This window comes from Solanum verrucosum, unplaced genomic scaffold (genome assembly GCF_900185275.1).
Source record: "Solanum verrucosum unplaced genomic scaffold, falcon-dt-bn FXZP01001278.1, whole genome shotgun sequence".
Taxonomy (NCBI): domain Eukaryota; kingdom Viridiplantae; phylum Streptophyta; class Magnoliopsida; order Solanales; family Solanaceae; genus Solanum; species Solanum verrucosum.
The window spans coordinates 1,305,220-1,377,308 of record NW_026020317.1 but is presented as its reverse complement, the minus strand read 5'-3'; the positions used below and the strand labels follow the sequence as shown (position 1 = coordinate 1,377,308).

At 31.7% G+C, this 72,089-nt stretch overlaps 7 protein-coding genes across 8 annotated transcripts; 2 read left to right on the top strand and 5 right to left on the bottom strand.

The window, feature by feature from the left end:
• Positions 1–1,101: 1,101 nt before the first annotated feature.
• LOC125835296 (uncharacterized) lies at positions 1,102–1,947 on the top strand. Its single transcript, XM_049514422.1, has one exon. The coding sequence runs from the start codon at positions 1,102–1,104 to the stop codon at positions 1,945–1,947; it is 846 nt and encodes a 281-aa protein (XP_049370379.1).
• Positions 1,948–12,009: 10,062 nt separating this feature from the next.
• On the top strand, positions 12,010–16,389 carry LOC125835196 (protein CHUP1, chloroplastic). Its single transcript, XM_049514323.1, has 6 exons — positions 12,010–13,447; positions 14,049–14,180; positions 14,283–14,464; positions 14,600–14,711; positions 15,945–16,079; positions 16,177–16,389. Exons 1-6 carry the CDS (start codon positions 12,203–12,205, stop codon positions 16,300–16,302), a joined length of 1,932 nt encoding a protein of 643 aa, XP_049370280.1. The 5' UTR covers positions 12,010–12,202; the 3' UTR covers positions 16,303–16,389.
• A 6,569-nt stretch (positions 16,390–22,958) lies between these two features.
• Positions 22,959–27,552, bottom strand: LOC125835209 (protein trichome birefringence-like 38). Its single transcript, XM_049514334.1, has 6 exons — positions 27,055–27,552; positions 26,536–26,707; positions 24,237–24,412; positions 23,875–24,033; positions 23,251–23,538; positions 22,959–23,153 (listed from the first exon to the last, which is right to left on the bottom strand). Exons 1-6 carry the CDS (start codon positions 27,366–27,368, stop codon positions 23,039–23,041), a joined length of 1,224 nt encoding a protein of 407 aa, XP_049370291.1. The 5' UTR covers positions 27,369–27,552; the 3' UTR covers positions 22,959–23,038.
• Positions 27,553–43,351: 15,799 nt separating this feature from the next.
• LOC125835222 (zingipain-2-like) lies at positions 43,352–44,750 on the bottom strand. 2 transcript variants are annotated; one of them, XM_049514343.1, is made up of 2 exons: positions 44,247–44,750; positions 43,352–44,033 (listed from the first exon to the last, which is right to left on the bottom strand). In XM_049514343.1, the coding sequence occupies exons 1-2, from the start codon at positions 44,683–44,685 to the stop codon at positions 43,447–43,449; spliced, it is 1,026 nt and encodes a 341-aa protein (XP_049370300.1). In that variant the 5' UTR covers positions 44,686–44,750; the 3' UTR covers positions 43,352–43,446. The 2 variants fall into 2 exon arrangements, with proteins under 2 accessions (XP_049370300.1, XP_049370301.1); XM_049514344.1 differs by having other exon boundaries at positions 43,352–44,012.
• An 11,454-nt stretch (positions 44,751–56,204) lies between these two features.
• LOC125835219 (zingipain-2-like) lies at positions 56,205–58,270 on the bottom strand. Its single transcript, XM_049514341.1, has 2 exons — positions 57,692–58,270; positions 56,205–57,081 (listed from the first exon to the last, which is right to left on the bottom strand). The coding sequence occupies exons 1-2, from the start codon at positions 58,140–58,142 to the stop codon at positions 56,495–56,497; spliced, it is 1,038 nt and encodes a 345-aa protein (XP_049370298.1). The 5' UTR covers positions 58,143–58,270; the 3' UTR covers positions 56,205–56,494.
• A 1,956-nt stretch (positions 58,271–60,226) lies between these two features.
• Positions 60,227–61,843, bottom strand: LOC125835230 (phospholipase A1-II 1-like). The gene is made up of 2 exons (XM_049514356.1): positions 61,202–61,843; positions 60,227–60,847 (listed from the first exon to the last, which is right to left on the bottom strand). Exons 1-2 carry the CDS (start codon positions 61,790–61,792, stop codon positions 60,227–60,229), a joined length of 1,212 nt encoding a protein of 403 aa, XP_049370313.1. The 5' UTR covers positions 61,793–61,843.
• Positions 61,844–63,649: 1,806 nt separating this feature from the next.
• On the bottom strand, positions 63,650–65,196 carry LOC125835211 (phospholipase A1-II 1-like). Its single transcript, XM_049514335.1, has 2 exons — positions 64,576–65,196; positions 63,650–64,471 (listed from the first exon to the last, which is right to left on the bottom strand). The coding sequence occupies exons 1-2, from the start codon at positions 65,161–65,163 to the stop codon at positions 63,866–63,868; spliced, it is 1,194 nt and encodes a 397-aa protein (XP_049370292.1). The 5' UTR covers positions 65,164–65,196; the 3' UTR covers positions 63,650–63,865.
• Positions 65,197–72,089: the final 6,893 nt, after the last annotated feature.

The following is a 72,089-nucleotide window of genomic DNA, read 5'->3' as shown; positions in this document are numbered from 1 at the left end:
TGACATAGAGGTCAACGATTCAACGCCTATCAAATGCTCTACTTCTTCATTATTTTAACATTTGAGATAAGTACTATTTTCATAATCAAAGGTTTACACATAATTTTGTATATAATTAATAGATTGCTCGATATATTAATTTCTTTCTATTATGTTTTGCTTAGTTAATTTTAGGGGTGGTAAGTGGGCAAGAGTTAAGTCAAATTTGGGCGGATCATAATGAGTTAAGACAACAAATGACTCAAGACCCAACTCAACTTTTACTAAGTTTTAATTTATTTATTTGTTCTTTTACAATATATAATACCTAATAAATTATTATTTTTCTCTCTTTATTATGGCTATATATAATAGTTAAAAATATTTTGACAAGATTTTTCTTAAGTCAATTTAGGTTACATATCAAACCAATTTTTAATGGGTGAAAATGAGGTGGATCGAAATGTATTGAGCTAACAAATGAGCGAGTCAATAACCTGGCAAAACTTAAAGGGTTGTGATAGAATTAGTTAAGACTTAGAGTTAGTTACTTAAAGTTAGTTAGGAGTCTGTTAAACACTGTTGAAGTAGTTAGTTACAATTAGTTGGTTAGTTGGCTATTCTCATGTTTTATTCATGTATATATACACAACTGTTGTATTCATTATTCATTCATTGAGAAAGAAATAATACAAATCCTCTCTTCATTCTAGAATGACATATTGTATCCTCTGTTCTTCTTTCTCTTTGAGCTTAATCTCCATTAATGGAGGAAGCTCACTGGTTTAATACTAATCAGTAATTCTGTCATGGTATCAGAGCTCAGAGATTCATTCCGCATTCATTTTTGATTTGTGAGTATTGGTTTCAGTTCATAGCTGGGAATTTGTGAGATTCTGTTTGTTTCTGTTTCTCGATTTATTTTGAAATCAACTGCGATTTCTGTTTCTCGATCGTGATTTCTGTTTCTCGATCTATTCGAAGTGTTGGAATCAATTGTTATTGGGTTATTCTGCTGAATTTCTATCTTTTCTATGCGACAAATCACTGTTGCATATCATCTGTTTGTGTATTTGTGTTACCCGAACTGGAAATTTTACTTTCAAAGGTATATTGATTAGTATGGTTGATGTTCAATCTGAAAATTCACACATTGCAACTTCTTCTACTGTGAGAATAGACATTGCTAGCCTATTTTACTTGCATCCTTCAGAAAATGCAGGATCAACATTGTTGCCAACTATTTTTTATGGAACTGGTTATAGATCATGGAGACCAGCTGTTCTTAGGGCCTTATCAATGAAGAGCAAAACAGGCTTTATTAATGGGAAAATTATGAAACCTGATTCAGAGGATCCAAGCTTTGCGCATTGGGAAATGTGTGATGACATGATGACTTCGTGGATTCTAAATTCCCTCTCACCAGAATTGAGAGATGGCCTACAGTATGTGAACAATGCTAGAGAGTTTTGGGAGGAATTGGAGGATCGTAATGACCAAACAAATGGATGTAAGTTGTATCAATTACAGAAAGAGATAAATGATTTGGTGCAGGAAAGTTTAGATGTTACTGGATATTACACACAAATGAAGAAGTTGTGGGAAGAGATGAACACTGTTGACATCACTTCTCAATGCACTTGTGTGTGCATTTGTGGTGGAAAGACCAAGATACACAAGGCTGAACAAAACATGAGACTTATACATTTTTTGATGGGTTTGAATGAAGTGTATACTACAGTGAGGGGAAGTATCCTGATGATGAGCGACTTACCAAGCATGACACAGGCTTTTGTTATATTATCCCAAGAGGAGAGACACAGGGAAGTAAAGCCCCATAATCACATTATTTTGGACTTCACATCTCTAACTACATCTGCATCTACTTCTAATGGAAAAGGTTTCAAGACAAATTACAGTTCTTATAGAGGAGGTGCAGGCAGCTCTGGCAGTACCAATAACAATTGAGCAAGCTCTAACATTAATAACTCTTATTAGGGGTGTGTATCGGTCGGTTCGGTTCGGTTATAACAATTATCGGTTCGGTTTATCGGTTTTCGATTTTTAAATATGCTAAACCGATAACCAAACCAATAAGATATTTGTTATCGGTTTTCGGTTTATCGGTTTTAGGTCTTTAACGGTTCGGTTTTCGGTTTAACCAATAAGAAAATGCTTTCAAAACAAATATATGACTTATCCAATAATTGACGCGATACGCACACATCGAAATAATCATTCCAAACGGGACAACAAGGACCAACTTGTTGTATTTTGGTCATCACAACAAAGACTTGGTTAATTTTCGATCACCATAATATATATAAAACGAGGTCCCCTTTATGCAATAAAGAGAATCAAATAAAACCAAATCATAGACAAAAGTCAAAACAGTAGCAAATGAGGCCATGCTTATGGTAACTAAATGAAGTTCTTACGTTATTTAAAAAAAAAAACACACAATTTGAATTCCTGACGTTAATCAAATTGCAGATATTTACAATCGTGCAAAATCTAATATTAGTCAATTATAAACTAACTAAAGTAAATAAGTAATACTAAAAAGTAAAACCTAAAGGTTAAATAACTAAAAGTAGAGAGGAGAGTTAATTCTTAAGTAGTGTTAATTATTGCGTAGGGTTTTATATTTTTAGTCTAATATATTACTAATTATATTAATATTTTTTTTAATTTATTATATATATGTATAACTAAAAATTAAAATAGTAAATTATTATATTCTTAATGGGTTATCGGTTAACCCAATAACCCAATATTAAAAACCAATAACGAACCGATAACCCAATAATTTTTTTTTGTAAAACCATTAAATAACCGTTATCCCAATAACCCAATAACAATAAACCAATAACACTTTTTTTGGTTCGGTTTATCGGTCGGTTCGGTTTTTGCACACCCCTAACTCTTATTCACAGAATAAATCTGGTCTGTTTTGTGGCTAATGTAAAAGGCTTGGACACACAAAGGATAGATGTTATAAGATCCATGGTTATCCAACAAATTTCAGATTTCCTAAAGGTAAAGGTTCAAGTTTTGTAGCAAATACATATACACAAGAAGAGGGGAACAATGGAGTCGGGGAAGGTCCTGAACTAAGGCGACAAATGCCATTGAACTTGTCCAAAGATCAGTATGAGCAGCTGCTCAACCTCTTGGGAACCATGCAGGCTGGAAACAATAGAGGTGACAATTCAGATAACACATTGAGTGGAGCTGTTAACCTGGCAGGTATACTTGTTTGCTACTCTTCAATGACTGAGATAGATGATCTATCATGTAAATGTACTAGATTAGCTGCTAGCTCATGGATCATAGACTCCGGAGCATCACATATGACCTACAATAAAACCATTCTTAAGAATATTAGAACTCTACCTTATCCTTTCTTAATCAACCTACCAAATGGATATAAAGTTAAAGTAACTGAAATTGGAGATGCTTGTTTGAACCAGCTCTGACTCTATGTAAAGTGTTGTTTGTACCTAGCTTCAAGTTTAACTTGATATATGTCTATTGTTTGTCTCTACAACTTAAAGGTACAGTTAGTTTTAACAAATTTTCTTGTTTGTTGCAGGGCCTTTCTCTGAAGACCCCTCTAGAGCTTGGTAGAGCCAAAAATGGTCTATACTTTCTATGCATCAAGTGTCACAACTGTTGTTCTCAGTCTGATGGCATTCATTCACACACACCACTCTTCAAGTTGTCATTCTATTTCATCTTTACTCAGTTGTGGAAAATCTTTAGTTGAAAATAAATGTATTGTTTCACCATCTATTGTAAAGGTTTCACAAACTACAAATAAAGGAACTTGTTCTATTGGTGATCTTATTTTCTATGCTGCAAATTCATTTACTCATGGTTCATCTCCTACATCTCATAATCATACTGTTGAACTCTTGTGCACACTAGATTGGGACATGCATCATTTGTAATGATGAGGAATATTTCAACCATACCTGTAGATTTTTCCACCAAACAACCCTTTACTTGTGCCATATGCCCCATGGCAAGACAAACCAGAATACCCTTTCCAGAAAGTACAATCACAACTAGCAAGATCTTTGAGTTACTACGTGTTGATCTATGGGGACCATGCCACATACCAACTCATGATGGTTACAATTATTTTTTGACCATAGTGGATAATCATAGTAGATCAACATGGACACAACTACTTAGATGCAAAATTAATGTGCTAGAAGCTATGAAAGCTTTTGTATGCCTCATAGAAAATCAATTTCAAACAAACTGAAAACTATCAGGTCTGACAATGGCCTAGAATTCACAAGTGGTGAGGCAACAATATATTTTCAAGAAAAATGAATTATACATCAGAAATCTTGTCCTTACACACCCCAACAGAATGGGTAGTAGAAAGGAAACATAAATACCTCTTGAAAACAACAAGAGCCTTCATTTATCAATCCAAATTACCTATGAGGTATTAGGGAGAATGTGTCTTAACTGCTACTTACCTTATTAATAGATTACCTACCAAATCACTACCCAATATGTCACCATATGAACAATTGTACTAAAGAAAACCCACATACTCTCATCTTAGGAGTTTTGGATGTCTATGTTTCCCCACCATTTTGAAAAACCATAAAGACAAGTTTGAACCAAGGGCAACACCTCATATTTTTGTTGGATATCCTTACAATATAAAGGGTTACAAAGTCCTAGATTTGGCCACAAAGAGGATTCATGTATGCAGAGATGTTTCTTTCCATGAACCTGTTTTTCCTTTTGTTATTGCTCCTGATGGTTCTAGTTTTAACTCTATTCTCAAATTGCTTGTTCATCACCCCAATAAATTGACTTGTATGCTTAATGAAACAACCACTTTCAGTAATGAAATGCTGGATACAGACACACTCCATGAAGTTATCACTAACCAAGTAGCTAACAATATTTCTGATCCCATAGCAAACACAGACACAACTTCACCTAACACTGCACCAACACCACCACATAATTCTAATCCTTCCATTACTTGTGATGCTCCACCAGTGCCTGTACCTAGAAAAACAAGTAGAACCCTTCATACACCTAGCTATCTTAAAGACTACAACTACACATAACCTAACATGCATTCCACCACATCAACACCTGAATAACAACATTCCCTCATCTCATTATTGTCAAACCATGAGCATATTTGTTTTATTACTTTATGTTCTAATAGCCAGCAGCTACTAAAGGCCATTTCACATGAAAGTGAACTTTCCTATTGTGCAGAGGTAATCTTGAATCTTGCTTGTCAAATGGCAATCACACAGGAGTTTGAGGCACTATATGCAAATGATACATGGGAACTGGTCCCCTTAGCAATAGGTAAGAATGCCATTGGATGTAGGTGGGTGTATAAAATCAAGCACAAAGTTGATGGTAGTGTAGAGAGGTTCAAGGCCAGACTGGTGGTGAATGGATATACACAACAAGCTGGGATTGATTATACTGAAACATTCTCACCTGTAGTGAAAATGACCACTGTGAGAACTTTGATTTGTTTGGATGTAAAAAGGGGTTGTAGTTTATACCAGTTGGATGTGAATAATGTCTTCATTCATGGTGATTTGCATGAGGAATTATACATGACAATACCAGAAGGTCTTATGGTGGACAACAACAACTTAGTTTGCAAACTCAAGAAGTCTTTATATGGTTTAAAACATGCCAGTAGACAGTGGTAGACAAACTAGCCAGCAGTCTACGTTCAAAGGGTTATACATATTCAAACAGTGACTACTCACTTTTCTATAAGAGAAAGAGATGCTCTTTAGTTTTTGTTGCAATATATGTGGATGATGTGATCTTGACAGGTACAGACTTGGAGGAAATCATCTCTTTGAAGAGTTTCTTGCATGATCAATTCAAAATAAAATATCTTGGCAAGTTACACTACTTCCTAGGACTAGAAATACTATATAGGGATGATGGTGTTCTTCTTTCCCAGCAAAAATTTACTACTGATCTTCTGAAGGAGTTTGATATAATGAACTACAGAGTTGCAACATCACCACTTGATTCTACTGAAAAACTTAAAGCCACAGATGGGGAGTTGTTATCAGATCCCACTCATTATAGAAAGTTAGTTGGGAAACTTAATTTCCTCACAAATACAATGATGGATATAGCTTTTAGTGTTCAACATCTCAGCCAGTTTATGCAATCTCCTAGAGAACTACACGTGAAGGCTGCTTATCATGTCCTTAGATATCTGATGCAAGATCCTACTTTGGGAATTTTCATCTCAAACAAGCCTGATCTTACTGTTATTGTTTACTGTGATTCAGATTGGGTAGCTTGTTCTTATTCAAGGAGGTCAGTTAGTGGGTATTTGGTTTTTATGGGAGACAATCTTGTTAGTTGGAAGTCCAATAAGCAAGCTACAGTGTCACTATCATCTGCAGAAGTAGAATATAGGGCTGTGAGACAAGTAGTAGGAGAACTAGTGTGGCTCGAGAGATTACTTGATGAACTGGTGGTGCAAAGTTCATTATCCATACGTGTGTTTTGTGACTGCCAAGTTGCAGTTCATATTGCTAAAAATCTAGTTTTCCATGAGAGAACAAAACATATTGAGGTGGATTGTCATTTTGTGAGGGATAAACTTCAACAAGTACTGATTGCACTTCATCATATTTCCACAAACTCACAATTAACATACATATTTACCAAGGCCTTAACTGGAGTCAAGCACTCTACTATTCTAAGCAAGTTGTCTGTAATCACACTACCTCCAACTTGAGGGGGGGGGGGGTGGTAGAATTAGTTAAGACTTAGAGTTAGTTACTTAAAGTTAGTTAGGAGTCTGTTAAACACTGTTAAAGTAGTTAGTTACAATTAGTTGGTTAGTTGGCTATTCTCATGTTTTATTCATGTATATATACACAACTGTTGTATTTATTATTCATTCATTGAGAAAGAAATAATACAGATCCTCTCTTCATTCTAGAATGACCCATTGTATCCTCTATTCTTCTTTCTCTTTGAGCTTAATCTCCATTAATGGAGAAAACTCACTGGTTTAATACTTCAATCAATAATTCTGTCAGGTTGGATGGATTGGATTCGATTTTGCCAGCTCTAGTTAATTTTGCTTTGTTATTTTCATTAATTACCTCATAGCTTGAAAATGCATTTTTTTGTTTGATTCCCCCTATCTCATTAGCTTAACATAATTTAAAGTTTAAATTGAACAAATTTCAAAGTTAAGTTCAAGAATAGAACAAGTAGGGAGTGTTAAATTTTACAAAAAAATATGGTCAAATGTCATCAAGATCACTAGTATCAAATCCCAAGTTAAGTCAAAGAATAAAATAAGTATGATCAAATATCACAATAAAATATGGTCAAACGCTATTCAGATAACTATTATTGAATTTCAAGTTATGTCAAAGAATAAAACAAGTAATATCAAATTTCACAATGAAATGTGGTCAAACACCCCCAAGATCACTACATTAAATTCCAAGTTAAGCAAAAGAATAAAACAAGTACGATCAAATTTCACAATGAAATATAATCAAATGTCACCAAGATTTATTTCAAGTTAAGTCGAAGAATAAACAAGTACTATCAAATTTCATAATAAAATATGATTAAACGCCACCAAGATTACTATTATCAAATATCAAGTTAAGTCAACAATAAAATAAAAAATACTACTCCCTCTGTCCACTTTTATTTGTCATGTTGCGCTTTTCGAAAGTCAATTTGACTAATTTTTAAAGTTAAATTAGATTACGTTAATTCGATATTTTTTTTTAAAAAAGTAGATATTCAAAAACTATATGAAAAGTACTATAAGTTACAATTTTTTGCATATCAATATGATGAAAATATACATCGTAAAATGTTGGTCAAAGTTCTTATTATTTGACTCTAAAAAAGGAAACCATGACAATTAATTGTGGACGGAGGTAGTACTATCAAATTTCATAATAAAACTATTATCAAATTTCAAATCAAAATTATTATTATAGAACTAATTTAAGTCAAAAAACAAAACAAATATTATCAAATTTCATAATAAAATATAATCGAACACCACCAAATTACTACTATCGAAACCAAAATTACTACATACTATAGAATTCCAAATTAAGTCAAAGAATAGAACAAGTGGATGTTTAGCAAACAGTCAAAACAATAAAGTGATATCTGAATGAAAAGTGTGTGAGACCTACCTCAAAATTTAAACCAACTACCCCTCCTTAAATAATATCACGCGAAATCTATCAACATATCGCGATAAAACAATTTGAATTCTCACTTACTGATAAGCTGACCGTTACAAGCAATTTTTCATTTCTCAATATATTTTTATTTTTTTTGCAAAAATAAAACACTCAAGAAAATAGATAAAATAATATATCCTACTCTCACTCAGCGCGTGATGCTAAACTTTTGAAATCCTGCCCATCAATTCAATTAACTAATACTAGTATAAGGTTTTCTTTTCTTCACATAAATTTCCATTATATTTTAGTAACTTGTAAAGTTTTTATTTAGTCCATTAATGATACCTTCTTCCCCTTTTCTTAAGTAAATTATTAAAGATCACGTACCTATCTTATTTATTTTTAGGTCTATTGGTTAGACCAATTCATAATTTAGGATTGATCACATTTAACCCGTGTAGGAAATTAATATTTCTATCATGCATGATCCATGTATTGTTAAATATATATAAAATTAAATTAACTGTGTTGCTTGAATAATCTTCGTATTTTTTTTAACAATAGTAACGAGCTTATCGATGATTATAGGTGACTCCGTATTATATAATTATTAAATAGCTCAAGTAAATCAAAGATTTAAAATATTCAATTTTGATGATTAAACTCGTAAACGAATATCAAATCCATAGTATATAATGTCACTATGATGCAAATTCTTCATCATCATATTGAACGTTTGCTTTGCATTATCTCTTATTGAATAAAGGGAAAAAGGTCGGATATACCCCTCAACTTTGTCATTTAGAGCTGATATACTTCTCGTTATGAAAGTGACTCATATATACCCCTGTTGTTATACAAAATGGCTCACATATATCCTTTTCCTCTAACGGAAGTGAAAAAATTAATTTTAATTCAATGTTTTAATTATTATTTTTTAAAATAATAATAATTCATATGGGTATATTTAATCCTCCTCACACATACATTTTTTTTGACTTTTTTTAAAAAAAAATTTCAATGACTAATTTAAATTTATTATTTTGATGGTCAAATTTATATATGTTTCACTAATTTTCTTGTAAAATCTATTATACATGACCCAATTTTTTTTTTCAAATTCAAAAACTAAATTACAATATAGCCGAAAAATAGTTTTAAAATTATAATATAGCCACAAAAAATTAATTTTTAATTTTTTTCTTTACTTTAAAGAATGAAAGAAAAAAATAAAATAAAAATAAGAAACTCAAATAATGATAATCAAAGAAGTAAAAAAACAATTTATGTATGAAAAAGATTAAAATATATGTTGAACTTTGCTAGAAGAATCATATATATATATATATACCCCTACCTGAATTTTATTAAAATTAAAAGTCAAAAATATAAATTTAAAACTAATTTTTTCACTTATGTTATGTGAGCTCATTTTGTAACGATTGGAGTATATGTAAGCAGTTTGTATAACGGTAAGTGTATATATGAGTTACTTTCATAACGACTGACATATCACCTCCAAATGACAAAGTTGAGGGGTATACCAGACTCTTTTCCCTTGAATAAATAATGAATAATTTAAGTCTTTTCTCGAACACTTTGCTTTGATAACAAGATTTATTTTCTCAATCAAATACGACTTTATTATGTTTTTTGGTTGGTAAAGTTATTGAGTTTCTCTTTAGAGTCTGGTCACATCTATTGACATTGGCTCTTGTGGTTATTTCTTGTGTCATGATAGGCTATCTGTTTTCATGTTAAAATTCGAACAAGCAATTGCAATTAAAAACATCACTTTACTGATAATTTTTTGCTCTTATAAATGCATAATATTTCATGAACCACTTCGTATCGATATATACAATCCATGTTACGTCAAACATTTCCATAAAATTTGGATTGTGTGACATGCTATTATCATCCAACAAAATTACAATCAAAATTTATTATGTTCTTCTTTTACATCAGGTTTTATATTCCTCTGGTTATCTTTGCTTGTCTACTATATTATTTTGAAATGTCCAATAATATTTGTTCAATTTATAAAAGCAATGAATGATTTATCATTTTGTTTTTATTTCACCCCTTGCAATTAAATATTGTTCATCTTTTAATATTTTGACAACTTATATTTAATAAGGGTTACTCCCATCATTAATCGCTTCGTTATTCTCATATCAAATCAATAGTGGACAACTATTATTGAATCCAAGAAATAAGCTTTGAATACCTTTTTATATTTCATGATGGAAAACGCTTAAAAAGATGATTTTTTTCATATTCATTGCACAAGCCAAATATTAAAAAAATAATCTATTCCGATTCATATATTATATATTTGATCTAACTTAATCGTTACCTTCTTACTATCATAGTTTTTTTAACTTCCTACCGGATAAAGTCAAGTCTAAGAAGTACATTCACAATAATTTGAAATTTCCAAATGCATTAAATTGTTTTGGTACAAATCGATAACTTTTAGCTCTATTTGACTTGTCGTAGTTGTTTTAAAATTTTATTTTGAATATTGAAGGGTTGCTTCAGTAAATGCTATGACAAGTTGGAGCTCTATTAACTATTTCCGTTTATTGAGCTCTTTTAGTCATTGTAATTATCTGTAGTCATACAAATTATGATTATTTAAGGTTGCTTTGGTAATTAAGTGTAGGGGTGTTCACGGTTTGGATAAAAACAAATCCAAACCGAAAAATCAAACCAAATTGATAAAATAAAATCGATTTTATTTGGGTTTGGTTTGTTTGGTTTTAGATTTTTGAAAACCGATAGTATTTGGTTTGGTTATGGTTTTATTCGAAAAAAATCGAAGAAATAACTGAACCGAACTGATGAATTATATACATATATTTTATTAATATACATACTTAATATATTATTTTTATAAACAATTTTAAAGATCTTATACATATTTTCATTAAAATTTCTTTATAATTTACTTATTGAAAGCAAAAATGCCCAAGATGAAACATTTATCTTATTGATTTCATGTATATGAGTGTCTATGTCAATTCTTTGTGGGACTGAAAATGTTATTGTCTCTTCATTCTAGGCCAATATAGTGAATTTTATAGCTTTATTGATAGTAAATTTAGTAATTGAAAGTTTAGTAAATTAAATCATTCTAACTATTTTTCGTTTTGAATTGATTGTTGTCACTTTTTTCACATTTTAAATGAATTGTTTTTTTTATTTTTGTGTATGGTTAATAACCGAATAACCGAACCAAACCAAATTGAAACCGATAATCACCAAATCGATAAATGAATATTATATTTGGTTTGGTTTGGTTTTGATAATTTTAAAACCGATTAAGTTGGTTTGGTTTTGGTTTTGACCAATAACCGATCCAAACCAACCCGTGAACATCCGGGTTAATAACCGAACCAAACCAAATTGAAACCGATAATCACCAAATCGATAAATGTATATTATATTTGGTTTGGTTTGGTTTTGATAATTTTAAAACCGATTAAGTTGGTTTGGTTTTGGTTTTACCAATAACCGATCCAAACCAACCCATGAACATCCCTAATTAAGTGTTAAGTTACCAGATCTCAATATGTAAAATTTTAATTAATGATAATTTAATTTAATTTTCTTTTTAGGAGTTTTAGTACTATATATATTGAATGACCGTTGGAACCACTTGGGCGCGTGGACGAGTCAAACTATTTCAACTTTAGCATTAGTAGGTAAAAATGCTTGTCTTATTTATCATTTTTTTCTCTATAAATAAAAAAGAAAAAAATCAAAGTGGATCCAAGAAAAGAAGACCGTTCATCGATATTGCTGCATTATTTACACATTTCAAAGTTTCAACAAAGAAATACCTTCTTTACAAAAACACAGTATTATCTTCACTCTACCCCTACCCCTACCCCTTTGCCCTTTACCCTTTTCTTACAGGCACATAGATAGGGACCTCATTTTGGCTTATTCCTCTTCTCTTTTGCAATTTGTATAGCAGAGAGTTCATAGTTTGTGGTAGATCAACAATGGTTGCTGGTAAAGTAAAAATGGCTATGGGTTTACAGAAATCACCTGCTAATCCAAAGCCATCGAAGCAAGATTCATCTCCTAAGCCTCCTTCTCCTTCACCAAGCTGCCCGAAACAGCAAACTTCCAAAGGTGCTGTGTTTTCTCGTTCTTTCGGGGTTTATTTTCCTCGTTCCTCTGCTCAAGTTCAGCCTCGTCCACCGGATGTTACGGAGCTCCTACGTATAGTTGAAGAGTTGCGTGAAAGAGAGTCACGTTTGAAAACAGAGCTGCTTGAGAAGAAACTGCTGAAAGAGTCAGTTGCTATACTTCCGTTGTTGGAGAGTGAGATCACTCAAAAAGATGCGGAAATCGGACGAAAAGGTCGGATGATTGAATGCTTGGAAGTGGAAAACGAGAGGCTTAGAGAAGAAGTAGAGATGTTACACATTGAGCTATCGAAGCAAAATGGGAGGTATGATGAGAGGATAAAAGCTATGGAAGCTGAAATTTCTGAGCTGAAGAAAGCTAATGAAGAGTTATCTGCTCATAGATTTGTAGATGTGACAAGTGGTGCTCATAACAAAGCTAACATCGCCAAGTATTTGAGGAAATGCGTGACTCAACCTAGCATTACTGTAACTTCAAAACCAGAGTGTGAGGTGAAAGAGGAAATTGTTAGTGCATTGGAAATGTGTGAAAGGCCTAGGCATTCTCGGTCTAATTCAGATGAGCTAGCTGAAATATCCGTTGGGATTATGAGTTTAAGATCACGAGTTCCCCGAGTACCTAAACCACCACCGCGGCCATCGTCTGCACTATTGCCATCATCCTCATCATCCTCGTCTTTATCATCTTCTTCATCTTCTCCTTCGCATAGTTCCTTATCAGATTCAGCTGAACGTGCATTAGCTGAAATTTCTAACATTCCACTTCCACCTCCCCCACCTCCGCTACCAGCACCAGCGCCGCCCAAAATGGCAGCAGTTCCTCCTCCTCCACCGCCGCCGCCACCACCACCACCAGTACCTTCAGCTGCGTCCAAAACAGGCCCACCGCCACCTCCTCCGCCACCTCCAAAAGGTTTAAAGCCTTTGCCAGCAAAAGTCAGGCGGATACCTGAAGTAGTGGAGTTTTATCACTCTCTTATGCGGAGAGACTGCCGGAGAGATTCCGGTGCCGGAGTTGCCTCCGCTGCCGATGCTCCATCGTCGGCGAAGGATATGATCGGAGAAATTGAGAACCGGTCTGCGCATTTACTAGCTGTAAGTCTTTTCTACCATTGCTATTTTATTAAAATTACTGTTTTACCGTTTACCTTGTGCATTCCTGTCTGTGAAAATGACTAGTTGTGTGATGTCTATTTTTGGTACCCTAATTGCACTTTTCTTGGAATTTTGCTAAAGTATTCCACAAGATAAGACAGTTTCCAGATTCGAATCAATATAGGTAGAGGGGTAAAGTGCAATTGTGAATCACGAGAGGTGTAGTTCCATCTGCTCACTCTGGGCAATTTAGTCAATTTGATGCTGAATATAATGACTAATCGCTATCACAATCTTTATGGATTTCATGCGTTTAAGTGAAATTTTGTTTCAGATCTGATATTAGTAGTCGAACAAAAATAGAATTTTGATAATTGTATACAAAAATCTACAAATCTTTTATCGGATAACAAAAAACACTAAACAATTGAAGGTCTTAATCAAAAGTTTATTTCTTAATTGGACTAAAATTTTGGAACTGAGAAAACAGAAGGGCATTTTAATGCGGTTTACCTAAAGATGGTTGAACTTTAACGTTTCATTCAGTGTTGGTTGTTTTATTTAATTTTTGATTCTCCCTGTTTTGCTTCCTTAATTGCAGATTAAAACAGATGTTGAGACACAAGGAGATTTTATTAGGTTTTTGATCAAAGAAGTAGAACATGCTGCATTCACAGACATTGTGGATGTTGTGCCTTTTGTTAAATGGCTTGATGACGAGCTCTCATACTTGGTAAACTTCTTCTTCAGTTATCATTTTAAGTTCATTTCATTATCTAACATGCAAAATTGTATATGTTTGGTCAATCAATTTGATGACTTGAAGTTTTTTCAGGTTGATGAAAGGGCTGTTCTGAAACACTTTGAATGGCCTGAACAAAAGGCTGATGCATTGAGAGAAGCTGCATTTGGATATTGTGATCTAAAGAAACTTGAATCTGAGGCATCGTCCTTTCGTGATAATCCTAGACAACCATGTGGCACAGCTCTTAAGAAAATGCAGGCCTTATTTGAGAAGTACGAATTTGCTCTATTATTGTTATTATTATTATTATTATTAAAGCTCTAAAATAATTAATGAGAACTTGCATTTGTTAAGGAAATATGTTTATTAAGTAGTGATTGATCTCTGTTCTTATGTCAATTACACAGATTAGAGCATGGAATTTACAATCTGTCAAGAATGAGAGAATCAGCTACAAAAAGATATAAGGTCTTTCAAATCCCAATTGAGTGGATGCTGGATACTGGTTTTGTTACTCAGGTAATTAATAATTCTCTCGTCTCCTTTATGATCTCTTCTATAGCAGAGTAGCTGTTTGATGTATTTTTCCTATTGATGTTCCACATAGGGGAATGTCTTCCAATATGTTAACTTTCACCAATGACCTCAATTCGTGCCGTCTTTACTGGTAGCACCTCTTTTGATGCCTATACATTTTTTACTGTATTAAAAAGAAATAATAGGACAGTTCCCAACACGCCCTAGGAAATGATGCATAGAGCACTACTGAAGCTAGTCCTATCTAAATTTCTTCATACTTTCCTCTGCTCTGCAAAGCTGTGTTAACACAATGTGCGGTTTTTACTTCTCGTGGTATAATTTACTGTACAGATATCTTGCTATTTCTTTATCATAGGGTTATGACTAGAGGAAAAACAATATAATTGAAGATGGTTCTTGGTCTGTACCGCGGATGTTTCCGTTGATTAATGTACAGACAAAGGAAATAGCATGGGATAAAATATACTCTGTATTATTCTATTAGAGTGTGTTACTAGATGACAGAATTTTTGGGGAAGTTCTGCATTATTAATATGCCCATGCCTGCATGAGCACATGTCAAGTCTCTGTTCTCCAAAACATATTTGCTTGTCTGCATCCCTTTTTATGCCAGTGTTTGGTGGTAGTAAGTAGAAAAAAGGAATCAGATTCTTAATGTTGACCTTTTATAGATCCCTATGATTTTTATAATGTCACACTAAGATAGAAATCACCCTATGATTTTTTAATCTATATCTTCATAAGGCAAATTAAAATATGCCTCCAGCAGGAAGAAGTTTCGTAATTGGCAAAAACTTGCTTAAAATTTTTCCACAATATACATTACCCCTTCGTGTGGCGGGTAATCCGCTAAGCTGAGTTGGGTGGGGACCCAATGAAAAAATTAATTTTCCTTCTGAGATTTTAGGTCAATTATTGGGCATATCAATTTATGTTTCTGCATAATGATATGGGTATCTATGAAACTATCTAGTCTGTTGGTCTTTTTCTTGCAAGATAATATAATTAAGAGCAGGCAGCCAGAGTTCACAGACATTCTGCTTGCCTGCACAATTACTAGTGTTTCACTGTTATGTGGGGCAAATCTTTGTAAATCGTGTGGTCTCAAAATTTGTACCATCCTGCTGCTTTGATTGAAAAATATTAACACAAAGAAAGAGACCTGGTAATAACGTGATGTAGTTGTGTTGTTTTATTTTTGCATTATTGCAGATCAAGCTGGCATCAGTAAAATTAGCCATGAAGTACATGAAGAGGGTATCTGCAGAGTTAGAAATGGTTGGTGGTGGTCCTGAAGAAGAAGAGCTTATAATTCAAGGCGTTAGGTTCGCCTTTCGAGTACATCAGGTAAATAATAGTAACAACATGCAAGAGTAGTTGTTTAATCACATGCTTTTTTGTACAAGTAATAATTAAATGTGTGTTTTTCCTGTTTTTTGTACAGTTTGCGGGTGGTTTCGACGTGGAGACAATGAGGGCATTCCAAGAGCTGAGAGACAAAGCAAGATCATGCCATATACAATGTCAAAATCAGCAACACAAATATGTTTGCAAATCTACACCTTGCTAATTCAATATCTGTAGCAAACTCAGCTTCAGAATGCTGTTATTTTTGTTGTATAAAAAATGACATCACCAATGTGAATGTGAATATGCCTAAACATTTATTAATTTATTCATAATTCGTGTGAAAATGGACTCTCTTATCAGTTCAATAACTTGTCCTTATGTGTATTAACCTGTTAACAGTGTTTTAATCATTTAATATTCCTCGGTACCATACATAGAAGCCTTGCTTCGATTATATGACTTAAAAAAAGGTTCAGACGAAGATGTGTATAAATATGAGCTTGCATTCTTATCAGTACATTTTCATTTTGCACAAAGTAAAATTGGCTTATGTTATCTTTGATCCCTCAACATATGCTCAAGTTCAAGTATAACTTGTAGGAGCTATCGAATGATTATGAGATAAACAATGAGACAAAGAAGAGCACTTAGACAATTCACTTGCACCATTTCAAATTCAAGTTTCTAATTTATATCTACTTTTTTTTTCTTTTCCCATTTTGGTAAATTAAAGCTGAAAGATACATTTTCTTTGTGCTTTCTTCTTGAAAGGGGAGAAAGGAGAGCAAGATAAAGAAAGTTATATCTTTTATTTCTTTGCAAACTTGAAACAATTGTAGATTTTTAGAACTTCTTTTTTCATTTAATTTTTGGGTAGGTAAGGCAGGGGAGTGAAAACGTCTCGAAAGAATCAAATTATTTTAAGAGTTTCCTTTTCATTAATGCCCAATATTTGAAATCACAAACATTGCAACTTTTATTTTAAATCTTTTTCCAAATTTTAAAATAAAAAAGCATGGGAAAATTGCATAGGTATGTTTCTTCTCTCGTTCCAAATTTATAAGAAAAAGAGCTGGGTACTTTTACTTTCTGGCTTCACTTCTTTAACAAATAAATGTTGTACGTTGTACTAATTAAAGTGAAAATTATACTCAATAAAAATTTGTAACTGTACTTAAGTAGTAGCATGGTCAGAAGATAGCATTCGTGGAATTAAAACTTATTCTTGTTGGTTACTAGTCTTGCTTAGGAATTTGTAATCAAGATTAAATTTATAATCTTGAGATTGTCGTAGAAAACATAAACTTCAAATCATGAATCTGTCTATGGTCAAAGGATTTTACCTTTCCTGTTAGACTTACATCAGTTGGAGAAAACATATCATGGTATTTTAGGGAAATGGTAAATTGGAAGATTAAGACCTGTTTGGATGGACTTATAAAAAGTAACGTAAATAAGTTAATCCAAACGGACAGTAAGTTGTTCAATTTAATTTGAAAATCGTTTTCTCATCTCTTTTATTCTTCTTTCCTCTTGAATTCCTTTAATTTGTTGTACTTGGAGTTGTTGAAGATGCTTGTTACAACAGCTAACATAGATGTCTAATGGTGCATGTTAGTGGGAGTTGTACTTTCCATTCATAACAGCTGGAGTTGTACAATTCATCTGACAATTACTCTGTTAGATACCGTTTGGATTATAAAAATATTAGAGTATATACAGTTTGTACCCATAGCATTATTTAATCTAAATCAGGAAGCCTAGATTGAATATATATTTACCAATAATTAATAAATGTGAAATATTACTATAGACAGACCAAAAGATTACACCTAACAACCACATCCACCTTCTAGAAAGAGTAATACTCATGATTAAGTAGGCCTCAAGCAAAAACCAAACTAATTACACAAACGTTGAATCAAAAAATGACATTTAACAACTTTCCCTGTATATATTATTGCAATTCTTTCCTAATTTGTAACACTATAAAGCTACTATTTACAACTTCATTTCTGAAAATTTTCCAGTTTGTTGCACGCCATATGTGGTAAATAAGCCCTCCATATTGCAGCAACATTTCAGCTAGGTTAGTTACTGGTTACAAATTAGTACATATATATAAAAGAGAGGAAGCATGGTGGTTCAACTGTTTTGTTCATGTTCATGCAGGATCTATGCCTGGTTTTTCATTCTAGTAGATTAATATGGAAGTTCCTTAGCCTCCTCTATAACAATCATTTAGATATTGTAACAGTGAAATCAGTCTTTCCTAAGATATTTGTTCCTTTTGCTTTCTAACTGAAAAGCTTTTTTTTTGGGACTAGTCAATAGGATATGGAGAAACTATTGTACAAATAATTTGCTTGCTCTATCACTGGTTGCAGTTGACAGCTTTGAGATGTCTACCAACTTATATATCTTGTTCTTGGTTGCTTATCATGTTTTTGTGTTTGATAGTGGAAGAATCATGAATATTAAGGTTGTAAATGGTGGGTGATATGCTCCTGCGGTGTACAAGTTGAAGAAATGGAAGATAAATTGATGATCTCCATATCTATATATTTATGTTGGTAACTTATCTTTCTTCTCCTACTGTCTCAAAGTAAGTTCCTTCTTCTTTTTTTACTTCATCTGCAGATCAGATGAAAGTCAATGAAGTTCATTACTTTTATTTGTGATTTCCATAATATGTACTTGTTTCTTGTTTACACACTCGAGTACACAATGTTAACATTTGGTGGAGCAATGCAAAACATGTTCTTGAATAGTAAAAATTTCATCAAAATGTTGCAAATCTTAGTTGTGTATCATAAAACTGACTTACACATGAAATTCTATATCTGGATAAGAAACTTTTACATTTACTAGGACTCAATCTAGAGAGATTCTGCGTTTACTTGCTATTGCTTAACAAAATGAAAGGAAACTTCAAGCTAGTAATTAGAAATTAACAGAACCTCTATGCACCCTTATTGAGGATAGTGGTGTAACTTGACCTCACGGGTTTGTTACTGATTTGTTACAGCTTAGTTTAGCAGTCTTAGTTTAGCAGTTAGTTATTATTAGATGTAACTGAATTCTGTTATTATTGACAGGTGTAAGATTGTGATAGGATGTGAGTTTAGTAGTAGCAGTATATATGTATGTACATAGTGCATTGTACAAATCACTTCTTCTAATCAATGAAATCAGTTTACAGCTCACATCTTTTTCTCTCCAATTAGATCTTCAACTGTAGTTGTAGATTTCACATTTCGTGTTGTTGGATATCCACCAGATTACAAGTTCAGGAAGAAGTCTGGAAACAATGCTAATAGAATGGCAAATGTCAATGCTGTTGAGAATGATTCACTTGGCCAAACACCTCCTACATTCACACAGGAGCAATATGGTCAAATTCTCAGGCTATTGAACAAGGAGAATTCTGTGATCCCAGCAGTCAATCAAGCAGGTATGGATCACTCATTCTCTATTAGTAATAAGTTTAAACACTGGGTAGTAGATTCTGGCGCAACAAAGCATATAACAACATCACTAGATGATTTGTTTGACATCGTTGCATTAGAACAAAGTGATCAGAACCATGTACAATTGCCTGATGGAGGAACTGCATCAATAACACACACTGGTAGTTATAGATGGGACAATGGTGATGTGTTGGCTAATGTTTTAGTGGTTCCTGATTTCAAGTATAATCTGATTTCAGTTTCTCAGTTAACCAGGCATTTACACTGCTCAGTAAGATTTTTTCCTGAGTTTTGTGTATTTCAGGACCTGTTAACTGGGAAGGTCAAGGGGATTGGTAAGGAGACAGGAGGTTTATATTTTCTGTTGAATAAAGATGTTGGAGATGGAAGCAACATGAATGCAGCTAGTGCAAAGTTGATGCACATAAAGACCAATGATGATGAAGGCATGCTATGGCACAATAGACTTGGCCACCCATCCTCCACTACTTTGAAGAAATTAGTTTCCATTAATGATAGACATATTAATGATTGTGTTGTATGTCCATTAGCTAAGCAAACACGGTTGCCTTTTCCTGTGTCTACAACTAGAAGTAGTTCTGTATTTGAATTGATACATATTGATGTTTGGGGTCCACAAAGAATCAGCACTCATGCTGGTTTCAAGTATTTCCTCACTATTGTTGACGACTATTCTAGAACTACATGGTTGTATTTGCTTAGACTGAAATCTGATGTTATTGTTGTCTTGAAGTCTTTTTTCAAAATGGTTAAAACTCAGTTTGATCACAATGTGAAGAATGTTAGATCAGATAATGGGGGTGAGTTTTTTAACATAGAATGCAAAGACTTATTTGCCTCTTTAGGCATAGTTCACCAAAGCAGTTGTCCACACACTCCACAGCAAAATGGAGTGGTGGAAAGAAAACATAGGCATGTGTTGGAAGTAGCCAGAAGTATCATGTTTCAGGGTGGCATACCTATCAGGTTTTGGGGAGAATGTGTTGTAGCAGCTGTATACTTAATCAACAGGTTACCTACTCCTACATTGGAAGGTAAATCTCCTTATGAAGTCTTCTATCAAAGGAAACCTAAGCTGGATCATTTAAGAACTGTTGGATGTATGTGTTATGCTACCACACTAATTAGGAAAGACAAATTTTCTCCCAGATCTGTTGCTTGTGTTATGATGGGCTATTCTTTGACTCAGAAGGGGTATCTTCTTTATAATATTGCAGACAAGAAGTTCATGGTTAGTAGGGATGTGGTGTTTAAGGAGCATATGTTTCCTTTTAAGGAACTGCATGATGATACAATTCCCCTGTTCCCAGACATCACTCAGCCATTAGAATCAGAACAAGATCAAGTTTCTGCAGAGACTATTATTGATCATGTACCTGAAGTTTCTGATGTGTCCACAGTATTGAATGACACTGCAGATCCACTCAATGATATTGTTGGTATTCCTGAGAGTCAACCAACCACCAATATTACTAGGAGGTCCAGTAGAACTGTGATTACACCAGCCTGGCATCAAGACTATATCACTTCTGGAAAGCAGAAACCTCACTCATTGTCCAACTGTGTTTCGTATCAGCACATCTCTTCCACATACAGAGCCTGTTTAAGCAGATTTTCAGCTGTGTGTGAACCTAAATCTTATGAAGATGCCTTACATGATGAGAAGTGGATAGCAGCAATGCAGCAAGAATTGCAAGCCCTTGATGAAAATGGCACTTGGAATCTGGTTCCTTGGCCACAAGGGAAGCCTGTGATTGGTTGTAAGTGGATCTTCAAAATCAAATATAAGGCAGATGGTGAAGTGGAAAGGTACAAGGCTAGATTAGTAGCAAAAGGGTATAGCCAAACTGCTGGTATAGACTACCAAGAAACTTTTTCTCCAGTGGTAAAAATGGTGACAGTAAGGACTGTTATTGCACTGGCTGCTGCAGAGAATTGGTGTATATACCAAATGGATGTCTACAATGCCTTCCTGCAAGGAGATCTCACCGAAGATGTATTCATGGAACTACCTAAAGGTCTACAAGTTGCCACTGATCAACCTATGGTCTGTAAGCTTGTGAAATCCCTTTATGGGCTTAAACAAGCTTCAAGACAATGGAATTTTAAACTTACTGAGGCTTTATTGAAATCTGGATATAGTCAGAGTCATTTGGATTATTCATTATTCACTAAGAAGCAAGGGGTCAATTTGGTTATTATCTTAGTCTATGTTGATGACCTCCTTATTACTGGGAATGATGCTGCACTGATTCAGAACACCAAAGACATCTTGCATAAGTGGTTCAAGATCAAGGATTAAGGAGAATTGAAATTCTTCCTAGGCATAGAATTCAGCAGATCCAAAAGGGGTATCCTTATGAACCAAAGGAAATATGCATTGGAGCTCTTAGTTGAAGCAGGCATTACTGCAGGAAAGGCAGCGAATACTCCATTGGAGTGTAATATGAAACTCACTACAGCCTCTGAAGAAGATTGTGGTGAGGAGGAGTTGCATCCGGATGTTACTCAATATCAAAGAATGATTGGCAAGTTATTGTACTTAACCATCACCAGACCTGACATAGCTTACACAGTCCAGACTCTCAGTCAATTCCTCCAGAAACCAAAAGCTCTGGCAGGCTGCTATTAGAGTTCTTAGATATATCAAGACTCAACCAGGATTGGGCTTACTTATGTCCTCACAGAAGAAGATGAAACTGACTGGTTTTTGTGATGCAGACTGGGCAGCATGCCCAAATACCAGAAGATCAGTGACAGGTTATCTACTGAAGTTGGGAGATTCTCTCATCTCTTGGAAATCAAAGAAACAGGCTACAGTATCAAGAAGTTCTGCTGAAGCAGAATATAGAAGCTTGGCTTGTCTAACAGCAGAAATTGTTTGGATGACAAACTTGTTCAAAGAATTGAATATTCAGATTGAGGAACCAGTTTCTGTGTTCTGTGATAGTAAGGCAGCACTTCAAATTGCAGCAAATCCTGTGTTTCATGAGAGGACGAAACACATAGAGATTGATTGTCACTTTATTAGGGAGAAGATTCAACAAGGGTTGATTAGTACTATGTATATCCCTACACAACACCAACAAGCAGACATTTTAACCAAAGCTTTGGGAAGACTGCAACATGAATCACTTTTATCCAAACTTGGTGTTCTAAATGTATTCACTACACCTAGTTTGAGGAGGAGTATTGAGGATAGTGGTGTAACTTGACCTCACGGGTTTGTTACTGATTTGTTACAGCTTAGTTTAGCAGTCTTAGTTTAGCAGTTAGTTATTATTAGATGTAACTGAATTCTGTTATTATTGACAGGTGTAAGATTGTGATAGGATGTGAGTTTAGTAGTAGCAGTATATATGTATGTACATTTTGTCAACCCTTACTTACTTATTACATCTAAAAGCTATTGTATGTCCTTGTATCAAACTATGAGCAGTTAAAACTAATCTGAAGTCTTCATCCTCAGAGAAGAACTGCTGCTGCATAAACAAGCTGGCTCCAATTGTTAAGAAGTCCAGGAGTACTGCGCCAATGATTGCTATGTTCACTTGATTGCTGGCTGTTTTGAGCTGAAGGTCTTCACATACGTCCACAAATGTACAGTTAATTTCACTTTGTAAGTGGAAAGGAAGAAGATTAAAAGGAGAATATTATATGAGGTTTTTCATCCTCACATAATTAGTGATGCATAAAGAAGCTGGTTCCATGTATCAGGTAGTCCAGGGAGACACCAGTGGCTGCAATCTACACCAGGGTGATCACCGCTGTACATTGATGGATGAGCATCTTTCCTTAACTGGGATAGAAACGTGATATCGAGGAGATGAACTGGTGTCTTCATCCTATTTAGTACTTTGTTTACTACAATAGCTGATGCTGGTGTCCCTGCTGGATATGTCGATCCTGCTAATGGTATTTGCTCTGAGTTGCAATTCTTTGTTGATGCCCCCCATTCCTGACCCCTGATCATGATACAACAGAACATGAATTTTGAGCTTGGAAAATAATTATATTCAGTGAAAGTTAGTGCAGTTAGTTATACACGCACGTTGGTTGCTACTTTCTCTAGGTTACCAACTATGTTGCTCAAACTCGTCAAAAGAATTGTTGTGTGTATTGAATCGTCTAAAAGCTATGTGTTTCTTTTGGATCCGACACTTTTCAAGGGTCCGAGAAACCATAGGTTATACCATTACATACTTTTGAGTTAGTTGATCATGTGAGTTATTTTTAAACTATCGGTATATAGAACTTAAATTCAAGCATTTATTTAGCAAATGAAGAAGTGCAGCACTTACATATAATGAGTTGGAGAAATGCCCTGGAAGAAGACTTTGGTCTTAGAGGAGTCAACATTTCCATCAACCCATCTTGCCCAAGTAGTTAGACCTTTGTAAAATGCCATTAAACGGTCCATATCTTTCGATACTTTCATACCATCTTGCACATAATCCCATCTACAAAAAAATATGATTCAGTTACTATAGTTTTTTCCACACATGTTGACAATACAATTAAACTAACAAAAGTGTACTCTTTCTAATAGTTTAAGCTTTTAAATTAAATAATCACATACTTTAACATAGTATTAGAGAATCAGACCCACACATGATGAATATACAATTAAATATTAAAAGTGTGCTCAAAAAAGGGATCATACGGTTGAGAGTTGCCCTTGTGAGTCCACCAATGCCAAGAATTGAAAATTAACATATCCATTCCTTTCCAAGCATCACCTTGTTGAATGGCATCCAATTTCAATACCCTTCCAATCTTCTCTCTTACTATATCCACAAGGTAAGTTGTTCGATAAAGGAATAAAGTAACTCCATAATCCTGCAGGAAAAAAAGTGACAAAGTGTATCAAAAACTATAGCGGAACACCCTTATTTTTATTCTATAAATATGAGTAACAAGTTGGCAACAAAATTGTCAGAAGCTTTTATAGCAAAGATATGATTTTTATTGTTAGGTTTGAGCCTCTTTTAGAAGATGTGGCTAAGACCAAAGGTGAATAACTTATGCTCTGACAACCAAAAAAAAATTGCAATAAAACTGGCCTTCAAAGATTGGACCTACCAATGATTATGACAATGTTTTGGCCAAGTAACACCACTAGATAATTATTTTTGGGAAAGTGCTAAATGGCCAAAAAATTTAAAAAATTATAATATTTTTTTTATTTTAAAATAAACTAATCTTTTTTCCATTTCTTAGTTAAAAGATATTAAAGTTAAAAGGGTAAAAATGTTTTAAAGTAAAATAACATAGATAAAAATATCATTCTGGCCAGAAAGATTTTTTCATTATTATTTTTCTCTTGTACAACCATTTTTTGCTGCCCTTATGGTTTCTTGTAAATGCAACAACTACAACTAGATAATAAATATGAAGATTGAGTAGGTCGACATAGAAAACTAGACCTCTTGAACATTTTGAAGGGTCGATAACAAAAGCAAATTCAAGATATGAAGTTTATCAATTCTAATTTTGATGATTGCTCGCTTGCCATCAACACATATACAAGATCTAAGCTAAATTACGAGGAAAGATCAGATTGGTGAACATGGAAAAGAGCTAAGCATGCCTTTCACTAGTTCACGGGTATACTGCTATTAAAGATGTGACAAATAAAATTCCTTTTCGTCTCCTTTCCAAGTTTTTTATTGGGAGCCTAAAAAGTCAACTTTTTTTTCTTTGTGGTCTTTGGCTACCACAATTCTCAAATTTTTTTTCCATATCTTATTTGTAGTATTATATTAATGATTGATGTCACATTGTTTTTTTAATCTTTTCTATCCACTGTTCTACATCTTATTTGGATCTTGGTTGTCCCCTCCTTCAATATTTGTCAAACAAAAGCTATAAAATTGGAGAAAACAATTTTTCTCCTTAACAACTCTATTGTCTGTAATATATGTATCTTGTACTAATTGCAGCCTCATATTGTAAAACAAAAAAGAAGAAGTGAGAAACCAAGGTAGACCATGTGAAAACACACACATATTTGTGTATGCATGTGTTTTTGCTTTGTGACAACGCTAAAATTATGGAGTATATTAAAACGTATACTGTTTTTTATGTTATCAATAGAATTTAATTTATTCTAGCAAGTTAATTTCCATTTTCATAAAGCTACAAATCAATATCATTATCGAGGTTATCATTCATACTGGTTGCGAACAACTAAACATATCAAGGATCTATCGAAAACACCTCTTTATTCCATACAAAATAGATATAAGGTCTGAGTACACCTTATTCTTTCCAAAACTTACTTGTGAGATCTTATTGATATGTTATTTTGTGAATTATGAAAATTTTCATACTCAGAAAGGCTATTGCTTTTTAGTTTAACTATTTGATATTAATTTTATTTTTTATTTTTAAAACTTATAACTCGGACTTCGTAATTAAGAATGAACCCACCTACTATTTACTGTCGCCGTATAGCTAGACTCTTTTTTCACCGATTTCATCATTTTCGCAACAACCAACATCATGATCCACTACAATTATAGTAATAACGTAACGTATATGTTGTTTTAACAGTTGAATTCAACATCATCAAATGATTACAAAAATCATTCTTTTGTCATAAAATACTTCAATTAAAGATTTTTCACACTCGATCAAAAACAGTTTAAAATAGTATAAAGATTGTTCTTTTTTTTCCTTTTCCTTCTCTCACTAGAGTTTCTACCTAAACAATTATGAATTAACAGAGACTTTCTTCTCTCATTTTTCCATTCAATTCCCTGCTGAGAATTTACTCAAGTTCTTCTAATTCTCATCTCTTCTTCCACAAAGTTCCCATTTTAACTGTCGCCTAATGTTATCCATTTTGATTTTGAGATAATTTTTTTAAAACTAAAACTAAAACTAGGAGAGAGCAAAACCTGAAATGGGAAATCAAAGAAAACCAAAAACACATAGTAAAAGAAGAGAGCAAATTAAACCTGAAAAGTGACAGAAGAAAGTGTCTCCTTCCTAGAAATTGTAATCTTGGCATTAGGCACCGACGCATGAAGCATACAGGCTAGAGAATTCCACATGTTCAAACTCAACGAGTCACCAATAAACATTATTTTTTTCCCTGACCATCTCTGCAAGAAATCCTTCCCATTAAACCTGTAAATTTTTAAAAAAATCTATTAGTAAATCATTACACCATAACTAATTGAGATGAAAATTTATCATAAATTGACTAGTTTTACGCTGTCAATCTATTACAACTCCCCTAGTAATACAAACAAGAGGAGTTGTACTAGACAATATTAAAACAGAGGAAAGACTTCTCTGTTTCTTCAAAATGTGTTGCGTAAGTCAACAACAACAACATAATCAGTGTAATCTCACAAGTAGGGTTTGTGTCAGATGATGTGCGTACACAACCTTACCTTTTATCTTGTAAGTCTATATTGCAAAAATAAAAAGTTAAGAAAAAAAAGATTGGAAGAAGGAGCATTAAAGAGTACCTGGGCAAGTTACAAGAATCAGGTTTCCAAGCATATTTGAGGTATTGCTTATCAGGGCGACCATATTTGAGGCAATCAAATTCAGGGTCAATGAAAGGGCAAGTTGAGGAATCATAAAGAGGAAAAGAAGGGTCAATTGCCCATCTACCTTGAAACAAGTTGCACTTGCTATTGCTTACAACCCCTTTGTTTTCCCAACTATGGCCACTCAAATTTTGTACTATAAGCTCTGCTCTGCCAGTATGTAAGAAGAGAGAAATAATGCTACAAACTAAAAGCACTGATTTAATGACCAATTGGCTCCACAGAACCATCTTTGGCTTTTGGTGTGGAAATAATTGAGGGAACTACTAATGAGGAACTTGTCTTCAAGCTTAATACATTGTCTGCTATATATATAATACAAAACCACAACATACATCAAAATCAATTTTCTTTTTTTTCTTAGGGGGTGGGGGTGGAAGGTTCAAGGAGAAGTGGTATCTGGAGATTCCTTGTTAAAAGGATCACATGATGAACGCAAAAAAGAAATAGTGATGTCCACATTTCTGACCGTCTTAAAAACACTAATCTATTTGTCTAATTAAATTAGATACGCTCTAATCTGTCACATGACATATCAAATGGTCTCAAACTCTTGTAAGAGCACGGAGTTCTTAATAAAAAATCAAGAAAAGTGTTGAAAATACTCTAAACTTGGCAAGAATTTAGGAGTATATTTCTTTCATATTGCAAGATTGAAGTGTATTTAAGTTCAGTTAATCAAGTAGAAAATATTTTTAAGACTAACCATTCAAAAATGAAACTAATAATTTACATTAAATTTAAAATTATTTTCAATACTTTTAATTTTTTTTTAAAATCAAAGTCTTCGGGTAGAAACAGTGGGGGCATTATGTTTTGGCTCTTAGCAGTTATATTTATTTTTCTCTTGGTATATACGGAGTAATTCCGTCGGCACAATTAATTAACAGACTTGTTTTTTTATTTAATAGACATTAATAACTGTGGTGAATACTGGAGATCCCCTGCCTTTAATTAAACCACATTTAGACATATAATTTATTTCTTTATTTTTGTAATTATTTTTTACTTTATTTGAAAATCAATATTTGACTATGAAAATTCAATATTCAGCTTATTTATTTTTTATATTTTTTTTAATTATTAGTTGATCACAATCTTTTAATATATATTTATTTTTTTACAAAAATCTAATGGTTTGACCCAAAAAGTACAACCCACCAGCACTAAAAAAATAATAATTAAAAAACCACCAAAAGAGAATTAAACTAAAATAGAAAAAAACAAAAACAAGAAAAGGAAAGTGGAATAACTGTTTGCAGCTCAACTTCCTCGATGGAACATCTCATTTTTCTACCCAAAGGAAGCTAAACTCGATTAAGCGTGAGTATTCTCCAACTTTGATACATCCTAGTATTCTGCCTCTTACATTTCGTTTAAAAGTCATCTCGATTTATCCATAATAAATTATTTCAATTCTTTTGCTCAACTGTCTACTCATAGATTCCAACCTCGTGTAGGTTATGTAGAGATAGTATTGTTGTTAATCCATCAATTTAACCTCAAATTCGTTGAAATTAGTTCTTTTAGATCTAAACTTTGAAAAAACAAGTCATAATTTGTTTTGCTAATTTCATCTTCATAATTTAAAATAAATTCTCTCTTCCCTCTTTTGCGAAAAGTATAATTAAATACAACTTCATCTTCAATTTATATTCCTTAAATTTTTAAATAAAATAAAAAATATTAGAAATCTTGATCAAACGCCCCGCCTAAAATTTACAAATTAGAATTCTTGGAAATTAGATTTTTTTCCGAATAAAGAGAGCATTTTACTCTTTATAGTAAATATGTATATTCTGATTAATCGGATCGATATATCTAGAGTGTCTAATGCTTAAAGAAAGAAATGTGGTAATATCAACTTCTTTTTATTTCTCGCTCGAGTCCAATATTTATATTTGAAGCCCGATTATATTCAGTTTTCGCACCAACAAAAATCCCACATTGAGGTAATATCAGTTTTTGATTGGTTTTACTTGCACGTAGTTTACAATTAGTAATAAAAACACCTAATTCAGCAGCATTTACTACAGAAGTTCGAACTCGTGGTACTGAATTGTCCTGTAGGAATAATAAATATTTGAATTAAATAAAGTTACTGCTAATAGTTAGTTTACTTTTAAAAGATAAAACCATGATTACATAAATTATTTATGAAAAAAATAGAAGTCTTCTCATTTAAGATTACTTTATTTAATTATCAAAAAGCAAAATGGGGTAATCATTTTGGAATATTATGAGTTTAGTGTTGTTGGTATATTTAGAAGCAGAGATTCTAATTTAGTGGAATTGCTTAGTCGGATTATTCCCTCATCAAAAAAGGAAAAAATAGAAAAGCAAAAAGTTACTTTATTCTTTTATGCTCTATTGATAGTTTGAGACTGAAATATAGCAAGTCCACATTCTTAATTAATTAGATTCATTTAATTTTGTTATTTTATTTTTTAATTTGGGGTGGCATTAAATGAATTTTAAAAATTTATTAATTTGGGGGCACAAGGGGGCTAGTTCTAGCAAGTTTACAGCCTATTATAGGTTGCCTATTGGCTATTGCTATCAATATATTGTGTGGGGTGTTGGTTGTTTTGTAGGATAACTTCAATTATTTTCTGGATTAAATGCAACTATTTTATTTTTAAAGATAACGGCTGAAAAACAAAAAAATTGTTGGGAGGGAAATTCTTGAATGAGTTAGCGTAATTCAGATTTAATTGAAATTTCAAAATTTGAATATTGAGTGAATTTTTTTTTTTAAAAAGTAGATATTCATCTGATCGTCTTTACTTGTGAGCGTAGTTCATCTTACAAAATCGAAAGCTAATCTATTACTTTGTAACTATTTTTTTTCTTATTATTAAATACTATTTATTTTTAATATTTAAATGATTCATAATTACGGAAGGTGATGCACTAAATTTATTTTCAATATTTAAATGATTCATAATAAAATTATTTTATGTATAAGGTTACATAAATTACCTAGCTAGAATTGTTATTTTCAAATTTATTCATCATAATTTGCTTTACTCTAAATATTTAATATTTGTATAATTAAATCTCAACAAGCTAAATAGAGCAATCAGGTTGAGGCCGTGTGTTGTATATAACAGTGATTAGGGGTGGAGTTAGAGTATGATTTTTTTTTTATCAAATTCAATAGTTTTGATTTTAATCCTATATATATCTTCAAAAAGTTCGCTGTATATGTTTAATTTATCAATTTAGAACTCAATTACTTTTTTTATATATATAAAATAAATTAGAATTAAAGTTCTTAATCAACTGAGCTATTAAGACCTCCAAACTACATCTTTCAATATTTTATTACTCTTATAATTTATTTATCAAACGAAAAAGAAAACCTTAAGCGAAAAAAATACGGCAAGATGCATTAAATGAAATAAAAAACCCTAAAACAGAAAAAATAAAATAATGGAAATTTCTAGTCAATGACTATCTTTTTGGTACCAGCAATCAAAAATAGGTAACCAAAGTGGCAGACTTTTCTTGATCATTATGTATCTACTTCTACTATAACACTAGCCTGTGTTACATTTATGTGGTCCTACCCCTATATTATATTGTGTTGATATTTACATTACAAGATAAGTATTTTGACCTATACTTCATCCAACATTTAAGATGATTAAAATAATTTAATAGTAAACACTTTAGATGAAGCTTCTCTTTCAATCTGCAATGTGATGTGATTCAACCTTAATTAAGTTAAATTATAAGTGGGTACGATTTACTATAAGTAAACTAAATATATTTAATTTTCCATATAAGTTAAAGTAGAAATTAAGTTGTTATCAATATTACAATTGATGTAAATATTGAAACGGATTGACGTAACTAATTAGCTATGAGTTCATCTAAACTCAATAATATCAACGCCAACAACTTTTTAGGAGTCAGATAGGGTTGGAACCCTATACAAGGGGCTGCTCGCTGCTCGCCCCTATCTCTAAAGTGTATGCACTCCACTTGTTATCACTAATTAAACAATGAAGCCAGGAGCGGAAGGAGGGACTTGAACCCTCAACCTCAGCCTTGGCAAGGCTATGCTCATCGTGGGCCTCGTAGTACCCACATACGACAGCTCTGTGGAGCTTTTCGGACCGAAAACTTGTTCGATATATATATATATAAAAAGGTTACCTTTAATATTTGATGAGATTCTTATCCCAAAAAAGAGCTTGTTATTGGAGTGACTGACTCATCAATCCTCTAGAAAAGGACCATATGCTTCAGTGATTCCTAAAAGAAAAATGTTAACTTTAGGATAGTTGCCGAAGCATCTTTGTTGGCGATTGTTGAAAGTGGCCAACGAATAATGTATATCTTATAATCCATGCAAATTTATCCTCAATTATTAAAATGAGAAAAGAATGCCATGTAATTTAACATACGAATAATGTATATCTTATAATCCATGCAAATTTATCCTCAATTAATAAAATGAGAAAAGAATGCCATGTAATTTAACATTTCGTAACACATTAACCAACTATGACACTTGAGGGGAAGAAAATTAATTATTGAGTTAAGATGGCAATTGATTAATAAAGCAAACGTGTATTTGATATCTTCTTTTGTTTTACAATTAATACATGTTTGTGTCCTAGTGGGCTTGTACTTACACGTGCAACCATTTGTTAATGAACTTTTGGCTAACAATTTCACCAAGTACATATTGATAATAAAATGCAATATTGACAACCATAAAAAATATCGTTGACAAGTTTTTGTTTTTAAGCATAGAAAATTAGTTTATAGCTAAACCAAGGTCTCTCTTAAAGTCCAATTATTGTATTACTATTAGTTATCAAGATTAAAAAAAAAAATAGAACACATGTAGTCAAATGCTAACATAAGATCGAGTAATAAGTACTAATACAATAGTGGATAATAGAAGATGAAGAACAATAGCATATCTATGGTAATTTTACAAGTAAAGCTCGAAGTGGATGAAATATAGGTAGATTTTTGTTCTGAACCAAGCTAGCTCTATAAGGGTCTATGAGTTAAAAGTGGTGAATGAGATTGGACCTAGTAAAATATTGGAATATTTATTGTATAAATTATAGGAACCACATATTATAAGTACTAAATAACATCCTATCCCTTCTAGTTTTCTATTTACCAAAAATCCCTTAAAAATGATGTTTGTGAGATACATAGCGTTGTGCACGGGATACATTAGGTTTGATACATTCCACATAGCGGGATACATAGCGTTGTGCACGGGATACATTAGGTTTGATACATTCCACATAGCGGGATACATAGCGTTGTGCACGGGATACATGCGGGACATAATGTTGTGGACATGATACATAGCGTTGTGCACGGGATACATAACATTTGATACATTCCACATAGCGGGATACATAGCGTTGTACACGGGATACATAGGTAAATAAGAGATTTTTGAAATTTTTGATATAAGTAGGGATAAATGGATATTAAGGTAAGTAAAGGAGTGTAGTTAAGTAATTTGTCCATATTTATTTGGAATTCAGGCCCAATTAGTATTTGGTTAAAAGGAGGAAGAGTAAATTTAAGGTTTAGCAAACATAAAAATCATATTTGTATGATATAACTATAGTTTGTATAATTGCATTCGATAACAAATTTTATGTTTGCTATGGAGAATCAGATTTGTATAAATTGCAGGCAGACATTCGTTTGTATAAAAACGCAACGATTGTATATGTATATCGATTAGATAATTGTATATATGTAACTACTATGTATATGTATCAATGATTGTGTTTGTATATCTGCATAAAATTTGAATTTGTATACAATTGAATCGAAATAAAACATTTGTATATCAAATCTCTCTCTCTCTCTCTCGCTTTATACAACACAAATTATACATTGTAATTTGTATAATTTGTGTTTGTATAAAGCTAGAAAGAGAGAAAGGCAAAAGAGAACTGATAGGGGAAGATATGTATTTATATAATTATAAGTGTATAGGACGAAAATATATGTATTTGCATATACAATTTTCTCTCGCATTATACAAACACAATTTATACATTTGTGTTTGTATAAAAGTGAGAGAGGTGAGGGAGAGTGGCAAGCGAGATCAAGGAGAGTGGCGAGCGAGATTTCTGGGGAGAGAGGCGAATGACAAGTGTTTGCTATGGATTAGAATTAAATGAAACTATGGTTATAACATTTAATTTGAATTAATAGTTTGTTATTTTATATAATTTTCCCAAGGAAAATGAGTTGGAAAGACCGGTTTATGCATATTGAAGAAAAATATTTGTCCTCTTCTTCTTCTTGAGTTTAAGTTTCTCGTCCCCATTCTTATCTCTATTGTTAGTTTCTTGTTATTTGCATATTTCCATTATAATTTAATAGTTTGATTATTACAATTATGATTCTACAATTGAAATCGCATTTCAGTTCTCTTATCAATATCGTAAGCAATTCAGATTTGTTACATTTTACTCATATCTTTATTACTGGTGTAATAATAGAAGAGCATGAATGCATGATGATGTAACAAGTATGGGCATCATTATTTCCCAAAATTATTATTTTTTTCTGAAAAAAGGGAAAAAGCCATGAGAGTACTTCCATTTAACGCATGCATATTGCCCAATCCTATTGTGAAAAATGGCTATTATGATTGATGAAAAAAAACAATTTCAATGGTTATAGTTGGAGCACTCTGCACTTTCTCTTTTAATCTTTAGACAAGTTGTTAGAGGGTGGGCCAATTACAACAACGATTGCTTCTACGAGAGTGAAGTGTATCCTTAGATATAAAAAAAAATCTCCTATATTAGTATAAAAATTACATTTCGTGTTCAATTTGGGTACGTATTTTTAATTTTCACAATTCTTTCAATTATATGTGAGGAAGTATTAAATTTAGTCATAATTTTTTTTGGAGCAATTACGATGGTTTTCAAATCTTTAATTTGAAAATTAGGAAATTGACAATTCACGTTGTAGAGATTTGAGACAATATATATAGGAACATATATAAAATAAATATGTGGTAGGAATCATTGCAGAACACAGCATGAAGATAAAAGGATAAGGTAGGAGGAGTTGGTCACGTAATTATCTAACTAAGACTAGTTTGGAGGAATTGTTGATCACATCATCATCTTAATTATTAGTTTGAAGGAATGAGACAAAATCAACATTATTAGTGACTTAGTGTTGATACTTCACAAAATTATCCGACAATTATGAATACTTTGCATGATCAACAATTTTTTTATTCAAACAAGGTGCTCAACTACTCACATGTCAAATGGTAAGCACCCCTTATTCTCAATTTTATTATTGTAAGTTTTCCTTATGTCAGTTGTTTTTTAGCTACAAAAAACTCCCAATCAAATAAAAAGATGAAAATTATTGAAAATTAAAGACTTTAACCTAACTTTGGGAGCCCTAAAATAGACGGTATGCTTTTTGGTTAGCTAGTTTGCTTTTTTACTTAATCTTATGTAATGTAAAGAGACATTGTAGGTGGCCGTGGAATGAAATTGGTTCTTGCAATCTTAAAGCCTTTGTCATAATTTTCATTTTTATCCGTTTCTAAACTCTATTTTAAAATATTTTTTTAAAAAAACTATGGAACTTAAGCCCCCTTACGTGGAGGTTTACACCTCGCAAATCTGTTTTAAAAACATAGTTCAAACAAGTAAGGCAATTTTTGTATTATTTTTTGTATATCACAAATTACAATTGATATATAAAATACACAAAAATGAATAAATAAATTATCAGGCCAAGACTTGGATATCTCATTCTCTTTAAGTATTATAGAATATAACTCTTAACTTGTTTCCTCCAATTAGATATAACTCTAGAATAATTGAAGCATCCAAAATTTCACCAAAAGAACATCTTCCTTCCATAAATTAAATAACAAAATAATGGAATCATAGTATTGTAGATCATGAGTTGATGGTGGATAATTAGTGAATGATTATGCTATTAGTGAATATATGAATTACACCACGAATAATTGACTATTTTCATGTGAATTTATACCACTAAAGTAACACACTTCAGTATTATTATAATTTACTATACTCCAACAATTTCTTACTACTAGGGCGGAGCTAGGTAGGGTCTATGGGTTCGGACAAACTCAATAGCTTTTTCATAGACTATATTTTTACCAAAAATATAAGTAATAACTTGTGAACCCCTAACAAAATCAATTGGCAACTCAATGTTAAGGAAGAGGAAGGAAATTTAGAACTCAAACTCCTAATACTGGCTCCGCCTCTGATTGGAGAGGAGCTTTTAGAAGGTCAACTTGATTGTGAAAGTCAAGTAACTCAAAATGGACTTAGGTGTATATATAGGTGGGCTACATGAAGAGAGTGGGGTTTGAGGTTGAAGTGGAGTTGGAGGCCTACTTTAGTGGCTGTATTACCCATATTGAAAGTTGCTCCTCCCAATTTGCACTATAAGACGTGTACCTTTCTTATCTTACACGCGAATTCAATTTGATTCAACACATATATGATTGCAACACTCAAATTAATGCAATCATAAAACATTATGAATTCGGTCGAACTTGTATTTTAATTTTTACTTCTGCCCCTAATTGATTCTGTAATTCTTTCGTCTAAAAATTTGAATAGTTAAAAAGAACGTGTTTAGTAAATTTAATTATGTTTTCAATCATAGAATCATTTATCAACCATCTTTCTCCTTGCCCAATTTGCAAAGATAAGTGAAATTCACACTTTGAATAATGTCCATCCGTTTCTTCTGATCTTTCGCTTTGAGGTCACGTTTATTTGACTAATAATCTTCTAATGAGATTTTGACTAATTTGGCTTCTAATTTGTTTTGTCATTATACGTTTGGAACTATTTGTGCATGAATGCAATGTGTCACGTTAATATAAATCGGTATTATTGCTGTTGATGTCGTTATTTTTATTTATCTGGAATGTAGCTTAATGTACACTAAAGTGGTTATACTTACTGGCCGTTAGCTTTGGTCCGAAATGAATACTAATTACTCTATTCAATACTTGTCATGTTTCACACCTTTTGCAGTCAATTTTAATTAGTATTTTAAATAAACCTTTTATATTAATATAAGAAAGAATAGTAACTTATAATATCTTTTGTATAGTTTTAAAATATTTAAATTGTAATTTTAAAGTATTAAATAAGACTAATCTTAATTAAGCTCTGAAGAGTAGTCATTGACTCTTGAGAAGTAACTAATATGAGACACGTCATAAAGTATCTAGTATTCCTTCTGTTTCATTTTACTTGACTCCTATATTAAAAATAGATTTTTAATTATGCTTGTCTATTTTAACAAATTAAGAGAGTTAGTATCATTTTTTTCTCACACTACCCTTAATTATAATAATTATATACATAAAAGTAGTTTAGTAGTAAAATATAACTCTAATACTAAATTTATTTAAAAGTGTGTCAGGTCAACCTGTATCAAGTAATATAAAACTGAGGACGTTGTAATTTTTTTGTTTTAAAATGTTAAAATTGATAAATTATGAAGAAAACATATTGATGTAGGGTATCAACTTAATTAACCTTATAAAACGTAAAGGCAGAGGGAAAAAAATATCCTCGTTAAATATGTGTGTTATAAGCTTTAAGAAACAATTTTGATTGAGAATATTCTTGTTAATTAAACCTAATGTTATACAATATTTTAGGGTGCCTGGATTGAATAGTTAGATTTTTTACCCTTAAATTTATCAACTGAAGGATCTAGGTTAAGTTGGTGGTTTATTTCATTAGCCTTTTGCTAAATCTATTATAACGTTTTTCATTGAAATCAATTACACAATTAAGCAATCGTTTTATAGTAATCTCATTATTCAGATACTCATTCATATTCCATAAACCTTTTGTGTTTTGAAAAATTAGAAGTAGAGTTAACACCTCTGACCTAGCCAAATCCTAGGTCAAGAGAAGCCATAATTGACTCAAATTTGAACTAATGAAGTTGGGACCATAATTCATTTTTTGCAGCTGTCACTTTTGGCCTAATTAACGTACGTAACCTTTTACATGAACAAGTAGCTAAAATAGTACATACATATGCTTCAACAGGTTAAGTCTCTATCCCTCTCATTTTCTTCCAGCCATCTCTCAATGAAGATGCATGTTATGAGTGAAATTTGGTTCTAATTTTTGGAGAAAGACGTTTGGGAAACTTTTTTCCCCAAAAAATATTTTTAAATCAAACTCAAAGAAAGAAGAACTACAATTTTATTTTATTTTTGGCAGAAAATCTTTACGTAAAGGCCATTTAACTAATTAAAATTAGTTTTTCATATTCTTAAAATTGAAATATTTTGTTTTTGGATAAAATGGATTTCTCTCTCTTGATGTATGTTCATTTATTTTAAATAATAAATGAAGTAATTCTTATTTTGCAAAAAATCTTGTTGATTTTTTTTTCTTTTCAAAAAGACACTATTCAATATGGAATCTTTACCTTAGGCATCATAAGCAAAGTTTTAGGTAAAACTACCTTATTATACATATATTCATTCCATATATATATATATATATATATATATATATATATATATATATATATATATACTTTCAAATAATTATGTATCTCAACACTAATTAAAAGTTTCCTATCATAAATTGTGGAAGATACACATGAATACATGTATTTTTGCTACCAGATACACTAAAATAGGGAGATAGGCGAGCGAGATAGTCATGTATCCCATATACATAGGAGACTGATGAGCGAGATGAGAAGGGAAGCAAGGCAGGTGAGCGATATTTGTTATGTATCTAAGATACATGTGTATCCACTTGGTTATAGTGTATCTAGAACAAATTACACATAATTTTGACTCATGTATACTAAGATACATGTATCTGGACGGACCAAAATCTGTTTTGATTCGTAACATTGCAAATTAGGATGCATCTAAGTAATTAATTAGTAGAATTTCTATAAGTTTCTCAAGTTTGTATAGGCCTATGGGCGTTTTTAGTTTTGGGCTCCATGATACTAATCCATTGGATACAGGTATGCCTCTTCGTCAAACTCACGACCCATTTAGACTGGCCCATAACTACTAACCCAAAATAAAATTTAAAATTTCCCTCCTTTCCCCTTTTTCTTTTCTGTCAAAATTTTATGGAAAAATTACTTAAATACACAACACTTCTTTACCTATTCTCAATATTTCCCTACTCTTTTATTAAAATACAAAAATCCCTTATTTTCCCCCAATTCAACTTAACCGGATACTTTATTAGTTTAAGTATCCGCCCGTTATTAATTAAAGTATCCGCGCTGCTATATTATGCATCCGCCCGTTAATTAAGTATCCGTGCTGCTAACAACTTAATAATTTAAGTATCCGTCCGTAATTAATTAAAGTATCCGCGCTGCTATATTATGCATCCGCCCGTTAATTAAGTATCCGTGCTGCTAACAACTTAATAATTTAAGTATCCGCCCGTTATTAATTAAAGTATCCGCGCTGCTATATTAAGTATCCACACTGCTATATTATGTATCCGAAAAACCCTAAAAAAAAGGGATTTTTGGTAATTAATGAAAGAGTAGGGAAAGAAAGTAATTCCTTTCTTATACTATGTCATTTGCCTAATTTTTCCAAATTTTATTCATTGACGCAGTGTAAAAAGAAAAATAAATACACTCAATTTAATCTGAATAACTTCAACTGACCACCTTATGCGTGACTCTTTCCTATAACCTATAAGAGTTTAATTTATATACTACTATAACATTAGTGTAAGGAAACTTTATACTATCAAATCACATTTATCTGTTATAGCTGAAAAGTGAAATTTCATTTATTTTTCAAGATCAATTACAAATCTCGTTTATAAAGTTCAATACTTAGGAAATAAAATTCAAATGGTAGTTTGTTCGACTACATAAGTAAAACATTTTCTTGCATAGTATTATATTTTCGTTGTGTGACAATATCACACGACAAATATATCCTCCTCAGACTTCACTTTATATGGTAGAGATCCTTGGGGTTTTTTATTAAGTTTCATGTCCTTCAAAATAGCGTAAATTTCATCCAACTTCTCTCCTTCTTCTTTGAGTGCAACAAGTATCTTTTTCCTATCCCTGCATGATTGCATTAAGCCATGTACCTCAAAGGACTTCATTGTGGATTTTTCTAAATCAGCTAATTTCTTCGAATAGTACCACCTTTTACACACATTGTAACGTTTGATTTTCGCGCTTTTACGAACAAGCTTCTCACCTTCCTCTAACCTCTTCTTGAATATATCAATCTCTGATTCTCTCCCTTCCAAGGCTTTGTTTAGTCTCTCTATATCATCAAGCACTGGTTTTATTGAAAGCAAAGTCGAATTTAATCGTTGAAAATTGGAATCGAAACAGACGGATGTTTTTCCGGTTTGTGTGATTGATTCGGATAACATTCTGAATGCTTGTCCAAGTACTGCATGCACCTCCGATATTTATATTCTCTGCCATTACGTGTTATATATATACACGCTGAAAATTTAGCTGTAATTTAATTTGAAGACTCTTTCTTTGTTTGATAGGATTCAGGTAAAAAAAAACCGTGTTAAGTCGTCGAGGTGATGATGTTTCAATGGTGACGTTGTTTCTTGGGTTGTTCGGAGGTTTGATTTGTTGGAAAACGCCTGAGTTTCTAAGAAGCACAAAGGAAATCACTTGGAAAGTTCTTGTTTGTTGGATTAGTTGACTTTCTTTTCTTATTTACGAGTTTGCCATTTTTAAGGAAAAAGTTCAAATATGACATCGAACTTTTGAGAAAAAGATTAATTATGTCATTCGTATAAAGTTTGGTTTATCTATGTCATTTTCGTTTGAGAAGAGACTTATTCATGTCATTATTTGTTAACTGAAAAAAGTTTCAATTTTGCAAAATTATTTTTTACACACAGTTAATGATGATTCAGGCCACGTCATTAATTAAATCATTTTTTTAAAAAAAGAAAAAGGCTCAAATATGTCATCAAACTTTGAGAAAATGTTCATATATGTCATCAGTATAAGATTTGACTTATCTATGTCATTTCAATTAATAAATAATGCCATAGATGAGACTTTTCTCAAACGGAAATGATATAGATGAGCCAAACTTTAAATGAATTGTATTTCAAATTATCTGATTTTAAAAATACTATCTCAAATTACTGCCCTCATTCACTTTTATAAGTATGTTTGAATTTTGTAGGCCCTTTATGAAAAATAATTAATATGAGTATTTACCACATATCATATTAATTGACGTTTAGTTTTAGGTTTTGAAAAATAATTTGGGAAAAAGTAATATTTTTTTGAAAAATAAAATAAAAATTGCGGGTAGAAGAAAAGGAAATGAGGAGGAGATTATTATGTGAGGAATCGAAATACGGGATAAGTAAAATTATACGAATGGAGTACTTATTATTTTAGAATTTCAAAACAAAATTAATTATTTTTTCTCATTTTATTCTTAGTATCAATTGTTACTACAACACTTCAATAACGTAAAAATTTAACAAAGAAAAATTATATATTAAGACTTAAACTAGGATGAAAATGTCAAGGAAAACTTGCTAATTACTCTCTCTGTCCAATAATAGTTATCCATTATTGACTTGGCACACCCCTTAAGAAACTATAAATAGAAGGATAATTTTACTATATCACCCTTTTTATATAATAAATTAAATACAATGTCTTGAAAAATGTAATACGAAAATGACTATAATCAATGAAAATGGTAAATTAGAAACTAAATGTAATTTTTTCATTGATTTCTTAAAGAGAACATGTATTGTTGGATATTCCAAAATAATAATATAATTCATAATGAATAACTATTATTGAACGGATGGAATAATATATTTTTAAAGAATGTGTGAAAAAGAAATACAACCATAAAGACTGAGGGAGTATTTATTATTGTTGGTTCTTTGACGAAGAGAGGTGGGAAGAATAGAAGTAATAAATGTGTGAGGTGCGTTTGGTTAGTGATTCGAACACAAAATCTCATACTAGTAATTTGTTGAGGTATACAAATGTGTTACTATTTTTTGCATTAAAGTTTATAAGATATTATTTACACTGGTCATCTATGAATTATCTATGAGAATGTGAAACAAAAATATGGAAATATTATTATTGTAGGGATTAAACTATTTAAAAATAAAATGCATTTTAAGCATAATTAATTCATGTCTAAAAATTTTCTGCATATTAATCACCACATGACAATGCATTCATTATAAATTATCACATAATAATTCTCTTTATTAAATTGCATAAATAAATTATATATTATTAATTTTTATGTTATTAATCCCGACATAACTTACTTCTAACCAAACAATCTCGGGTGGTATTGACCACTTTATTGTTAAGGGGAAAATTAAAATTATGACTTTATGAGTAATTTTCACGTATTGTCATAGACTTTGCATATTCTACAAAAACAAGTTATACAATTAATTTTATCATATTAAATAATTGAACTATTCGATATACATCAACATTTTGCTTACTTTTTAAGTTCAACATTAGAAATATCAATTTAAGGACGTACGTTTGGTCATGAAAATTATCATTTTATTTACAAATTAATGTTTAGTTATGAAAATATCAAATACAAAATTCTATTAATATTTTTTAACATTCAAAATGAAGTTGGAAACTAGATTTAGTTTGATTGGCTTTAAGATTGTCATGTGAACTAGGCACTAAATTTGTTCAAAGCTTGACTTTCGATCCCAACTTTCTCATGCAATTCCAGTTGTATTCAATGACTTTCCTGGGAAGATGCCAAGACAATATTCAGAGGCTTACGTTACAATTGGATTGGACGGTGTTAGCTTAAGGGGTCGTTTGGTTTGAATGTAAATTATGCTGAGATAAGTTATGCTGAGATTAGTTATGCTGTGATTAGTTTTTATTGCTTGTTTGGGTTGTCGTATTCAATTATATTCATTGCATAATTTTTAAGAATAAGTTGTTTGTTTACGATAATATCCTCCACCTTATTTATTTATTACTTTACTTTGCAAGCTTTAATTAGTTATTCTTTTAAACAAAAAAAAAATTCATCTTATTTAGCTTAAATATTTTGTGTGTGCATTTCCATGATTGTACCGTCTGTTTTTAAAATAAACTTTCATCTTATTTAACTTAAAAATAAAACTTCCATCTTATTTAGCTTAAAAATAAAATTTTCATCTTATTTAGCTTTAAGATAAAATTTTCATCGTATTTAGTTTAAAACTAAACATTCATCTTATTTAGCTTAAAACTAAAACTTTCATTTTAAATTTATTAAAGTAATATAAATTTTATCATTAAAGTTATCTACATTATAATTGATATATAAAATATAATTTTTAAGTGACTAGTAAATTATTTAATTAAAAATATGCAATTTAGTAGTGGAGTGAATATTTTAAGAAAAATCAAAATAAAAATAAACATAAGAATAGGCAAATAAATTCAACTTATAATATATTCATATATAAAAATTATATTTATAAAATATAAATTTTTAATGGAAAAATATATTATCATAAGAACAACTAATAATTAAGGTTGTGAATGCTATTATAAATGTTGTGAAAAAATATGTTAATATACATGAATGTAAAGTGGTGTAAAAAAGAGAGTTTAAGGGGGGCTATTTTTGTTACTTTACCTACTTTATCCCAGGATAAGTTATCCTGGGATTACTATTCCACCCCAGGTAAGGATAACTTATCCCAGAACTAATTGTTAGTCCTGGGATAAGTTATCCCAACTTTTGCAACCAAACAACGGATTAAAGGCCACTTAAAAGTTATCTCGGGATTAAGTTCTTTTATCCATCACACCAAACGACCCCTAAAAGTTATATATGGACTCACGTTAAACCGGATATAAATTTAGCCTAAATTCTGTAGATATGTCAAGAAATTTAATTGTGAATCTAGTTATTTAAAATCGATATAGAAATTTAAAAACTTCTGCTTCACAAGAAATTGCATATGAAAAGAAAAATACAAGGTTGATTGTGAATTGTGGATTAGATTTTTCAGAGGGCAATAAGAAGTATCAAAGAGGCACATAATACCATCTACTCTATACTCTATGTGATGTGAACACATGCAAATTATTGTTAAAAAAACTCAAAGCATTTTTAAATAATTAGAGTGATTACTTGAATAACGCACCGCGGTGTAATCATAAAAATCGATGAATAAGATAATAGGAGGGTACATGGCTATGCGTGTTGAGATAAAAGAGAGTTGTGAAATCCTCTGCCTGACACTAAGCAGTAGGAAAAGAAGCTCGAGTAGCAAGGCGACAAACTCCACCATCCACAACATCTCTAGCCATTCTCATATATCCACTTTCACCCCAATTTTCTCCCCATGAATTCTTCACCAACCAATAATTACTACTACCATCCTCACTTGTTCCATACCCTACCACTGTAACTGCATGATGTGAACTCTCCCCACATTCCCCACTGAAAATTCCACCTTTGTAAAATCGAAATTTGTCACTCCCAACATTTATGCCTGCAGAGACTGGCTGAATTGCTACTGCCTGTAACAATGCTGATTCACTTGGATCCACTGTTTTGTAGCTCGAAATTGTTACGGCCGCTGATTCCGCCTTTTCGCTATTACAAGTTCCAGGAATTCCAGTGTATGGGTAATTTGATTCTGTTGTGAGCCCTCCGTTTTCTGCTATGTATAGGAATGCTTCGTTCCTGACGCCGCCTCCACAACCGTTGTTGTTTGTGGACTCACAATCTAGAAGTTGTTGTTCTGATAGTGAAATTAAGTTGCCAGTTTTTAGCTGGTTCAGTCCTTCTACTGCTGCTACTGCTGAAAATGCCCAACATGACCCTGCATTTTATAGTAGCTAGTAGTAATTTATCAATTTACAGTAGCATAATACACTATGTTAGTTTGTGCAGATAAATTAGGTACTACGTTTGTAAGGAAAGTTTAGTCTAAACCTGCTATCGTCGGATGTGGAACCAGAATTTGAAGTTCTAGTATTTTTAACTTATTGAATTTTGAATTGAATAGGAGGATGTACTTTGATTTGGGACTTACCACATTTACCCTGGTCCTTAACAGGAGTAACAGCACCCTGCTCTCTCCAGTCCCAACTATCAGGACTGGAATTTTCACTTTCGTAACTAAATGATTGCAAATTCGATGTCTTTGGAAGGAAAGATAGATTATATCTACCAACCATAGATTGAAACTCTTCATTAGTTAGATCTGCAAATTTATTGACGCCAAGCTGGTAAGAATGAACAGCATCATTGTTGAATGACTCGATAAAATCGACATTTTCTTTAAATATCTTTAATCGCTCTGCCTTTTCAACATCATCTTTGTATACGCGCCCATGGTGACTCATCCATTTTTCGTGCCTTTCGAGCATGGAATACACCTGCAAGTCACGGGTACTAGTAGCTCGGAACCTGAGAGTTCCGACCACTAGCAAAAGTGCAACGAGGCTTAACCTGCAAAATTTCAATGCCATTGTTAAAATCTGAAACTATATTTGTTATACGAAAATAAAAGATGAGGTATCAGAGTTCAAGAAAATAATACTTAATTAGTAGTAATACAAATGGAAAAGGTATATATATATATATTTTTATTTTTTTTTGGAAAAGGTATATATAGGTGTAAAGGTGAATTATTTTTTTTCTATAGAATTTTCTTACGCGTTCCCTTTATGATATTGATCTAAAACATTGATGACCAAGTTCTTGTGTCAGTTCATTTTCTATAAGGGTCCACCTTCCTGTCTTCAGTTTTTTTGGGCTAATTATGAAAAAATATGGATATACCAGTAGCAAGTACTAGTACACTAATTGCAAATGTATCGATTGAAGTCAGAATTTTAATTTTTATAACGATGATTTTAGATGTTAATAACTGGTTCTAAACATAATATTTATACATATTTAATAAACTGCTTAATACTATACACTATTTGAATTTTGAGTAAAAGTTACTGGGTTCGATCGAACTCGTACCCGGCTTGTAACTCTGCCCCTGATATCAAGTGTCCACAAGTGGGGTTTGCATAGAATGACATAAGCGCAAACTTTATCTCTACCTTAGAGAGATAAAAAGTTTGTTTCTAGTAGACCCCGTCTTAATTAAAGCCTGTCAATACACTAATTGCAAGTTACTCCATCAAATTATAATCTAGTCTGAGAAATTAATGTATCAATCGCTGTATACTAATTTCTGTTTTGTTTTATCGAAGAGATATTGCAGTTATGGGCTTTGCCTCTAGCTGTTTCCCGACTCCAATATAAAATGTTTATGCTTGTATCTACTATCTATTACTGACCAGACAACAATGACAATTAATTTTCCTATGAAAAGTCTTAATATGTATTCCCTTCGTCCCATTTTATATGTCATCCCTTTCTATAAGTAGCTGAACCACAATACTTGTCATTTTATAAAATTTATGCATAAATTACTATATGTTGCCTATTATACCCTTGATAGAGTAGTTAATTAATCTTGTCATTTATTAATAAAGTTGACTTAAGAAAACATTAAATAAGGGTATAAGGGTAAAGTTACATCATTTCTTAATGCAAATACAAAGTAAAAATATGACATATAAAATGAAACGGAGGAAGTATTATGTACCAATTGTAGAGAAGGGGCAAAATAGTCATTGTAAGTGAAAGTTAATTAGAAATTTAAGGTTGTTAATACTTAGTAGTAGTCAGTTACACAGTTATTAAAGTTGTTAAGAGAGAATAGAGATTAGCAGCTCACTACACACCATACTTCTATCTTTTTAAGAGCATGTTTGACATTACTGTTGGAAGGCCAAAAATATTTATTTTGAAAAAAAAAGTTTTTTTTTTGAAAAATAAGGATTTTGACAAATCAATAAAATTGCTTTTAAATTTGGAAGAAACTAAAAATTTCGGCTTCTTAAAAAAAAACCAAAAACAGAAGCAGAAAATTATTTTTTACAAGACCAAAATATCCCTTCTATATTTACATATTTCCTCATATATTCCTTATTAATTAATTAACATATCTCATAACTTTGGTAAAAGTTTCATTTAAGAATTTTTTTTATATAATTTTTTTTAAATTATTTTACGTTATTATCATTACTTTATAATTGATATTTGTAATTATATTTAAATCATCATATCAAGAATATATCAATATTTTTATTTATTTATCTATGTATAATATTGATTGAAAAGCTGAATATGTACATTTTAATTCAATAAAAATAAAAGTTTGATCAATTTTTTTATAATAGATATTTAAAATAATTTCTATGTATAAAATAAATTTCATGTTAAAAGTACATTGATACTTGTTCTTTTATTGTAATTTGACACTTAAAAAGCATTTAGTTAAAAAATTAGTCAAACACAATTTGCTTATAGAAAACATTTTTCAAATGAATTAGCCAAACACAATTTTTTTTCTTTTCAAAAGCAATTTAAAAAAAAATAAGCATACTTTAGAAGCAATCCAAACACGCTCTTAGTCTGTTTAAAAAAATAATATTTCTTTCTTTGTTTTAGTAAACTCAGGTCCCAAATTAGGGTCGTGGAACAGGTCAAATCTGAAGTCCCGGGTAGCTATCGGGTCCTGGGTCGAAAATCTCCAATCCATGCCGGGATGAAATCTCATATTCTTTGTATTTTCTTTTGGCGAATTTGGTCCCTTTGTTTTTTTTATGAATTATATTAGTATGGCAACATGGCTTACATTAAGCGGATAAAAAATCAACTCAATTTTTGTCCAGCTTAGTATAAAGTAAATTTGGAAGAGTCCTGATTCAACTCGATTTAAAAATTAGCCCATTTTAAACTCTCTAATTTCAAGCTAATCCGCCTGTCTTGTCACACTTAGAAATAATTTGCAAATCGAGTTGTGGCCCTGAGCTATCTCTTTCTTAAATTGTTTCGTACGATTCTGCTTATTGAAGTTACCTAACTGGTAGGAAAAGGAAGCAGTATATATCCTTGACTAGTTAGTCAAGAGAATATAGACAAGCTATTTAAGTTCTATGTTCGGACTTGTCCACTCGCGTTGAAAATTCAGCATTAATTTTCTTCAGCTTTTGTTTATAGGAGTAATATAACTATGAAATTATAATATCAACAATTGAGCTATAATTGATTAATTAAGAAAATCTTTTTCCTTTAATATTCTTATTACAAGCAATACAAGTATACAACATAGCTCATTGCGTGATATCTGGACTACTAGACAAAAAAAATGAAGAAAAAGATTAAAGAAAAGACTATGTCGACAGTCAATTAAAGGTCAACGATTATATTATTACTACGTAGAGTTAGAGCATTTGTCGAGTTGTGCCAATAATTTTGCACAAAGGTTATGCTAATCTATTTCGTTACAATTTTATTCCACGCCCCCTCGAAGGGACTGATGACAATGGGTATATTAATGGGGCAGCTTAATTGTGAATCGAAGGACATTATTGATTATTCCAAAAATCTGGGTCTACGTACTTTGCGTAGGAATCTTTGCTTCTCTTGGAATTTCTTCTACAACGTTTTTGTCAGATACACTAATTGTTATGAAAAATTAGACCAAGTCTTGCTCATGCATGTGCTATAATATTGTGGAGGTCATCTTCATTTGATTGTTGATAATTTGCCCAATGAATTGATGGGAAACTAATATCTCTTCTCATCTCTTTCTCCACAACTTTCACTATTGCATCAATTTACAAAATCTTTACTCAAGAAAAGCACCGAATTAACTAAGTATTAGCAACTACCACATATAGAAAAGAATTAACTACAAAATATATTTGTCGCTTAGATAACTCTAAATAAATTGTATTTTTTTTATAATCAGTCGCCAATCCGTAGCTAAATAAAATTAGTATGAAATTTATGTTGTTTAGTTACTGAATTTTATTAATCGCTTAGTTATTTCTTGTTTTCTTGTAGTGTACATGCTGGTAGTGGTAGAACAAAAAAATACACTAGATATCTACATATATGCATTAAAATTGAAAAATATAAAATAATACATAGAAGTTTTGTGATGAAAAAAACCACTTAAAACTATTCAAAATCACTTATTCAAACGAAACTCATTTTCAACGCTATATATGAATTGATGTTGGATATTTAACGAACTAATTAGACTATTCTTATTAAAAGAAGTTTCCACACCCTGATAGATATATATTGGAATTAGACGTTCTTTAACTCCACCGATCGAGTTTGGTAAATTCAAGGATTTTCTGCTCTTGTTCTATCTTGTTTTACACCTTCCACTTCACAAATACTTTAAGAATTAAGGTGTTTGGGCGGTGAATCTGCTTTCAATTTAATAGAGCAGAAAGAGTTTTTATGTTATTCGGAAAAAAATAAAAATTTCAGTTTCTTAAACTAAGTAGAAACAAAAGTATAAAATTATTTTGTCAATATAAAAGTACCCTTACCATTTATACATATTTATCAATATATTCATGACTAATTAATTACTATTCCCTCTGTCCCATTTTATGTAAGGTAATTTGACTCAACACGGAATTTAAGAAAGATAGGAAGACTTTTAAAACTTGTGGTCCAAAATGAATGATAAAAAATTGTGTGGTTGTAAATTATTTCATTAAGGGTAAAATAATCAATTTATAGTTAAATTATTACTTAATATAGAAATATGTCATTCTCTTTTGGGACTGTCTAAATAAGAAAGTAAGTCGCATAAATTTGTACAGAGGGATAACATATTTCATATGTTTGGTTTAGTTTTTTACACAAACAATTCTTATTTTATTTTACATTTTATATATTATTAGTTTATGTTTAATATGTGGAATAAAAGGAAAAAGGCATAAATTTCTCTCCGAACTTGTGCCGAAAAGTCAGTTACACGTTCGAACTATTGTGGCGACCTACTACACACCTAATTTTGTTCAAAGTAATATTAATATCCCCTTCCGAAGACAATCTTAGTTTTGTGTAAAAAAAGTGTTGTACACGCGTTTTCACACATAAATAATATTATTTTAAATTTTTAAAACCTTTTTCCTTGATATTTTCTTTAACTTTTGCAAAAAATTAAAAACTTGGGCATCTTCCTTCTCTCGCAATTGCGCAATATTGAGAATTTTCATGTACACACATTTCCAATTGAGACTAAAATGTCTATATATCATTTCGTTTTCCAGGAATCGACCTATTATAACTTTTTAGGAGACTAGCTAGGACGACTTCAAGGCAAGTTAAAACAATACAAAAACTGAATAATCTTTCTTTCCTTTTTTATGTGGTTGTGAAGTAAAACTTACGGTTGAGAAGGTACGTATTTATATATATAATAATACTTCATCTATAATTGATTAATTAAGAAAAGCTTTTTTCATTAAAATTCTTATTACATGCAATGGAACATAGTTCACTGTGTGAATCGTGATGTCTCGATAGCTAATTAAACAAAAAGGAAAAAAAAAGAAAAGAATATTGTCGATAATTTATAAAAGGTCAAAAATATATTACTTAGATCACTTGTCGGGTGATTTTGTGCAAGGTCTATGTTAATCTGTTTGGTTACAATATAATTTCATCATACGTACATCCCCAAAAGAACTATAGACTATGATTATATATTAATGATTCCAAAAATCTGGGTCTACATTTTTTTGTCAGATTATTGATATGAAAAAGTAGACCAAGTCTTGCTCATGGATGTGCTATAAAGTTGAAACTATCTTTGTTTGATTGTTGATTAATTTGCCCAAGGAATTGATGGGAAAATAATATCTTCTCGTCTTTTTCTCAACAACTTTAACTATTGCATCAATTTACAAAGTCTCTACTCAAGAAAAGCTCTGAATTAATTAAGAATTAGCAACTACATGCTGGTTGTGGTAGAACGAAAATTACACTAGATACCTGGACATGCATTTAACTTTACAAAAGAATCAGTAGAAATTTCGTGAATAAAAAATAATTCACTTCAAAGAATCTAGTCAAAATCACCTAATTTTCAAATAAGAATCTCATTTTTAAGGCTATTGAGTGGAAAACAGATTCTCACTAAAATATTAAAAAGTTTCCTAACGTATGAATACACTGTCATTTTTTTCTAACCGATTCAATTAAAATATCTAAAAAATAATCATCAAATATTAGATTGATTAGTGATTTTTTAAAAGTTTGGTAGTTATCATGTAGCCGAAGTCTTTAGATTGATTAGATTGGCCAGAATATATATTATTTGCACATATGGTGTGTTTGGTGGCCAGTTGATTTTTGACATATCACTGGGGAGTCCACATTGGGGTGTGTTTGGTATGAAGGAAAATATTTTTCGGAAAATGTTTTCCAATTTTCTCATGTTTGGTTGGGTTAAATGTTTTAGAAAATGTTTTCCAAATCAACTCATTTCTCTCAAATTTAAGGAAAATGACTTCCCTTCAAAATTTAAGGAAAACATTTTCCAAAACTCTCTTCCAACTTCAAATTACAATTACTTTTTTGTTAAAAAAATCAATTTATTTTGTCCCTACCCTCAAACCAGCCCCCCAACCACCACCACCCCCCACTCCAAAAAAATAATAATTTTAAAGCTTGTTTTTAAATTCAATTTTTTACCCCACCCTCACCCCTACACCCACCCCCACCCCCACCCCCTCCCAAAAAATATTAAAAATTATTTTTAAAAGATATTTCTAATTTCAATTTTTTATTTTTTTACCCCCACCCACTATCCTCGCCCCCCCCCCCACTCCCCCACATCAGCCCCCCTATCAACCCCCCTGTCAGCCCCCCAACCCCCTCCAAAACCAAAAAAAATTAAGTTTGTTTTTAAAAGATATTTTGAACTTCAAATTTTTATTTTTTCATCCCGATCCTCGATCACCCACTCCCCCCAAAAATAAAATTGAGTTTGTTTTTAAAATATATTTTCAACTTCAAAATTTTATTTTTTCACCCCTACACTCGACCCCCCCCCATAAAAAAAAAAATTAAGTTTGTTTTTAAAAAATATTTTCAATATCAAAATTTCATTTTTTCACCCCTACCCTCCACCACCCCCCAAAAAATAATTTTAAGTTTGTTTTTCAAAAATATTTTCAATTTCAAAATTTCATTTTTTTCACCCCCACCCACCCACGCCCCTACCAGCACCCCCCATCCCCAAAAAAAAATTTAAGTTTGTTTTTAAAAAATATTTTCAACTTCAAAATTTTATTTTTTCACCCCAACCTTCTCCCCCTCTCCCCCCACCCCCACCCCCTACCAGCCCCCATCCCCCAAAAAAAAAATTAAGTTTGTTTTAAAAAAAATATTTTCAACTTCAAAATTTCAATTTTTCACCCCTACCCTCGACCCCCCCCCCACCCACCCCTACCACCCCCCACCCTCCAAAAAAAATTAAGTTTGTTTTTAAAAAATATTTTCAATTTCAAAAATTATTTTCTACTCTAGTAAAAATAAAAGATATTTCTCAAAAATATTTTTCATTCATAAATCAAACACTAATAATCTTTTCCGAAAATATTTTCTACTCACCAACCAAACATGAGAAAATAAATCAAAAATCAACTTGTTTTCCAGGAAAACATTTTCCTTCATACCAAACACACCCTGAATCTCCGACTAAATTCGAATCGCGCACTGCAGGGTCCATTTGGGGGTGACGCTCCCAAAGAGGATTTTGTCTATATCTAGGGCTCGAATCTGAAAACTCTAATTAAGGCTGAAACAGTTCTGTTACTTGTCACGTGATAGCTTGAACTTTTCGATGAAGTAACACCCTATTAGACCATGGGCTTGTGGGCTTACTTTGTGAACCCGGATTGATAGCTTAGCCCAAATTATATTTGATTTTAAATTCAAATACTTTACTACACTAAAATAATCAATCTTAATTCCGTCCAATGTTTCCTAAATTAAGGAAATTAGCACAATTTTATTGGACTTACATTTTTGCAATTTTCAGATGCCTATGCTTCTAACCATTTTTTTCCTCTCAATATGTTTAAAAATTGAATTAAAGAAACCTAAACTTTGATCTGCACGGAGTCTATCTCTGCTAACTCATTCCATTTAAATTGTATCTCCAAATAAATATCTGTTATTTTCTTCTTTTTTCCGTGCTTCTTTCTCTAAGGGGAATGAATTGATTTTGTCAAGTAGTATATCGATTCAAAAAATACATGATACATAATAGTTCATATACTAAATTAAATCATAGTAATATTACACTGAGAAATAACAAACCAAACTTCAATTCGAAGACGACAAAACACAATATAGATGGATACATTTAACGTAAAAGCAATATTGAACTACCTCCACCAAAAACTTTAGGTGCTAGCACTAGTAAAAATTGTAAATCATTAACCCATTCTAATGTTCTAATTGTCCCTCTCCATGCAATAACAATATTCCTTCTCCCTAACACAGCCTTCCCCTTATCAGTTGCCACAGCAACATATCCCATAAAATTTGATTCCTTACTCCATGCTTCCCTTGACCATCAATTTTTTTTCTAATGTTTCTCTTGAAATGTGCTGTCATATGTCAATATTTTAGTCATCAATTGGAGTAATCATTGGCTCCGATGTTTTTCTTGGAACGTGTTGTCAATATTATATTCATACATAAGAAGAACATGACCTGTGTGGGATGAATTAAAAATGATCGATCAGTGCACGTTAGAAAATGCTCATATGCCCTAATTAATTAGTATAAATTATTGAATTGGGTTAAGACGTGTCTAAATAAGGAGTAATAATATAATCCACCATGAATAAGGAGGATTCACATACGAAGGACTTCTATTAACTTGACTTTGATGCGAAAAAAAAAGAAGAAGTGAAGACTTTGGAAATTCTGGCTATTCCTTATTTTAATAGTGGACTATATATGTTAGTTTCTCTTCTAAAATATATTCCTTATGTTGTTTAGTTACTAAATTTTATTAATCGCTTAGTTATTTCTTGTTTTCTTGTAGTGTACATGCTGGTAGTGATAGAACAAAAAACACACTAGATATCTACATATATGCATTAAAATTGAAAAATATAAAATAATACATAGAAGTTTGTGATGAAAAAAATCACTTAAAACTATTCAAAATCACTTATTCAAACGAAACTCATTTTCAATGCTATATATGAATTGATGTTGGTTACTTAACGAACTAATTAGACTATTCTTATTAAAAGAAGTTTCCACACCCTGATAGATATATATTGGAATTAGACGTTCTTTAACTCCACCGATCGAGTTTGGTAAATTCAAGGATTTTCTGCTCTTGTTCTATCTTGTTTTACACTTCCACTTCACAAATACTTTAAGAATTAAGGTGTTTGGGCGGTGAATCTGCTTTCAATATAATAGAGCAGAAAGAGTTTTTATGTTATTCGGAAAAAAAATAAAAATTTCAGTTTCTTAAACTAAGTAGAAACAAAAGTATATTATTATTTTGTCAATATAAAAGTACCCTTACCATTTATACATATTTATCAATATATTCATGACTAATTAATTACTATTCCCTCTCTCATTTTATGTGATGTAATTTGACTCAACACGGAGTTTAAGAAAGATAAAAAGACTTTTAAAACTTGTGGTAAAAAAAGAATGATAAAAAATTGTGTGGTTGTAAATTATTTCATTAAGAGTAAAGTAACCATTTTATAGTTAAATTATTACTTAATATAAAAATATGTCATTCTTTTTTGGCACTGACTAAATAAGAAAGTAAGTCACATAAATTGATATAGAGGGGTAGCATATATCATATGTTTGGTTTAGTTTTTTACACAAACAATTCTTATTTTATTTTACATTTTATATATTATTAGTTTATGTTTAATATGTGGAATAAATTTTTAAATTTATTTGGCTTAACTTTTTAATATATTTAAATCATCATGCTAATGTTAATATTATATCAACATTTCATATTTTCTTTGATTTATCTACGTATAATATTGATTAAAACTTTGCAATATGTACTTTTAATAAATAAAAATAAAACATTAAATTATTTTTTAATAATAGATATTAAAATATTTTTTGAGATAAAATAATATTATTATTGTTTAAAAAGCATTGATAAATGTTCTTTTTCGAAATTTGACTCTCAAAAACATTTAATTTTTTTAAAAATCGAACACAAAACACTTTTCAAATAAACATTTACAAATTATTATTATTTTTAAAAATCACTTTTGTGAAAAATTATTTGATAAAAATGGTTATAACACTACATCAAAAATGATCATAGGCGGCAATTAATTCTTAATTGCCGCTAGATATGTATTTTTAGCGGCAATTAATATTCTTTTTATATTTCTCTAAAGCCTTTAGCGACATTGATTCTAATGACACTTAACTAATGTCAGTAAAAACTTTAACACTCTTTATTAATGTCAATATTTATTGTGCTAAAAGTTATTTTTGTTGTAGTGTAAAACTAAACCGTTTTTAGTCGTTTGGCCAAAAGAGGCTAGAATTCACCTTTGATTAATTTGATTGGCCAGAATATATTTGTTCGTCACATTTTGGTACTAATAATATAATTGGTTGATTAATTTGACTAGACATGCGATACCACTTGAACATGTCATGATTTCATTTCCTTGTCTATTTGATTTTAACACACCATGTTACTTGTCCCGTGCTATGAACTTGACCTTTTTGATGAAGTAACACCCTATTGGACCATGGGCTTGTGGACTCATTTTGTGAACCCGGACTACACTAGCTAGCCTAAATGTACATATTAGCAAATGACAAGAAATATATGTGTCAAGTAGAGGTGTCTATTTGCTCATTATGAATCCATCGCAATGTCCGTCAATATAGGATAACTAGGAACCCAATTTTGCTGTGGATAATATAAGTAATTAACAAGCACTATTTGACTGCATCATTAAAAAAAATTAAAAGAAAAAAACGCTTCTTGTATTGATTAATTTATTCAGGAAACACGAATTACTAGAATTTTTTTTATGTTGTAATAGGAATGTCTTGCAACTAATAATTTCAAACTATGTTAATGATAAATAAAAGGAAAAAGGCATAAATTTCTTCCTAAATTTGTGCCGAAAAGTCAGTTACGCGTTTGAACTATTGTGGCAACCTACTACACACCTAATCTTGTTCAAAGTAATATTAATATCCCTTTTCGAAGACAATCTCAGTTTTGTGTAAAAAAAATATTGTACACACGTTTTCACACATAAATAAAATTATTAAAAAAATTTAAACCCTTTTTCCTTGATATTTTCTTTAACTTTTGCAAAAAATTAAAAATTTGGGTATCTTTCTTTTCTCACTATGCATATCTCTTATTAAAATCTATTTCTTCTTTCTTCTCCATTGTTCATAAATTGATAGAAAAGATACAAACTTGAAGAAAAAATAGGAGTCAATAAGTCGATTATGAAGTATAGAGATATTGATAGCGGTGATAGGCAATGGGCAACACCATTATGACCGATGAAACAAATAAAAGTTTTAAGATTTGTAAAATTCTTTAAAATTCTTGATAAGTATGTATGTAATTCATCAGTATTTTTTGTGTGTAATTGATAAATCAAATATGCTATTGATGATATGAGACATAAAAATAACATTGTGGTGGTTGTTGGTAGTTCTCCGGTGAGAATAGAGAAGACAAAGATTGAGAAATCATTTTCTTCGGTGAACTTTTGAAAAATTTAGACAATATAATCATGAATTTTATGCATAAATGTCATAGAATTTTCAATAGAAATAATTATCTTTCTCATGAATCTTTCGGTGAATCTTCCAGCGAGTTCAAACGGAAAAATCATGAATTTTAAGTTGAAAATTATTGACTTTTCGATGAAAGTCATCATCTTCTCCACCCTTTCTATTTTTAAGAGTTCATATTTATGGGTAGAGTGTTGAATGTGCTTCCATCAAACAATCAATGGCGACAAATGCAGTGATTCCTTAAGAAGAAGAACTCAAAATAAAGAAAAATGAAAAAGCTTTAAAGAAATTGGGGCCACCAATAAAAAGATTAAAAAAAGAAAAATAAAATAATTAATATATTAAAAATTATAATACATAATTATATGACCAATAAAATAGTGTCATGTGTTGAAATTCGTCATTTTAACATATAATTTTTTTCTTCTCACGCACCTTAAGGAAGGTGAAGACACTCTCTTTGTCATGTCACGTTCTAAGGGGTATTAATATCACTTTGAATAAAATTAGGTGTGTAATACGTCGACACAATAGTTTGAACGTGTAACTGACTTTTCGACACAAGTTTAGAAGGGAATTTATGCCTTTTATCATAACAATTCAAACAGTTGGAAAAGAAGCAATTTTAGCAATGCCACAATGGCCACCATCAACCCCAACATCTCTAACAATTCTCATATATCCTTCCTCACCCCAACTCCTCCCCCATGAGTTCTTCACTATCCAATATTTTGTACCATCTTCTTCACTTGTCCCATAACCTATCACTGTCACTGCATGATTCAACTTAGGGCTACAACTTCCTTCATATATCCCACCTCTGTAAAAATGAAACTCCTCGTTAGCAGCAACACCAACAGATATCGGTTGATTCGCTACGGCTTGTAGTAAGGCAGATTCACTGGCTGGTACAACTTCGTACCCACTGATTGTCACTGCTGCTGATTGTAATTCCGTGCTGCAAATGCTTTGAGTTTCTTCATAAGGATAGTTACTCTCCGTGGTAATGCCCTCCACATTATTTTGAAGTAAGAAGTTGTAGGCGTTAGTCATTAGTCCACCCTTGCAACCATAGTTTTGTGTAGAGCAATCTATCAGCTGTTGTTCTGAAAGTGAAATTTGTTCGTTGTTTGCAATTTGATATGCTCCTTCTATAGCTGCCACCGCTGAAAATGCCCAACAACAGCCTGGGATGCAGATATTCAAGTCTTAGTCTATTTAAAATTAGAATGACATATTTATAAATTTTTAGTAACTTTTAAGGACCAGCTTTTATAGCTACACAAATGATCTCCTGGTATTTTACAGACCACATAATTCTAGAGGCTTGATTTGTTTGGAAAAATTGGGGGTAGGGGAGTAGACCTACAATTTGGGGAATCGAATAGTCATCAACAAGGTGAGAGTTTAGGTAGTCAACCAACTGAGCTACTAAGATTCTTTATAAAGTATGTTCTGATATATACATAACCCCAAGTTGGAAAAATATATTTATCATGTCTAGTCAAACTACGATTATATCAAATTAATATTATATTCGTCCATTTTTAATTGTCATAGTTTCCTTTTTTAGAGTCAAACTGTAAAAACTTTGACTAACATTTTAAGATGTATTTTTTCATCATATTGATATGCAAAAAAATGCACTTTATAGTACTTTTCCTACCGTTTTTGAATATCTAATTGTTTTGTTTAAAATATCGAATTAATGTAATTTAATTTAACCTTGAAAATTAGTCAAATTGACTTTTGAAAAGCACAACATGACAAATAAAAATGGACGGAGGGAGTACTTACTACATACACCTTGATCTTTGATTTCTGTGACACTGCCCGAATTTCTCCAGTCCATGCTATATGGAACTTCAGTCACACTACCATATTTAAAGGACGTTGTTGTAGCTGTTGATTCTTGCTGGGATAATAATGAAGTGTCGAGTCCCATATATGATGCTGTAAATTCCTCAGTGGTCAGATCAGCATATTTGTTGACGGCTAACTTATAACGCTGAGTTCCGTTCTTGTTGAACGATTCAATGAACTTAACGTTTTTCTTGAATGTTTTGAAGCGATGTTCCTTTTCTATCTCATCTTTGTATGCACGTTCATGACGAGCCATCCATTTTTCATGCCTTTCAAGCATGGATAATTCTTTTAAGTCACGGGAAGTTACTATAAAGGGACATAGGCTAAGAATGAAAAAAAGAACAAGAATAATAATATTCTTGAGGCAAAAATTGAAAGCCATTGATAGTAAATGGTAATGAAATATTGAAACAGGAACTAGTTAAAACCTAAAATAAAGGCTGATTTAATAACATAACTACATATTGGTCTTAATAGAGTTTATATAAGCGCAATTGCGCAATATTGAGAATTTTCATGGACACACATTTCCAAATGAGACTAAAATGTCTATATATCATTTCGTTTTCCAGGAATCGACCTATTATAACTTTTTAGGAGACTAGCTAGGACGACTTCAAGGCAAGTTAAAACAATACAAAAACTGAATAATCTTTCTTTCCTTTTTTTTTGTGGTTGTGAAGTAAACCTTGCGGTAGAGAAGGTACGTATTTATATATATAATAATACTTCATCTATAATTGATTAATTAAGAAAAGCTTTTTTCATTAAAATTCTTATACATGCAATGGAAAATAGTTCACTGTGTGAATCGTGATGTCTCGATAGCTAAACAAAAAGGAAAAAAATAAAATAAAAGAAGACTGTCGATAATTTATAAAAGGTCAAAAATATATTACTTGGACCATTTGTCAAGTGATTTTGTGCAAGGTCTATGTTAATCTGTTTGGTTACCATATAATTTCATCATATGTACGTCCCCAAAAAAACTGTAGACTATGGTTATATATTAATGATTCCAAAAATCTGGGTCTACATTTTTTTGTCAGATTATTGATATGAAAAAGTAGACCAAGTCTTGCTCATGGATGTGCTATAAAGTTGAAACTATCTTTGTTTGATTGTTGATTAATTTGCCCAAGGAATTGATGGGAATATAATATCTTCTCGTCTTTTTCTCAACAACTTTAACTATTGCATCAATTTACAAAGTCTCTACTCAAGAAAAGCACTGAATTAATTAAGAATTAGCAACTACTTGCTGGTTGTGGTAGAACGAAAATTACACTAGATACCTGGACATGCATTTAACTTTACAAAAGAATCAGTAGAAATTTCGTGAATAAAAAATAATTCACTTCAAAGAATCTAGCAAAATCACCTAATTTTCAAATAAGAATCTCATTTTTAAGGCTATAGAGTGAAAACAAATTCTCACTAAAATATTAAAAAGCTCCCTAACGTATGAATACACTGTCATTTTTTTCTAACCGATTCAATTAAAATATCTAAAAAATAATCATCAAATATTAGATTGGTTAGCGATTTTTTTAAAGTTTGGTAGTTATCATGTAGCCGAAGTCTTTAGATTGGCCAGAATATATATTGTTTGCACATTTGGTACGAGTAATTTAGTGGCCGATTGATTTTTGACGTATCACTGGCGAATTCACATTGGATCTCTGACTAAATTCGAATCGCGCACTGTAGGGTCCATTTGAGGGTGACGCTCCCAAAGAGGATTTTGTCTATATCTAGGGCTCAAATCTGAAAACTCTAATTAAGGCCGAAACAGTCCCACCATGTTACTTGTCACGTGCTAGCTTGAACTTTTCGATGAAGTAACACCCTATTAGACCATGGGCTTGTGGGCTTACTTTGTGAACCCGGATTGATAGCTTAGCCCAAATTATATTTGATTTTAAATTCAAATACTTTACTACACTAAAATAATTAATCTTAATTCCGTCCAATGTTTCTTAAATTAAGGAAATTAGCACAATTTTATTGGACTTACATTTTGCAATTTTCAGATGCCTATGCTTCTAACCATTTTTTCCTCTCAATATGTTCAAAATTGAATTAAAGAAACCTAAACTTTGATCTGCACGGAGTCTATATCTGCTAACTCATTCCATTTTAATTGTATCTCCAAATAAATATCTGTTATTTTCTTCTTCTTTTTTCCGTGCTTCTTTCTCTAAGGGGAATGAATTGATTTTGTCAAGTAGTATATCAATTCAAAAAATACATGATACATAATAGTTCATATACTAAATCATAGTAATATAACACTGAGAAATAACGAACCAAACTTCAATTCGAAGACGACAAATCACAATATAGATGGATACATTTAACGTAAAAGGACATCCCCTTCAAGGACATACATAGAAGAGAAATCAACTCCACATATAAAAACAAATTAAACCAAATTGAAATAAGAACTTATTTGAATGAACTCTCTCAAATTTCATACTCCTCACGATCCATGAGAACCCAAGTTTTATCTTTCTTTTGAACCATTCCTTTGTTCTTCTCAACCCACCAGTTAGCAGGCACACCATATTCTCCCTTCAAAGCATCCGTTGATTTGTTAACAAGAGCTATATCGTGATCCACTTCTAATTTAAAATCACCAAAAATTTCTCCTATTAATATTCCTACACCTTGAGTACCTGCCACTCCATGTAAATAAGCCTCCAAATTATGCCAAGTTTGTAAGTTTCCTGGAGAGTTCAAGTAATCGGATTTGGCAGTGTCAATTACTAGTACTTTGCCAACGTCTATATAGCCAATGGGTGGATATTTTGGAACAATATCTAATATGTTATCAACTCTCAAAATATGGAGATTTTTTAGTTTTGAAAATGCTACCCTGAAATTGAGATCTCCAACGTTTGGACTTGCAAATACAAAAGCTGTCACTGGAAATTCCTTTCCGTTGCTTGTTTTGTTGAATCCATTGTAAACTATGTCAACTGCATTTAAGGTTGCTACTGCTGCACCTAGGCTATGTCCGGTTACAGTTATGCTGACCTCTTCATTCTTGTATTTCTCAACCAATCTTTTCACTTCTTCAAGGACATAAAAGGAAGAGTTACCATAATATCAACCACCGATCAATCAAAATATCTATAAAAATAACTACTCCATTAAATATTTTTTAGTGGAGAACTTCAACAAAAAAAATAGTGGTATTTTTATGAATTAATTTGACTATGCTGAAAATACATTAGTTTGTGGGTAATATCAATTTTAAATATCAATTTAAATAGAAGTCATATAGCATTATGAGAATAGTCAAACATACAACAACTAACTAAAACTATAGTGAAAGACAAAATTAACTAAAACGATATAAAACTACAAACAAGTGAAGACAAAATTAATTCACTAAAACTATATAAACTATACAAGCAAGTGAAAAAATATTTGTACCTGGTCTCTAGCACTGGCTTTATTAAATGGTGATTTTGGATCATCAGATGTATATATACTGTTCCATCCTTGATGCACCAAAGGTTTGAATAAAGGCAATATTGAACTACCTCCACCAAAAACTTTAGGTGCTGGCACTAGTAAAAATTGTAAATCATTAACCCATTCTAATGTTCTAATTGTCCCTCTCCATGCAATTACAATATCCCTTCTCCCTAACACAGCCTTCCCCTTATCAGTTGCCACAGCAACATACTCCATAAAATTTGATTCCTTACTCCATGCTTCCCTTGACCATGATTTTACCATAAAGGCCTCGGGAAGTGGAAACGACGATGTCGCGTAAAAATATTTTGTTACGTGATACATTTCTGGATCTAATCCAACTTTAGCAAAGAGGTTTTCCTTCGAGTATCTGCTACTTCCTGCATATTTTGACGCTCTATCGGAAATGAATGTGTCGTAAGTAGCTTGAGCTAATTCTCCGTATTGAATTAAGTATTTTCGGAGATTAAGATCCAAAGGGTTTAATAACCCTTTCCAATTTTCTTTGCCACTAAGCTCCTCCCATTTTTCAGCTATACTAGCCATGGACTTTTTTTTTTCTCTCTTTCTACTTAGTTTTTTTCCTCTAGATATGTTTCTAATTTACATATTAGAGACTCCAATTTATAGGCAATTTTTTTTTGAAGGCATCAATTGGAGTGATCATTTTCTCCGATGTTTTTTCTTGGAACGTGCTGTCAATATATTATTCATACATAAGAAGAACATGACCTGTGTGGGATGAATTAAAAATGATCGATCAGTGCACGTTAGAAAATGCTCATATGCCCTAATTAATTAGTATAAATTATTGAATTGGGTTAAGACGTGTCTAAATAAGGAGTAATAATATAATCCACCATGAATAAGGAGGATTCACATACGAAGGACTCTAATGAAGACTTTGGAAATTCTGACTATTCCTTATTTTAATAGTGGACTATATATGTTAGTTTCTCTTCTAAAATTAGGCGTTTCTATCTGGTCCATCTTAAGCAGCCTCTTGCTTTAATACCTCTTGGCATTGAAGTAAGCTCGCAAATTAAGTCCATTAGATTTCAAAAATAATATTCATGTAGCCATTAGCAACATTTACACTAGAAATTGTATTAATGTTCAAGTTTGTCGCTCACATGACTCGTCTCCAAGATTGTTGTTGGTGCAGAGAGGCATGTGAAAATTTTACAAGTAACACAACTAGCTAGATGTGAATGTGAATAATATATTGGAGGCCCAATATTCAATTAAATACTTATTAAGTAGCACCACGTGTTTCATTTTATTTTTTTGGGACACATTTTATCATTTTATTATGTTAAAGTGGAGATCCCAATTGAAAATTCAACTTTATTAGTTCAGGATCATTTCTCTAGGAGTACAACCTCTGTGTATGAAAATTTAGGTGTGACAAAATCAGCACCTGAGAACATGACTCATTCAGTCATTTGGATGTGTTATTGACCTGCTCATTTAAAAAGGGTTATTCTCACAAATATTTCTAATTTTAAAATAGTCTTAAATTTTTGCCTCTCCAAGTTGCTGGTTTTTTATTTTTACCAGTATACACTTGGCTGCATCTATCATTATTGGACCGTAAAGTCCTGCTTGGCATCTTCGGACTTGTTCCAAATTAGATGTTGATCTCCAACTTTCATTCTTCTTGTTCCAAAGAGCTAATTACCATTCTAGTTGACTAAAATTAATTGTACAAAAGTTATAATGGATCAAACGTGTACAACTTTCATTAGTGCGAGGTGCACTTTGTTAAAGTTGAACTATTTGCAATCATAACAAATTATAATGCCCCCCACTTTTACTTCTTTCACAACTACTTTTTTCCAATATGTGAATGCAGTATAATATTCATGGCTATAAATTAATTCTATTTTTTGTGTCTCACCGATCATAAAAAAAATGTACTCATTTTTATTGATTCCTTGTTCTTAGTGGACTTATCATTCCCGGGGGAACAAATAAAGGATAAAGCCACCATCGTTAGTGAGCAATTTTTTTTTTAATCGGCTCTCCTGCCGATATATCTCATACCCGGTGTCGTTGATCTGAGAGAAAATGATTCTGCACACGTATAAATAGAAGCTAGAGGGAACTATATAATGTATAAATTAAGTAAATGCCTTCTCTTCGCATGAATCAGACCAAGCACATACAGTACTTAGAAAATTACCAATTTGATGTTCCTTGATAACTACTCTGCTTTTGTGTATACTATTAAAAAAAAATAGACAGAATTTGTAGCTAAAAAGCGAAATTAGTTGTTAATCCTATATAGTGAAGAATTATCAAAAAAATAATCTACCTAAGAGCATATATCTAGAGTTACCTGATCTGATTATTTTATCATATTTTGCATGAATTAATAACTTAGAGCATAAAAGTTCAGCAGACACACAAATTAAAAGTACTCATATTAAACATTAAAAGAAATAGATCAACATACAAATTTATCCTCTGTGATAAGAGGAACCATAGTACATAGTTACATACATAAATACTCCTATATAATACTATAATATAGGATGTGATTTTTCCAAACAGCCCTCGAAAACCTTTTATTCAAACATTACACGAAAGAAAACAAAGCCACATGATTTAGCTCCCTTAGAACTCATACTCATCGCGATCTAACATAAGCCAAGATCCATCTTCTTGTTGAACCATCCCTTTGCACTTCTCAACCCACCACCTCCCAGGAATACAATATTCGTCTTTCAAAATGTTCCACTGCTTGTTGACAAGTGAGATATCGCGATTCACCTCTAGTTTAAAACCTGCAAAAAGTCCTAAACCTTGAGTTCCAGCGACTCCATGCAAGTATGGCTCCAACAAATGCCAGCTGAGAGGTTCTCCAGGAGGTTTCACATAGGGAGATTTTGTGGTATCAATCATTAGCTCCTTCCCAACGTCGAAATAGCCAATGGGAGGGTATTTTGGAACAATATCCATTAAGTTGTGAATTCTCAAGACATGAAGATGCTTCAATTTGTCAAATGCTGCCTTAAATTGGAGATCTCCAACTTTAGGACTTGCGAATGCAAAAGCAGTCACTGGGAACTCCTTACCTTCACTTGTTTTGTTGATTCCATTGAAGGTTATGTCAACTGCGTTTAGAGTTGCAAGTGATGCACCTAGGCTATGTCCCGTCACTGTTATGCTGACTTCGTCATGCTTATATTCCTCAACCAATCTTTTCACTTCTTTGATTACCTAAAACAAAGAAAACGACGACTCTTTATAAGCTTCATTAAGGACAGTTTATATATATATATATATATATATCGGAAAACATGGAATTAAGCAAGTTAATGTACCTGGTCTCTGACACTTGTTTGATTAAACTGTGATCGTGAACTTGCTGATGTATAAACATTGTAGAAGCCATGATGCACCAAAGGTTTAAACAAAGGAAGCAAACCTCCATCACCAAATATTTTGGGTGCTGGGATAAGTAAAAATTGAAGGTCATTAACCCACTCCATCTTCTGTATAGTTCCTCTCCAATTAATCACAATGTCCCTTCTTCCTAGTGAAGCTTTACCCTCATCAGTAGACACAGCAATGTATCCCATAAAATTTGATTCCTTACTCCATGCTTCTCTTGAAAATGATTTCACTATGAAAGCATCGGGAAGTGGAATGGATGCGGTAGCATAGAAAAATTTGGTCACGCGATATTTGTTTGGGTCAAGTCCAACTTTAGTAAAGAAATTTTCCATCGAATATCTGCTAGCTCCTGCATATTTGGATGCTCTCTCCATAATGAAAGTGTCATAAGTTGCATGAGCCAATTCTCCATAATGAATGATATATTTACGAAGATCAACATCCAAGGGGTTTAATAACCCATCCCAATTCTTTTTCCCACTAAGTTCTTCCCATTTTTCAGCCATGCTGCCCATTTTTTTTTCTCTTCTTTTTTATTTTTTATTTTTTGGGTGCTGTGAACAACATTAAGCCCATGAATTTATAGTGAAGCAACTTCTTTGATCTCTAAGGTATCTCATGCATGAAACACGTTTTGAGTTTTACTTTTTTCTTTCTTTAACAAGGTCATAATATATGTCGGAGCCCAATAATAATAATTGAAATGACATAGCAATAGTGCTAATACTAGTAATTATTGAATTTCTGAACTATCACCATATCATCCGTCCCCAATGCAATGTCACACATTTTCGATGGGCATTTCGCACCTATTGAGTCTCTAACTACTGGTTATGAATATTTAGAGCCTGGGCCTCATTGCACTACTGAAAATCTGAAATTCTTCTCCTCTTCTTTTGTACTGTATTGTTTTATATTGTGATTTCTCTCCGCCATTTAAGTTCACCAGAGTTTGGTAATTTGCATTTCCGCTATTATAGAAATCTAGAGCGTCCGCTAAAGCTGCCCTCCCTTCCAAACTACCCATCAATTAATCATCCAACATAATCCATTATTCATAAACCTGAAGTACGATTTTGTTTTTTATTTTTTCTTTGTTTATAAGGTCAAGAATGTCTGTGCCCAATAATATTAATTGAAATGACCAATAAAACTGGCTAAGTAATTATTTCCGTATATGTTGAATTTTTTAACTACCACCGTACCATCTGTCTCCAATGCGAAGTTCACATAAGAAGTGAGACATTTGAGTGATTTTTTGTAGCTTTAAAAAAATTCCTTTTCAAGCTCAAAAGAAGTGAGACGGTTATCTTGTAGATGAAGTTTTGAAAAACTGGATCAATCACATAAATTCTTCAACGAATTGCACCCACATTTATATATATAGTACCTGCGTAGAAATTATAGAGGTTCGATGTAGCTAGCTCGTGCTATAATTTTAATTTATCTTATCATCATATGATATAATTATTGTTACCATCCTTGGAGTAATTATTTGATTTATATATTTCACAGTTTTCATCAACATTGGAACTGCTCTGCATCTTCCATACACTTTAAGACTGTTAGCACGGATCATTTTCTTCTAGTTTATTAATTGGGGAATAACTATGATTAATAAAAATTTGGATCATGACAAAGTTGATAAATTTTTTAAACTCAAATAAAACCCGTATAGATCTATAATCTATTTCTTTCCAACTCAATCTCATATTTGTTTTTTAAGAAAAATAATTCAACCTGCCCCGCCAGACATGGTGTTAAACCCGCCCTATTGTGCACTGCCTAACCTCACATCGTCCCCGCCTGCCATCGCTACAGCGAAAATGTATTATTTGCACACTTGGTACGATAATTGGCAGATTGATTTGACTTCACATGTCTCATGCAACTTACCATGTGCCATGGGGTAATAGTTTGAGCTTGAACTTGAGCTTTCGGATGATGTAATTGGACCATGGACTTGAATTAGATTTGAGGGCGTCATTTACTTTAATTTACGTATGATGTTAAATTTGTGTCGCAAGTTTATCAGCTTGAGGTTTTAATTTCAGAGTTTGAAATTTCGATTGAACTGCAGTCTTATATATGAAGGCTAATGGAAATATTTTCTCCAAAGTTTAATATGACTTGTCAAGATCAACTTTACATATTACTGACTAAAGTCGTGAATTTTGAATTATTATTTTTTTTACTGAAATTATAGTCTTGACTGAAGTTATTAATACCATTTTCAAAAAAATGTGTGTGATGCAACAATCAATTAAAAGATCCGAGCAATAATGACTGACCCAACAACTATCCTCCATCCCAGTAGAATCACAAATAGATATTGAAATTTCACAAAACTTAAATGTAAGATTATGAAAAGATTTTGTGTCGACAAATTTTGTCTGCTTGTCAAAAGTGGATACTACGGTCTACGGATACAACTTACTCCTTCCGTTCACTTTTAATTGTCATGTTGTGCTTTTTGAAAATCAATTGTATTAATTTTCAAAATTCAATTAGATTACATTAATTTGATATTTTAAACAAAAAATTTAGCTATTAAAAAGTTATACGAAAAATACTATACATTTGCAATTTTTTCCATATCAATATAATGAAAAAAATACATCATAGAATGTTAATCGAATAACAACGTCCAAATATAGACTCAAGAAATATTTATTAAATTTGATATAAAGTTTAATCCATATTACTAGTCTAAATTTATTAAAGGTTTTAAACACATTTGATGTTCGATCGAAATAATTACAAGCGCTAATCAAGTATATTAAAACACACCCAATTGATCTGCATTCAATATTTCTTATAATTTGCTTCTTTCCCTAATTCCCTTGACCATATTTTATTACAAAAGCCCGGGAAGCAGAAAAGACGATGTCATGTAAAAATCATTTGTCATGCCATATTGCAATACAATTCTAGGTCTAATTTGACTCTAGTAAAGAGGAGTTCCTTCGAGACTCAATAAGAATATGAGTCTAAAATCAATCTTCAAATAAATATCTTTTTTTTTTAACAAAAACAGAAGAGGTAGTCATATATATTTTTTAATTTTTTTTGCAAATGCGAAGTTATTAATTATTATTCCCAAAAACTAAATAAATTCTATGGCCAGAAAGATATTTTTGCCAATTCTTTTTTCTTCAAAAAATGCTTTTAAAATCTATGACCAAACAAATAAGATCTAGAGGGTTTAATTACCATTTTGATATTCTTTGCAACTAAGCTCCTCGTATTTTTCAACTATGCTTGGTTAGAATATTGTACACTTTGTTAACGTTGAACCATTTCCAACCTAGCAATCACAACAGATTCTAATGTCTAGGTGGTGAATCTAGGATTTGAAAATTCCGAATAGATTAATATTAAGCTAAAAGAAGAGGTTCTACCTAAGATAGAATTCGGTCGCATGGGTGGATCTTTCAGCTTGTACCAGCAGTAAAAAAAACACCATTTCATATTTTCTATAGGGACACTGTTAATTATATTTAGTTTCTACCAGTTTTTCAAGATAAATATACATATAAGTACATAATTATTATTAGTAAAAAAAAATATGATTATTTTTGAAATTAACAAATGTACGTTCACACCAAAACAGGTGGATCCGCGCACTACTTTTTGTATACTTTATTTGTTAAAAGCTTAAATGGATCAATCATGTACAGCTTGCACTTTCTTAAAGTTGAACCATTTACAATCATAACAAATTATTATCCCCCACCACACCCTTCCCCCTTTTACTTCTTTCACAACTATTTTTTGTCCAATATAGGAATTACTCTTCCGTTGATTTGTTATTCTCATAAAAAAAAGTATATATTATGAATTTATTTTACTAAATTAATCATTTTAATGATATTTAAAAGATTTAAATTTGACTGCTACTTCTTTATATTGTCACTTAATGACATTAGTATTGAAAAAAAATTATAATTTTATTTATTTGCTAAGATAACTAAATGAAAAAAAGTTTAGCATAAAGATCAAGAGAAATGAAACAAAAAGAGTAGCAGCATAAAATTCATGACTAATTGTTTCCGTAATAAATTATAATTTTTATTTTATTTTATTTTTAAAAAAGTGGGGGTAAGAAAAATGGGGAGGGGATTATAATCTGGCCAATTAAATCTTCACCAATAAGGTGGGAGTTAATTTACGGTATTTGACTTATTTTTATCATTTATCCTTGGTGTTAAAAAGTAATATTTTAAAATTTTATCCAAACGCTTCAAAAGTAATTAAAAACTATTTCGTCTTCACACACTAAAAATAAGTCAATCCAAACAGGCTTAGAACATGTTTGGTTTGGTTTTTGGCTTTGGGCTTAAAAATTATAGTGTAAAAAGTAAATTACATCATATCCCTACTTTTTTTCTAATTACGATAATCCCTTAAAATTTGTACCTTTCGGATACATAAGTCACCATCCAGATACATTAATTCACCATCCAGATACATTAATTCACCATCCAGATACATTAATTCTAATACAAGAAAAATCTTTCTGTTGAGCTAAAAAGGGAATAAAATCTAAAAATTAATTAAATCCCATAAATTACGCTTATGCTTCTTCTTACTCTCAATCATACAGAGGCAACTCCTAAATATAACGAAGAAATTCAAAATTTCAAATTGCTCTTCCCCCCGTTCAACGAAGAAACCTTTCAGATTTGATTCAAAAAAAATTATCAAAATTTTGGGTAAGCGAGGTGAGTTATGAAGGATACAAAAGTGATGGAATTGTTGTTGGACAACCGATATCCTTTTGAATCTCCTTTCAATTTTAATTCAAGATTATCAAAAAAATTGAGATTCAAGATTTTTTCTTCTCCTAGTTTAGCAAAGATCCTTTCAATTTTGATTCAAAATTGTTGAAAAAATTTGAGAAGATACATCATGAATATCTTTGCTACTTAGCATTTTACTATTTATGTATCTTGTTTAAATTGATAAGTATTGTATTTATACTAGATACATTAAATAAATAATTATTGCCCATAAGATGTTAGATTTGAGATAGATACATTACCGTGTGGTAGTTGCTATGTAATTGATACATTTAGTATAAATTCGAATTTACATATCATATCTAAAAAAATAGTGCATGATACATTACTATTTATGTATCTTGTTTTAACTTATAAGTATTGTATTTATACTAGATACATTAAATAAGTAATTGTTGCCCATAAGATGTTAGATTTGATATCGATACATTACCGTGTGGTAGTTGCTATGTAATTGATACGTTTAGTATGAATTTGAATTTACGTATCATATCTAAAAAAAAATAGTGCATGATACATTACTATTTATGTATCTCGTTTAAATTTATAAGTATTGTATTGTTTGCCTTGAAAGATATGTATAACTTACATAATGTATCATTTTATAGTTGATAATAATGTATCTGATACAATAAGGTTGTGAAAGAAGGATGTATGTAAGCTAAAATAAAGTGTATCTATAAATGTATCACAATAAATAAAAATTAAGTTATCAATTAGATACATGAACAAACACAATCCATTAAATAAATTTGATTATGAAAAGGGAAAAGGGTCAAATATGCCTCTAAACTATTCAAAAAGGTCTAGATATACCCCCCGTTTAAAGTTTGGCTCACTCATGCCTTCGACGTCCAACTTTTCGTCTAGTTATGCCTTATGGACATTAAACGCCACGTCATTTATACATTACTATTTATGTAAAACGGGTCGGGTAGTTTATTTTGAAATGGGTACATCTAGACCTTTTCGAATAGTTTAGGGGTATATTTGACCCTTTTTCAATGTCATGTGGTAATGTAAAAATGACGTGGCAATTCCATTTGGCATTTAACGCCCATAAGGGCATATCTAGACGAAAAGTTTGACGGTGAGGGCACAAGTGAGCCAAACTTTAAACGGGGGATATATCTATACCTTTTCGAATAGTTTAGGGGCATATTTGACCATTTTCCCTTATGAAAAACACCAGAAAAAATATACTTTAGCTCATATGTGTTTTAAACACCTCTTTCTTTAGTTTGAGATAATTGCTCAAAGTTTAGCCAAAGGCTCTCTTGGAATCGATGTTTCCTTTACTGAAAACTAGCCCAAAGGCTCTTTTGGAAATAATAGTTCCTTTCTTGCTCAAATGTGAAAACATTTATTAACTTCTTTGGGAATACTTAGTTCCCTAAAAACTTTTGAGAAACGAACTCAACACTTTACTCTTTACTTTACTTGAAACTTGAGCCTTAAAATGAAGTTTAAACGTTTAATAAAGACTCTGGTAAACTTTTAAGAACTTTGCTTTGACTTGCTTCTTAACTTCTCTGACTTTGATCTTAACTTTCCTTGAATTGGATTATGGATTCAAGGTTCATGATCTCATGTTTATGGATGATTTCATGATGTTTAGATGTACCTTAGAGTGTTGGAATCAATTAGGGAACATAGGTACATCGCTTAGAAACTAGTACGAAAAGATGGGAACGAATGGGGAGAACTGGTGTCCCTGGAGCTCTGAGAGGCGCGGGGTGTCAACCCTCAATATTCAGAGACCAGTTTGGGGCACGCTGGCTAGCGCGGCGCCCCAAGGGTGAAACATTCAAAGATCCTTTTGAGGCGCGCTGACTGGCGCGACTCCCGACCCTTATATTCAGGTGTTTGACGACTTTGCTTCTCCGTTTTTCATCTCTAAACCCTCAAATCTTGCCTAGTTCTTTTCCCAAACACTTAGGGTCATTAGTGCTCTCAACTTAAAACAGATCTAACTCGAAAATCCACCCGGAAACACGAATCAAATCAACAAGGAACTTCAACAACACAACCAATCAAGAACTTAACGATATCCTTCAAGAACTTCACTTTTTAACATGTAAACAACCCAAAATCACTGAATAAAAACAAGTTGGTGTGTGGGTGAACTAACCCATCACTAAAAGATCTCACATACCTTAATAGGGATCACCCCCGACGAATTCCACTTCAAACGCTTGACGTTCTTGGCGAAATCTTGGTTTTTCTCCCTTTCTTTCTTCTTTTCTCTTTTCTCCAAGCCCTAAGCGTATTCTAATTTTCCAAAACTGAAATAAGTTCTGTTTCTACCCCAATAAACCTCTAAAAATGAATTAAGAAATTAATTAGAGAAAAGACTAGTTTGCCCTTCCTTAAATCCGGATTGAGACTTTCCTCAATCCAATAGCCCAACTTTCGAAAGGCATATCTCACTCATATGATGTCGAAATCGCGCAAACTGGCAGCGTTGGAAAGATATCTCCAAGGGCTCTCCAACAATATCAAGATATGTTCCTAACGTATCCTGAGCTAGGAGTTATGGACGTTTAAAAATGGCCAAAACTCACTTTTCTAACTTAGACAAAATTTCTAGATTTTCTTATTCTTTAAAAAACACATACAATATTTTCACATTTTAAACT

Coding starts and splice junctions, on each gene's coding strand:
- LOC125835222 (XM_049514343.1), bottom strand. CDS start 44,685: ATGGCATTGAAATTTTGCAGGTTAAGCCTCGTTGCACTTTTGCTAGTG. Junction 44,034..44,246: donor TAAGGACCAGGGTAAATGTG/GTAAGTCCCAAA, acceptor TATAAAATGCAG/GGTCATGTTGGGCATTTTCA.
- LOC125835209 (XM_049514334.1), bottom strand. CDS start 27,368: ATGGTTCTGTGGAGCCAATTGGTCATTAAATCAGTGCTTTTAGTTTGT. Junction 26,708..27,054: donor GATTCTTGTAACTTGCCCAG/GTACTCTTTAAT, acceptor AAAAATTTACAG/GTTTAATGGGAAGGATTTCT. Junction 24,413..26,535: donor TTTCTTCTGTCACTTTTCAG/GTTTAATTTGCT, acceptor TTTTTCCTGCAG/GATTATGGAGTTACTTTATT.
- LOC125835219 (XM_049514341.1), bottom strand. CDS start 58,142: ATGGCTTTCAATTTTTGCCTCAAGAATATTATTATTCTTGTTCTTTTT. Junction 57,082..57,691: donor CAAAGATCAAGGTGTATGTA/GTAAGTACTCCC, acceptor TCTGCATCCCAG/GCTGTTGTTGGGCATTTTCA.
- LOC125835196 (XM_049514323.1), top strand. CDS start 12,203: ATGGTTGCTGGTAAAGTAAAAATGGCTATGGGTTTACAGAAATCACCT. Junction 14,181..14,282: donor ATGACGAGCTCTCATACTTG/GTAAACTTCTTC, acceptor AAGTTTTTTCAG/GTTGATGAAAGGGCTGTTCT. Junction 16,080..16,176: donor TCGCCTTTCGAGTACATCAG/GTAAATAATAGT, acceptor TTTTTTGTACAG/TTTGCGGGTGGTTTCGACGT.
- LOC125835296 (XM_049514422.1), top strand. CDS start 1,102: ATGGTTGATGTTCAATCTGAAAATTCACACATTGCAACTTCTTCTACT.
- LOC125835211 (XM_049514335.1), bottom strand. CDS start 65,163: ATGGGCAGCATGGCTGAAAAATGGGAAGAACTTAGTGGGAAAAAGAAT. Junction 64,472..64,575: donor AAACAAGTGTCAGAGACCAG/GTACATTAACTT, acceptor TCTTTGTTTTAG/GTAATCAAAGAAGTGAAAAG.
- LOC125835230 (XM_049514356.1), bottom strand. CDS start 61,792: ATGGCTAGTATAGCTGAAAAATGGGAGGAGCTTAGTGGCAAAGAAAAT. Junction 60,848..61,201: donor AAGCCAGTGCTAGAGACCAG/GTACAAATATTT, acceptor TCTTCCTTTTAT/GTCCTTGAAGAAGTGAAAAG.